At 31.3% G+C, this 72,089-nt stretch overlaps 1 protein-coding gene across 2 annotated transcripts; it reads left to right on the top strand.

Annotated features, from left to right (window-relative positions):
- Positions 1–15,299: 15,299 nt before the first annotated feature.
- On the top strand, positions 15,300–56,086 carry LOC129616453 (uncharacterized protein CG1552). Of its 2 annotated transcripts, XR_008697547.1 has the most exons (5): positions 15,300–15,483; positions 15,540–15,693; positions 53,007–53,389; positions 54,845–55,257; positions 55,315–56,086. XR_008697547.1 is itself a non-coding variant. In XM_055532077.1 (4 exons), exons 1-3 carry the CDS (start codon positions 15,381–15,383, stop codon positions 53,365–53,367), a joined length of 618 nt encoding a protein of 205 aa, XP_055388052.1. In that variant the 5' UTR covers positions 15,300–15,380; the 3' UTR covers positions 53,368–53,389; positions 54,845–56,086. The 2 variants fall into 2 exon arrangements, 1 of the variants encoding a protein (XP_055388052.1); XM_055532077.1 differs by having other exon boundaries at positions 54,845–56,086.
- The last annotated feature ends 16,003 nt before the right edge of the window (positions 56,087–72,089 follow it).

Below are 72,089 nucleotides of genomic sequence, written 5' to 3'. Positions count from 1 at the left end.
TATTGAACGTATGAGAAAATAAGCATAACACAAAAATAAAAAACTTTTGCAACAAATCTGTATACAATTTATAATATGATATACATACCTAAAATGTTGGCAGAATTCAGAATGATTTTTTTTTGTTTTTTTCGCTTTCTTTTTCTGTGTTATTCTTCCGAAGATAAAGAATATAAGCGAAAATACTTTATGGTTGCGCCATCGGTTTTGGCTTGCATAATATAATATGAATGATCTAAAATGCATAATATAATATGTAACTGAATATTAATGCTTCATCTGCTACTGTTTTGAATATTGTGTTTCGTCAGCGAGCTTTAACAAAATATACATATATACACAATTTATGTACTTATATACTTAAAATTTCGTTTTTATTATTCGAACGAAAAACTCTAAAATGCTAAATTCTAATACTTTCATATATACATACATATATTTGAATAAAATTATTTGTTTATAGGTTTGAACGAAAAATTTTAAAATGTTCAATTGCAATATTTACACATTTACATATACATTATATATCTATTATTACATAATATAAATGCATAAAAACTTTTTTGGCAGCTTACGTTTATGAGTAAAACCAAACAAAAACAAAACTTTTTTGAGTGTTACTTTATTTCATATGTATTAAAATGTTTCATGCACGAATTAAGTATGGCTTTGCTGATTTTATTCATTTTGCATAAAATGATTAACAAAACAATAATATTAAGAATAAATTATAAGGAAATGAATGTTATCGCCTTTGCGCTGCGAAAAAGGCTTATTGAACGTATGAGAAAATAAGCATAACACAAAAATAAAAAACTTTTGCAACAAATCTGTATACAATTTATAATATGATATACATACCTAAAATGTTGGCAGAATTCAGAATGATTTTTTTTTGTTTTTTTCGTTTTCTTTTTCTGTGTTATTCTTCCGAAGATAAAGAATATAAGCGAAAATACTTTATGGTTGCGCCATCGGTTTTAGCTTGCATAATATAATATGAATGATCTAAAATGCATAATATAATATGTAACTGAATATTAATGCTTCATTTGCTACTGTTTTGAATATTGTGTTTCGTCAGCGAGCTTTAACAAAATATACATACATATATACACAATTTATGTACTTATATACTTAAAATTTCGTTTTTATTATTCGAACGAAAAACTCTAAAATGCTAAATTCTAATACGTTCATATATACATACATATATTTGAATAAAATTATTTGTTTGTAGGTTTGAACGAAAAATTTTAAAATGTTCAATTGCAATACATTCATAACGTATGTCCATACATGTATATTTGAATAAAAGTATCATTTTGTTTATCCCTAAAACTTTTTTTATTTGTGCTTAGAATTTATTTCTATATGCCAAATCACAGTTTTGAATATTATTCAATATAGAAAGCTTAAAAAAAATTAGTTGAGATGCTAAAAAAAATCTTCTCCAGCTGATCGTATAGTAATGGGCGTACTGTGGGTCTTGGTTTCTTTGCTTGTTCTGATTTTATAAAATTTGTGTTTGCCCCAGTGTCTACAAGAAACTGAAGCATTTTGTTATCGGCTGTGTTGAATACTATGTGTGGAATTTTTGAAAGGGAGTATAAAATTGAATTCGTTTTCCTCTTCGCATTCCGATTCCTCTGATTCGTACTCGTATTTGGCTCTCAGTTGTTCTTCATACTGTGCTGCATCTTCAGAAGTTTTCAAGTTATAAAATCTCTGCTGCTTGCAGTCCATGTAGCTTGTGTCGCTTGGTCGTTTGAAATTTTGACTAGGACGATTTGAATAGTTCACCTGCTTTGTTAGTATTGAGTGATCAACTTACATCGGGATAGGCGGTTTCGTTTGGCTTGGTCTGGCTGGTGTTTCTTTGTTCGTTCACCTGAATGCGCATCTATTGTAATTGTATGGCTGTTGGCAATAAGAGCTTACTGGTTGTAGCTGGTCAAATGACGGATTTTTCTTCGAAAATACATTGATTGGGACTATGGTTTCCTCCCGGATTTTGGCAAGAAGGCCATTTTATGTTCTTAATTAAAAAAAAAAACAAAAAACACAATATTTTAAATTTCGGATATAATTTTTTATATTATTATTATTTTATTTTTAAATTATTAACACTTTTAAAACTATAATTATTATACATTATTATTACTTAATTAATATTATTACATAATTATTATCACTTAATTAATTATTTTATATTTAACTTGAAAAAAATAAATCAACTGCGCTGGGACTATTTTCAGAATAGGAATAAAGAAATGAATTTCAAATCATTTATAGTTTATACATATTATAATGAGAGAAAAATGAATTTTGCAGTTAATTCATTTTTCGAAATTAAACTAAATCCTTAATGTGTAAGTGAATCATTATGTAGGTAATTTAAATATACATAATAAAGCCAAGTTTAAGAGAGTATTTTAATGTTTAAGAAAGTGTGAAAGTGTTTTTTAATAATTCAAAAATCAAGTCAGGGGTGTAGCACCTTTTGTGAGAAAGATCTCAACAGAACTACCACTCTATTGCTATTCTTATGGGTATACTACGTTAGCTGGCATTCTGAATTTCGAGGCATGAAGAATACGCTTCTGGTAAGAATTAAGGTCGCTGAATGATGAGCATTCTTGATAAATCTCCATTTAGCCCTCTTATGAACACATCCAGGGCAGTGTTCCAATATGTTTCGCTTAGTGCTTGTAATGTGTCGGTACTGTAATTCTCGGTTTTTATTTTGTTGATTATCAGGGACAGCTGATGATTGACGTTGGCATAGAACTCGTCAATTGTGAGGTTCTTCTGAGTTAGATTAGATAGTTGGTGAACGGGTAAATATGCCTTTATTTCGTCTCAGCTGTTGTCAAATATATTGTGTGATATTAAAGCACCATTCGCATTGCCTCGGATTTTCTGGCGGATATTCTTTACTATCGCTCTATATATTGGTTTGTGTTTTACGATTGCGTAATCTGCTAGTATGCTTTCGACGCTATGAACTCATAATACGTACTGCGTCGGGTTTCCATCGAACACTTGCAGTTTCTTCATCGCAACTGGAAATTTGCAAATATCTTTTAGGTCCTGCTCTGTCTTTGGGCCTACTTGGCCTGACTTGTCCTGATGGTTGTTGCGTTGGTCTTTTTGTGTTTTCTATTGATTCCATTTTAGTTGTCGTTCTTTCTAGCCTAGAGCGTTGATAATTGCGGTAGGCCTACTGCGGTACGATTGGTATCACTTTCTTAATGTGATTTGCGACCACCTCGTTATGTTCCCATGGTGATAACGTTCTGTAGTTCCAGGTCCGTGCTACTCGGGCAAAATTATAGTTCAATGTCTTAAAAAAAATATTTTCCTGAACTGGTGTCCGAGTTAATGTATTTAATTATAATAACAAAACTTAACTGAACTTAATTATTATTTTTGAGCATATCTATAGCAAAAAATTGCTTATTACAATTATAATATTATATATTACAATTATAAAGTTATGATCCAAACAAAATCAAGTTAAATTTTATGTACAAAGAGCTCCAAAAATAGCCAAAATAATGACATCTAGGAAGGTATTAAAGGGAGTATCGTATTCACAGGCTCTTCAAAGCAAAACAGAATATAAGAAAAATTAAGAACCTGAAAACAAAACCCCACAAATAAAAAGAACTGACGCAGACATTATGCAAATGATGTATAGTATGTTGATTAGAATTGACGAGATCTCAAGATTATGAAAAATAGAAAATTAATACACTGAGAAATTAAGGAAAGACACCAAAGAAATTAAGAAAAGATGTACGTAAATGAGGTACATGTAGTAACTTGGAATGCTAATGGTGTCCTTAATAAGAAACAAGAATTGGAGATTTCTCTCAAAACGAGAGATATAGATATTTGTTTGCTATTGGAGGCTCGTTTGACATATTATACGAGCCTTAATAAAAAGGCTATGATTGCTATAAAGCGGTGCATCCTTTCTACTTTATTGACTTTTTTGTAACCAAAAAAATATCAGAAAACTTTGAAGATAATTATGATTAGAATTCAGATCACTCTGCTGTTATATTATAATTAAGTGAAAAAATAACTAAAACATTATTTAAACCCAGTTTGACAAAAAGCACTATTTACAGATTAGGCGAGCTTTAAATACGAAATAATAAACAATATTTCGTAAATATTAACATACAATCAAGGAAGCAATTAGATCTTGAGTTAGAAGGATTTATTACAATCATACAAAAAGCTGCATGAAACAATACAAAAATGTCAAAGTACAAACTGACAGCAAATAGCTATGTTAAAGAAATATCTGATTTAGTAGGTGAAAAGAGAATGGCCAGACGTAGATGGCAACGTTCGCGTCACCCTGATGATAAAGTTGTTTTAAACGAATTTTCCCAAGTGCTTAAAATAAAATCCAAGAATTTAAATCGGCAACATACGAAAATTATATGCGAAAAGAGACCGATTAAGCACGCTCCGCCACTGATGAAAGCAAATGGCAGTTGGGCGAGGAGCAATATAGAGAAAGCCAAATTGTTTGCAGATCACTTAGAAAGCATATTCACACCAAACGGAGTAACATAAGATGTAAATTTGGTGGAATCTATCGCAAATGAAGCAGACAGCACAGAATTTTATTTCTAATTATTCGAACGAAAAATTTTAAAGTGTTCAATTCTAATACATTCACATGTACATATACATGAATATATTTGAATAAAAATATTATTTTATTTATGCCTAAACCTCTTCTTTAATGGAAAAATTTATTTCTGTATTCTTTATTTGAAACCTTAACTTTTTCTTTATTTGAAAAATTACATTCATATGTACTTACATGTATTTGAATACAATTATTATTTTGTTTTTGCTTAAACCTTTTCTTTATTTGAAAAGTTTAATTCTGTATGTTTACCCCCATGATTTAATTATTATGTGTTTAAAATTTATTTCTATATGCCCAACCACAGTTTTGAATATTATTCAATTCATATTGAAAGCTTAAAAAAAATTAGTTAGGAAGCTTTAACAAAAATATACATATATATTTATGATACTTAACTATCATAACAATATTTTTTTGAAAATTTTCTTTAAACTTTTATAATGATATTTATGCGTTATATATTAAAAAAAAATAAAACAAAAAAATTTAAACAAAATAAAAAAAAAAATTTTAAAATAATCCAAAAAAAGAAAAATACGACAACCCAGGCAAGCATTGATCCAATAACCTTCTGGTTATCGACTATAATTTTATATTTTATTCCCTTTATAATTTTTTATTTCATTCATATTTCATATAACTCTTCAAAAACTATCCTATTTTACATTATGTATTATATATAGCTACTTCTCAGGTATCAAAAAGTACGGGTACTTCTAGAAGGGCTAGAGACATGGGACAGAAGGCATTAGATAGGGTTTTGCCCCTAGGGTCCCAGAAAAAGCATTAATTCCACGCACCCTCCTCCTTCCCTTCTCCCAATATGCTTTTTGAGCGTTTTTTATAAAATGGTACTAAATCCTGTAGTGGTAATTTTTTATTTATCTTTTGGTGGTATAAATATTGTATGTAAATTCATATTTGGAAGTGTGAGTTATGACAAAAAGTGAACACTTTCTTAAGAAAATTGTAAAGATTTAATAAAATCTACATTATTGTTTCATAATAAGTATGTAGGTACGCATTTAGTTATGTATTCTTTTCGCGATCTGTTGCAGAATGTATTGGTAAGCAAAACACAAGTGTACATTAAATTTATTGACAACATATTTTTAGGACAAAATTTTATAAGAAAATGTTATTCTATTGCATTAATCTTTTTACAAATAGGGTATTTTCAAAAAAATATTTAGAGCGGAAACTTTCTGATATTGATTTGTAGGGGAACAGCTTCTTTAATTTTATTAAAAAATAAAATAAAATTATCAATAAAAAAAAAAGTTCATCTGGCAAATCGCATTTTTCAGGGTCCGAAACTGGCACTTTTTGCATAGAAATCGTATGCTACACGCATTACCCTGTATAGCATTAGTATTAAATCATTATGCATTCACACGTTTTATTCGCATGTGTTATAAATTCCAAATACATACATGAATGCATTTTAGTTGCAAATTATTTTATACGTATACAGTAATTTATCACTTAAAGTGCTTATTGTCAAAGATATTTTACGATTTTATGCGACATAACTCAAAGTGAGGTTCCAAAATAAGTTACTCAAAAGACATTAGATCTCAAAGGAACTAATTATTTGTTTAATTATGTATTTTTCGTAATAATTATTTTTAAGAAGTTTTCTTATTTTAAGTTTTATCTTATTATTTATTAGGAAAAAAACATATCAATAAACAAAAACATAAACATAAAAACGGGTGTGTTTTTGAAGAAAAAAAGTAAACTTAAAATATCTCAGCCGCAGAATGGAACACAATTTCAAAACTACAGACATAATACTTGCAAGGGTTGCAATGCAAGAACGTACGATTAGTTTATATATATATATATATATATAGCTACTTCTCAAGTGCCAAAAAGTACGGGTGCTTTTAGAAGGGCTAGTGACATGGTACAAAAGAAATTAGATAGGGTTTTGCCACTAGGGTCCTAGAAAAATCTCACATTGGAACTTTTCAACCCCGAAATAGCTCTATTTTAAGATTTTCGGAAAAAATTTTTTTATAACAAAAGTACGTTTTTCTTTTATACTTTATATAATTAGAAACAAAAACAAAGAAAAAAATGATACGTTATTATGAGAAACACAAACCGAGAAATAAATAATATTTGAAAATATAATGATCTCACATATTTTTGGTTCGAAAAATCGATATAATCTTAACGTAAATAAATTCTAATACATTCATATGTACACACATATAACATACTTGAATAAAAATATTATTTTATTTATGCCTAAACCTTTTCTTTATTTGAAAAATTTGTTTTTGTATGTTTACTCCCATGATCTAATAATTATGCGTTTAAAATTTATTTTTATATGCCAAGCCACAGTTTTGAATATTATTCAATTCATATAGAAAGCTTGAAAAAAGTTAGTTAGCAAAAAAATATACGTACATATTTATGTACTTAAAATACTTGCAAATTTTTCCAAACTATTATAACAATATTTTTTTTGGAAATTTTTCATTAAACTTTTATAATATTTATCTGTTATATATTAAAAAAAAAATAAAACAAAAATTTAAACAAAATAAAAAAAAAAAATTTAAAATAATCCAAAAACAGAAAAATACAATATCCACACAAGCATCGATCCAATAACCTTCTGGTTATCAAACTTCCACGCTACCCACCAGGTTACGCAGTACCTTAAATTTCCTTTCATAATTCTATATTTTATTCATATTTCGTATAACTCTTCAGAATCCATCTTATTTTACATTAGATATATATAGCTATTTCTTAGGTGTCTAAAAGCACGGGTACTTCTAGAAGGGACAAAAAGCATTAGATAGGGTTTTGCCTCTAGGGTCCCAGAAAATTTAACATTAAAATTTTTTAGCCCCGAAATACCCCTACTTTAAGATTTTCCGAAAAAGTTTTTGTATAGAAAAAGCGCGTTTTTCTTTAATACTTTATATTATTAGTGTAAGACTTCAATATTGTAAATAATAAGAATCTCTATTGCTTTTGTGTTTTTAATTTTTAAATTTGGAGTACATACGAGTATATTAATTTATTCTCTCTAATGTTTAATTAGATACAGTTACATTTCTCATTTATTTTTATGTACAATTATGTATGAAATAAAATAAAAATTTTAGTCGGAAATAAACACAGAATTAACATGTTATGAGCCCATAACCTGTTAATTCTGCCATAGCTGGTTGGAAAGAAAAATATATGAAAAATTCTAGAACAGTAACACTTGGGTAAAAATAAACATAAGTTGGTGATATATAGTTGATATACTATTAGGATTTGTAAGAATTTAAAATGGGAAAATTAGCTGGTATAATTACGGAAAAATTAAATTATGAAAATTATAAAACCTGGCAGTTGCATATGAAAAGTTTTTTAATTTGTAATGGCTCATGGAAGTATACAAATAGAGTTTAGGTTAAGCCTGAAGATCCCGCTAAGCTAGCAGATTTTACTTCTAAAGATTAAAAAAAGTTGTCGTTAATATTTTTACATATTAAAAAATTCCAAATTTATCATATTAGAAAGCGAACACTTCTAAAAAAGCTTGGAAAATTTTACATAAGTCAAGGACCAGCTAAGAAAATTATGTTGTACAAGAAACGTTTTGGAATGAAAAAGGGCAGTTTTTTACTAGAAGGACGGCACTATCTGCCTTTTTCCTTCGAGAGTGGGGGAGCGTGACTCCTTCCCTAAAAAATCACCTAAACTTTGAACGGATAAAACTGGTCCCACACACCAACTATTGCCTCCGCGTTAACTTGGTTTCGCTTTGTCTACAAGTTCGCCAGGTTTGTGCAACATGATTATCTCTGCAGCTTTCCAAATTTCAGGCACGTAATTAAATCTTATACATGCATTTACTAGGCGAGTAAGCATCGTTATACCCCTTTTGGGTAATTTTTTCAAAATATCGGCTGTTATTAGGTCAAAGATCGGAGCCTTTTTTGGTTTAAGATTTCCTCTATAACATCTCTTTCCATGACAATTGGAATAGTGACGCTATCCTCAACAAAAGCAGATTCTTCATTTTCATACACGCTCTTACTGTCATACGGACAGAATATATTGGCCAAATGATCAGTTTTTGCCCACGTTCCATCTTTGTTTTTTATAGAAGCGAGATGTTTGATAGGTTGCTTCATTTTCTTTATTGCCCTCCGCAGCGAGTAATTGCTTTTCTCACGCGCCGTCAAATTTTGAACATAATTGGCAACCGAATCCTCTTTGTAGCTTTATCAAAAAGATCACACCTTTGCCCCCTCTTTCTCGCCCCCTGCTTTGCCTATCTTTTGCTGGTATATGTTGAGGATAGTTAATGCCAACCCTTTTAATAGCATAAATCTTCGAACTACTCTTAGAACTTGGTCTGTGAAGCCTGAGTGTTCGGTAGTTCACCTTCTTTATTTTTGTTCTTTTCTAAAATTCGGACATCAGATGTAGGTGGTAAACGCAGGGTTTTTGCGTTCCTCCTGAATGGATCAATCAGGAGGAACACAATCGCGCGCTTTGTAACCAACGAAACCCGGTTTAAGCGCCGAGTACTTGCTTTCAACCGCTCTCGTCAGCCTTACTAAATACCGGTAGATAACTATGTTGCCTACATTCTGGGAGGTGAGAGTCGGATTTGTTGGTAGAGCTGAGGTTTTCAGAGGGCATTTCCTAGCATTTACATGTTACATGTTAGGAAAATATGTTAGAAATTTCTAAGCATTTACATGCTAGGAAAATGTGAAACCGACTAGGACCCATGCCAACCCTTGTCTCTCTTAACTTCTCTTAACTGAAAATTAACAGGTAAATTTTGCTTTAGAAAATTGTACAAATCCTAGTTCTTTTGAGGAAGCTGTTAAAAGTGAAGAAAGTGATAAATTAATATGGTTGAGTTATCGTCACTAAATGAGAACAAATCGTGGATCTTTAATTGATCGGCCTGCAAATAAAACCGTATTGCCCAATAAGGATAGGGGGAATATTGTATAAAACGAAAAGCAAATGGTTCCATTGATAAATATAAGGCCAGACTGGTTGTACGAGGCTGCGAACAAAAGGATGATTTCGATTTTGATGAATTAAATGCTTTGGTTGCTCGTTATGAGATAACGTATTGCCCAATAAGGACAGGGGGAATATTGTAAAAAACGAAAAGCGAATGGTTCCATTGATAAATATAAGGCCAGACTGATTGTACGAGGCTGCGAACAAAAGGATGATTTCGATTTTGATGAATTAAATGCTTTGGTTGCTCGTTATAAGACAATTCGAACATTTCTTGCAATTTGTGCCAACCGAGAAATGAAACTTCATCACATGGGCGTAGTAACAGCCTTTGTAAAGGGTGACTTACAAGATGAAATTTACATGGAAAGTATGTAAATTTTTAAAGCCACTGCATGGATTTAAGCAAGCTAGTGATCGATGGCATGGTAAGCTAGATAACTATTTAAAGGATATAGAAATGCATCAATCTTTAGCAGATCCATGTTTATATTTTATGAAAAGGAAAAATGATATAGCAGTTATTGTTGTATATGTTGATAACCTCTTATAGCTTCAACTTGTTTAAATTTATTAAATTATACAAAAGCACATTTGAGTCAAAAATTTAAAATGAAAGATCTTGAAAAAATTAACCAAATTTTAAGTACATCAGAACATCGTGAATCGGATGCTGGCAACATAGAAATATCAAAAAAGAAATATGTGGAAAAATTAATAGAAAAATTTGGATTGTTAGATGCCAATGGACAAGAGTATAAAGTTAACATGTGACCAATGTCCGTCTTCAGAAGAGGAAACTCAATACATGAAGCAAATACCATATAGAGAGCTTGTGGGTGCATTAATACGCTTGGCCAATACAACTCACCCCGATATAGCGTACGCAGCAAGTATTTTTTCTAGTTTTTGCAAAAATCCTGGAAAAGCTCAAAGTGTGTGGCTCTTTCAACAATGGAAGTGAAATATATTGGTATGTGCGAAGATTTGTATATTTAGGAAAACTATTTGGAGAAATGTCATTTAAAGAATATTGTAACACTCAAACTATAATTTGCTGCGATAATCAAAGTACTATAAAACTGAGTAAAGATAGTTTTAACCACGGGAGATCAAAACATATCGATATCAAATATCGTAATAAAAGGGAGAAACAAGAAGATAGTACAGTTGAGTTTTCTTACGTTTCATCGTCGATTATGATTGCAGATTTGACAAAGCCTTTGGAAAAACAGAAACAACAAAATTATTTAAAAACGTATATACATGAAATTTCATTTTTAATTGTTCGAGCGAAAAACTCTAAAATGCTAAATTCTAATACATTTTTATATACATACATGTATTTAAATAAAATTATTATTTTGTTTTTGATTAAACATTTTCTTTTGTTAATAATTATGTGTTTAAAATTTATTTTTATATGCCAATCAAAGTTTTGAATATTATTCAATTTATATAGGAAGGTTAAAAAAAAATTTGTTAGGAAGTTTTAAGAGAAATATAGCTATGCTTATGTACTTAAAATTTTTGCTAATTTTTCCAAACTATTATAGCAAATTTTTTTTGGAAATTTTTTTTAAACTTTTACAATAATATTTATCTGTTATATATTTAAAAAAATAAAACAATAAAAAAAAATTAAAATAACCCTAAAAAAGAAGAATACGCCAATCAAGCATCGATCTAATAACCTTCTGGTTATCAGACTACTCACCAGGCTACGCAGTACCTCGAATTTCCCTTTATAATTCTATATTTTACTTATATTTCGTATAACTCTTCAAAAACCATCCTATCTTGCATTATATATATATAGGTGCTTCACAGGTCACAGGGTCCCAAAAAAATCTGACATTGGACCTTTTTATCCCGGAACAGTCTTAATTTAAAATTTTCTGAAAAAATTTTTGTATAACGAAAGCACGTTTTCCTTTTATACTTTATATTGTTAGAAACACAAGCCAAGAAATAAATTATACTTTATATTAGTAGAAATTCCGCGGTGGGTGGGAGTGCGAAATACCCGTAGTGGAAATACTTGTGGTATGAGTCCACTAAAATCCAGTACAAGCCCAGAAGCGTCTGATCCAAAATGGACGGCTGTCTGGTCTGCGATTGATCCCTGAGGGACGGCAGAAATTGGTCGTGCTGCCTTGTATGAGGGATTTATTCCCAAAGGTTAAAAGAAGTGAACTCCGAAATAAAATAAAATTAATGCAATGAACAAAACAAAAGGAATATATTCCCCAGGTTATAGCCCAGTAAATCTGGAAAATCCACACTTTTCGGAGGCTGCTCTTACGGATTTTGGGGAGACCACTTATTGCATGAAACACCTACTACTGACCCTTTTAAAGGAACACCTCAGGTTATGTGGACACCGCCATGTGGTAAAAGCAAAGAAAATATGTACAAAATGACAAACAGAAAAATGCTAATATGGGTGCAGTTAATAAAATACAAGATCAGAAAACTAATAACTGCCACTTAAATGTAAGAATAAGTGAGCTTAAAGTGCTTTGTAAAGAATTAAAAAATGAAATCCAGCATCTCAGAGAAGAATAAGCTAAAATTGGAATCAAGCAATGTAACATAAATTCAATAAAAGAAATACGGAAAAAGTTACAGTTAAGTTAAAAGTGGAGTTACAAAGGTTAAAAGCCGAGAAACCGATTGGATTCTAAAGAGAAAAGGCAAAAAGCGAAGAGCCGGTATGTCACCTGAAATAACTCCTGAGGACAGAGTGAGCAAAATTGAAAAATCTGTGCAGATAAATGCACTACAAGAAAGATCAAACCCCCTCCTGTTATATTACGCAACGTGTATTAAGAAGCTGCTCAATGAAGCCAAAATAAACTTTGGGGTCAACATGATAAATAATAATCATATACCTCTCATACCACAACTGGTATGAGAGTTACGAAAGCTCTTACAAGCCATTTATAATAGTGTTACTAGAAAGAGAAAACAATACATTGTAGAACAAATTTATCGGTCTTACTTTGAACTTCATAAAAACTATATCTATTCCGCTTTTAACAATTATTTTTTTAACCAAAATGAAACAAAATATACATATGTTTGCGTATATGATATGTTATTAATAAGTATTTGTTTTCAAAAATTTCATATTATAAAATTATAAATATGGGAAATTAAAATAATATTTTTGCCATGATTATAAATCAAAAAGTAGCTGGCATTAAAATTTTATTGATAAAAGTTGATATTGTACTTTGAAAAAAAAAGCAATGCCAACTAAAAATAATTAAAATTTAAAAAATTTTTATGCATATTTTTTAACCCTATAATATCTTCTTTCTTTTCCTTTTACATAAACTTTAAAATTTAGGAATTGGTAAGCAAAAATAAACGTACTAATGTGCATAAGCTCCAACTAAAGTTTTATTATATTCAAATAAAACTATAAATTTGCATTTCATTAACTTTAATTTAATAATTTCTTTACAATAAATATTTTTCGAACTTCTTTCCAAAAAAAAGAACTCAGTCTCATTAGGGTTTTTAGGGTTCTCATTATTAGGTTTCATATATAAATTTAGATAAGGAAAAATGACTATACTAAAAAGGCCGTGCCTAACGACTAGACTTATAAAGGAATTCTTTTAAGAACAAGATTCTATAAGAGTTTACATCTTATAAAAAATACTTTATGAGAATTAAAATTTTTTATGGCTTGCTGAAAGTAGTTTTGCTATAGCAGAATTTTTAACACTACAGTAGCAGAATTTTCAACACTACAGGTGCTAAATCTTTATTATAAGAACCTTACGAGAGTTGCATAAAAACAAAAAAAAAAAACTATGAGGGTATTAGAGTGTGGTATGAGAGTTTTGGTCAATGTTTTAGGGTATTACTCTTGAAAATTGTTACTTGGGCTGGCAGTTTCTCTGAACGTCTTCAACATTCGTGCCGCATTATATTTTTTATATTTTGCATTTCATAGTTATAAGGAATATGACTATTAGCCCGGGCCAGGTTTTTTCTACATTCGTCCCTCAGTGATCAGATGCAGACCAGGAAGAGATTCATTCTGCACCATAAGCATGCCTGCTGGGAATATTTCTACTCCTTACCCCACCGGGGGATTATATGAATTATGACAATAACAAAAAAAAATAAATTTTATAATAACAATTAACAAAGTCAATAAGTTTAGATTTCTCGAAATTATAGCAATAAACTTCATTTTTTGAAATTATAACAGTAAACTTAAACTGATGAATTACTTGAGTGGCAACATACATACGTAGAACAGACATTTTCTTTAAAATACAAAAAAAATGTTTCATATTCCAAAATTTGGCTTTTGTTACAAATTAGCAGAAAACAAATAGACATTTTAGATTTAAAAAGAGCTTAACGAACAACCTATAGTACACATATACTATCTCAAAAATTGCAAAATGAGAAGAATAAGCGCCAAATCGAAGATTTGTCAAATCTGCATACATATGTATATAAATGAATCGATTTCACTTTTAGTTTCATATTTAATTTTTTTCTTTAATTTTACTTGCAATATGTAATACGACACTCCCTCTTTTCAGTCTACATATGAATTTCCCTTTTCAAAAAATAAGAGAATGTTCTTGATAAGAACAAATAAGAGCGCGCTTGGTTTTCTTTAGTAGCCAAACGTTTAAAAGAATACAAGATGTAACATAGTACATAGTTGCCTTTTAATCTCTATAGGAAATTGCTTTTTAAAAATGTTTGAACATTGCCTCTAACTTATAATGGAAACCCTTCATTAAGTTGAACTTGATGTGCTAAATTAATAATATGGTCATCTTCATTTGTAATTTTGTAAATTCAGTAATAAGAAGGGAACGGGCAAAATTCTTTAATGGTTAGGTATAGCTTATTCTTTCTTTTTACAAAAACATAATGGTTGTTTCGAAATTGTACCAGACTTAAACCTCTTTTCAATTGAATATACTTCTAACTTTTCACAAAAAGTTTCCTGTACGTTAAAATCTAACATTTTGCTGAACAAATTAACCATCAATTAACATTGAAATATTGTACTTTTTTAAGTGCAATAACTCAGTATAACAAATAATAAAAGTTTTCACCCGCAATTGTACCAAAATTTGTCTTTCGCAAACCATACTACACTTCCCAATATTTATGCATTATCAATAAACATAATTATGCTATGTACATTATATTACTTACTTGTTGTATAAATTTCCACATAATACATAAATATTTACAAATTTAAAACCACACATTTTTTTTTTATTCTTTCCAGTTATTTTATAGTTTATATCATTTTAGTAAATATATTTGAATATTTATTTTGATATTTTCAAAAGAATTATAATGATATATTTCCGTTTATTATTATTTAGCTAATTTATCCCAAATATATAATGTATGTATGTATGCATAGCCTCTTCACTTGTATTTTGCAAATAGTGAATTAGATATCCCCTCTCAAAATAAATTATGCGTATATATATAAATATATAATACATTAAGTTAATTTCTAACATAATGTATATATAAAATTTTTACGATAATTTCTATTTTATATAAAAATGTATATTTTTATTAACAAAATCAAATAAATTGTAAAGTAACTTTAGTGTATTGCTGAATATCTAATATATAACAAAAATATTATCAAAGCGGAACTTTTTAATTTTACCGAAACATTTTTATTATGGCCAAAAAATTTTTCGTAATTTTTGCAATATCAGTAATTCCTTACTTGTCAACGAGTCATTCTATACGTTCCGATCATTTAAGTGATGATACAGTTTTAAGTATGTGAGTTGATTACACCTAATGGTTAATTTAATAAATTTGAACCAAATTTCAGGAACATATCGAAGATGTATGTGGGAGTCTGCGAAATACTTACCAAGACGTCTAGTTTTGTTGTCCTTGTGCGGAAATTTATTTTGTGAGAACAATATGCTAGCTACACGTACCAGATCATTATTTGTTTTGGAAAAGGTTCCAAGAACTAACGAGTGAGTATTATTTTTAATTAATGGATCGGTTATTGCATTTAATTTTCTGCATAATGAAATTGCCAATTTAAAATGAAATGGTAAAATTAACTTATTGTCAGCCATACCATCAATGTTTAAATATATTAAAAGTTTCTGGGTAATCAAGCCAATCATTACTTTAACATTCTTGTTGACACCCAAATTAGTATACTTATTTCTTATTAGTATACTTATTACAAAGCAAATAAATGTTGCATAACTTTATAAACCTATAATTAAATGCAGGGTGCTTCAGTAAAAAATTTTTCTTTGATCTTATAAGTTTTTTACGAATATTGGTTTGTTTTTCTGATATTGTAAAAAATACAATAATATTTAAAAAAAAAAATTGTGTAACAAAGTAAAGGCGTGTTAAAAGTGTTACTGAAATTTTTACAGAAAATCTTAAGATAAGCTTTCAATAACAAATGAAACATTAACATCCAGGTGTCACAAAACATCCGATGTGTGTGAAAAAAAATTGACACTATTTTATCTAAGCCTATTGTAGTTTCATCCCAAAAATATGTAATATCATTATATTTTTAAATATTTTTTAATTTTTGGTTTGCGTTTTTAATAGTTTCTTTTACACAAAAATGTTCACAGAAAATCTTAAAATACGGCTATTTCGATGCTTAAAAGCTTCAATGTCAGATTTTCTTGGGACTCTTCTCATAAACCCTATCTAATGTCTTTTGTCGCAAGCGTAACTGTACTTTTTCTAGATGTAACCATACTTTCAGCAGTAGCTATACTATATACAGGGTGTTTCGCATGAGGTGGCAAATAAATTCAGGGATGATTCTTTGATCAAGTTCCAGCAAAAAATTTGTTCGGTGATGGGGGAGGGGGGTGTGGATATACTCGAGTTACAGCCTGTTGAAAAAAAAGGTACCAGACTTTAAATTTAAAACGTTTAACACGTTTTACTGGAAAAACTATGAGAGATAAAAGATTACCCTGTATAATTAATTTTTTGTCCTATCTCGTTTTGTAGCATAATATTATGCTTCCAAATTTTTCTACTTGTTCTAACAATTCTTTCGTATTTTCTGAAGAACTTGTTATTAATATTTACTTTTTTCAAAATAATTAATATCTACATTCATTGGTTCTGGACGTTGGTTGTTACTATTTTAAATGTTATTAAAACTTTCATTTTGATTATTGCTACTATCCTGGTAATGATCATTTAATTGTCTACTTGGGTTATTATTATAACGACCACTATTACTATGAAAGTTATTATAATTGGAAAAAAAATTATTATGATAATTTCGAAAGTTAAAAAGATTGTTGTTAAAATTATGTTGTAAAAGAATTTGAATTTTTATTATTACTATTATTTGTATTATTGAAAACACTAATTTCTGAAAGCTCGCGATAGGCTTCGTCTAAGGATTTAACATCTCTAATTCTCAGATACATATGTAATTTATTTAGAAATTTTTCTAATAAGCTTTTTTCGTTATTTTTGGAACTAAATTCTATGGGACTACTTGGATCTAACTTATATTTAAGATTAAGTTTTTCAAGAATTTTTTATAAATCATTATAAAATTCACTAGCGTTGAGGAATTTTACTGCATCCAATTGTTCCATTAACTTAAGATAGGATTAAGGATTCTTGAATCCCGGATGACTATTTAAGCCGCTGCTTAATAACATCCCAAGTGGCATCTTCTAAACGTCTTATAATGACTGCCGCTGGTCGTTGTAGTTTTGATAGTTAGATATTCAATAATCAGATAGCATTTCTGGGTCAGCTGTCAATCCAATTATTGTAGGAATATTTACTTCGTTGATAAATGATAAAAATCAATGGTTCCATTACCTTTAAATGATGCAACTGATCTAGCTTAAGTCAATAAATCACGAATTGTTACATGCTCAAAATTTGCTGCCATTTTTAATTTTATATCTTTTAAATTTTCAATATCTTTCTTGTTTAAGTCTTTTATCCCTTTCAGAAATTTGTTTTTTATATGGTTTTATAGAAGCTCAAATATAATCGGTTTTTTTTCTAAGGTTTTATTGATCACCACTAATTTTTTAAAAATTTGGCTTATTTTATAAAGATCTAACATATTGCACTTTTTCACAATAGTTAAGAAATAGTTTTTTATGTCTTGCAAAAAATTTTTATTTTGCAACTTATTAAAACTATTGCATTTTTTCATAAAAGTTAAAATTAAATTAGTTTTTGCCCTCTTTTTATTTGCTTTAAATTATTTTTAAAACTTTTTCGCTTTTGGAGTTAGTTGGCGATCGGTACAGTCGTACCGACTGTGCTAGTTTTGTACGTTATTTTATATGTACTTTTTATTTATAAGAAAAAAAATAAAAAAAACGAGTAAAAACTATTTAATTTCTTTTTATTAATTTATTACTTAACTCGATACTTAAACTAAACTTTTACTTTTTAAAATCTAATTGCAAAAGTATTCAAAAATTAAATAAATTTTTGTTTATTTTCTTACATAATAACATGTACATAAAAATTATCTTATTAATATTAGACTAAGTAATATTTACAACGCTTGCAGAAGAAATAATACACAAAAAAATGAAAAAAAAACAACATCCAGAAAAAGCAAAAAAGAAAACGAAAAAAATATATGTATACATATTCCCAAATCTGTATATATGTATTACATATCGTATTCGTATCGTATAAAATGTGTACCGATTTTCGGGACGACATATTAATTTTTGCTTTATTTTCATATTCTCTTAAGTTGAATAAGTCTTAGTAATGCCATATATACATATCTACAGGCCATCAAGCTCAGAGAGCAAATCAAAAATAAATTCCAAATTTACATGGAGTTTAAATGGAAGGTGCGTCCGTATTTATTTGTGTTAAGGAAATTGATCAATATTTTTGGCTCTAATGATTCCACATTTTTTTTACATTTAAAATTTAAATCTCAAAAAAATGCATTGGTAAATTTAATCTGAAAAATGCATTTAAAAAAAAAACAACTTTTAGCCATTTAAAAAAATTATGCATTTAAAAAAAAAACAACCTTTCTTGTCTTCCAAATAGAAGGGTATTGAATTACAGAGTAATATTTTTGAATAAAAAATAGAATTTAAAAATAAATTGAAGAAAAAAAAATAATTACAATCTAGAAGGCTTTTTAAACTATACAAAATAAGATGAGATTCATAAAGAATTCTCAAAAATTTCACAAAAAAAATAAAAAAATATTTCATTTGGCATACTTCGAAAACATAAAACATTAAGAATTGATTTGTATTTTTTTCTGATTGAAGATTTCGGAAAATATTTTCAGCTTGGAGGCCTGATAGATATATACGGCATTAGTCTTAGCCTACTTTGCTACGCAACATGAATCATTATATATGGATATGGTATAATTTATAATCCTTAATATTATTATTGATTGTTATAATGTACTTATAATATACATAATGGTTTTCTGCTAACTAAATTAAAGTAGAGAAGTTAATACGCTTAAAGAATAGAGTGAAATATTTTTGTTACTTTTTTATTGTTGTTTTAATCTAAGAACTTTAATAGCCAAAATGGTTGCGCGTTAATTATATGCACTTATATTTATATATAAGTACTACAATATGTATAGTAATTATCATTCAATTCGTCTGCAGAATAGGTGAACTTAAAATTTTGAAACATTCTCATAAACATTTAGTAAATTAAGTAAGAGAAAACAATAAACAAGTAAAAACGTTTAAGTCGGTATAAACCGTCTGAATTATGCACGTTAGAAATCTGAGTTTAAAATTTGTCTTTGAAATATCTAGAAGTAGCTCTCATTGTTATATACCAAGTATTCGAACCTGACAAACCACTCTATAGAAACTGCATGGATTTATCTGACCTATAATTGGACACACAACTGCCCAAGTTTCATGAATCTAACTCTATTATTTTTTCAAATCTCTCAGGTCATTCCAATAAAACTTCAGGAATACACGTGACCAATTAGACATATGACTGCCGAGTTTCGTGAATCTAGCTTTATTATTTTTCCGAATATTTAAAATTATTTTTTGGATATATGTGACCTATAATTTGACAAACGACTGCCAAGTTTCATGAGTCTAACTTTATTATTTTTCAAAACATTTAAAATAAGCTTTTGGAGTTGTATGGCAGCTACCCGAACCTGTCAAGTCATATCACCAAAGCTTCAGGGATATATGTGACCTGTAATTGGACACACGACTCCCAAATTTGATGAATCTGGTTTTATTATTTTTTTAAACATTTAAAATTAGCTTTTGGAGTGGTATGGCAGCTACTCGAACCTGTGCAGCCATTTCATGAAAACTTTCAGAACATGTAGAGTGTAATTGGACACATATTTGCAAAATTTGATAACGTTATCTTAATTAGTTTTGGAAATATTAAAAAAAACTCTTTAAGTTGTATGGCAGCTACCCGAACCCGTTTTCCATATTGGCTCAATTACAAAAGCAGCCGTCATTTGCGCAGAAGAAACAACTTGTGAAAGTTTGGTGCCGATTGCTTTATTTGTTTTTGAGTTATCGTGCGATCGGACGGACCAACGGACGGACATGTCTAAATCAAGGCAGAATTTTACACTGAGCAAGAATATATGTGTAGGTCCATACCAGAGATGACTCTTTCAAGTGGTTACAAACTCCATACCAAAGTGAATATGCCCTTCACGAAGTGCAGAGTATAAAAAAAAATCTGATGTGGTCGATACATAACCGACCGCAATATGTATTGTCTAGTCAAGTGAAAGTGTTACAGAATATTATAAAAATGTCTGTTAAATACTTCTTTCCAATTCTTAGGACATTAGTAAGCTTATATATACCATACCTAGAAAAATGTAAATTTGGCTCTTAGTTGAGTTTCGCTTTATACTACCTGAATTCCCTGAAATGCTCGCCAGTTAGTTTCGGCAATAACCAGAACTTATATATCATAAATTTGATATTTGAAATTTAAAGAAATTCACAAATCACCGTAGATATGGTGAAAAATGTAAAATCGGCCCGCAGATCAGTTTTCGAGTCCTGAACTTTCCAAAAAACATTTATGTTCATTGTTTTAATACGAAGAATTTAAATATTAAATTTCAATTAAATCGTTTAATTATTTTTCTTTATATACGCAAAAATGTATATTTGGCCCGCAGTTGCTGAAACCTGATTTCTTCCAAAAAATAAGAAAAATAAACATGATGAAAATATGCTTACATTTATAGAATTTAATCAAAATCGGTTTAGCCGAAGTTGAGATACACGCGTTTACACACAGACCGACAGACCGATAGGTTTCTAAAAATAGTTTATTTACACTTCCCTACCATGGAGAAGTGCGTTCTCACCGAAAACTCGATATGCAAAATTTGTTGCCATCACATGACCCACCTATTGTATATATGTACAATACGGTCTGTAATTAATACGTCATTCTGTACAAATTTAAAACCATTTATTTTGTTTACAGATTTAGTCAACGCAAAGCTATAATTTTTTTTATAAACAGAATACCGTAATAAATTTTGTTTGGTTTGGTAACTAATTATTTTATGTGAAAGTATTTAAAACCTAAAATAACTATTTTCAGAAAATTGATTTCCTAAAAAAAAAAACAAGATTATTAATAAATTTGTGTTTAAATTTTTTTGTAAATTGACAGCAAAAATTAAAGCTTGGTTTAGTTTTTCCTTTCTTAATATTCTTCAGTTTCAAATTGATAAAGTAGATTCTTATAGTGAATAGGTCTGTCTGGGATAAAACTATCAAAAATTTTAAAAAGAGAAACAGTGAAGAAATTTCAAAACGAAAAAAAAATCTCACTTAAAATAAACCAAACAGAAAACTTGAAAAATATTTAAAAACTTTATAAATATGTAATAAACGTCAAATTTCAAAATGTTAATCAAACATAAACAAATATGTTAGTTTTTGGTTATACTAAAAACCGAAAACTTTGATTTTGAATTATTTAAGTGTGAAACTTAGAAAAAACCATTTGTGAACCAATGTTGCATGTTTAAATTTTTTTGAGTAGAAGTAGAATGGAAAAATTTTTTTTTCAAAGTTAACCTTCAGACATAACGAAGAAAAACATATGTTTCGACAGTTGTAAGATTTGAAAAGTTTTTGAAACACTAAAATTTTACTTTACAAAACTTGAAAAAACTTTCAACATTGAGAAAATGAGATTGTCATCATTTTCTCTCATTTTTATTCAAAAAGTATTATCCCAGACAGTTTGCATGCAAAAACTTTATAAAGTTTTTAAAAGTTTATAAATTATAAAGTTTTTAAAAAATAAAAAAAAATTATGAATATTAAACTTCAGTGTTTTATTTAAAAGAAAGAATAATCGAAACAAAAAAAGAAAATTAAGAAAAAAGTAACAGGAACCTTTTTTTGGTAATTTTAATAAAAATAACAAAGGAATAAAAGTTATATTGCCTTAATTGCAAAACATGTAAATACGGCGATATAAGAGTTTTGCGGATATAAGAGTTTTTTCACTGTAATTGACAATGGGTTCAAATAGGGCCACAGAAATTCAATTCCAGAATTGGTAAATGGTCGTATAAGTGCTGTGCGATTTGTAAGTAGATTTCCCATCACTTGCTTCAACAATTTTGGTTTTGATCTGTTTCCTTTAATAGGCCAGTACTTCTGTCTAGCGATTGATAATAAGACTGGTAGCCCAACATGTTATCTTACATAGCTCATCTATTATTGGGTTTGTCACTTCACGATTTTATGGCAGAAGAATGGAATGCTTTAAATTATACATATATTTGTTATTTTTATTTTACCACCTATGAGAATTGTTTCGGCATGATTAATGAAAGGAGCTAGTACTGTGAGTTGACTGTAACAACTTAACAACGTGTCTTTAAGCAGTTGTATTAAATTCTCTGGAAATTTAGAAGAGTTAACCCTCGTTCTGGTATTCAAAATGTTCATGAATCTTAATATGCACGCTGTAATTCTTTTAAGCGATCTATAAGACTTTCTGTGATTTATATCTTTTAATATATAATGTTCTTCAGGAATTACAATTAACGCTGTTTTCCTTTTTTCTATAGGAGAAGCTTTAGGTGGTACAAAAAATTAGAAGTGTTAAGTATTTCGATTTGTGTAAATCTGCGGCTAATTTTTCAACCTCCTTGTCCTCTGATGGTATTAAATTTGGTAAGATTTTCCATTTCCTTAATCAAAAGCATCATTGTTGCCTGTATTAAGCTGTCCGAACTTGACATAATGTCATCCACGTAAAAATCTTTCTTTTATTTGAAGAATTTACGATGTCAATGGATACTTCTGTGCTTTATCATGTGACAGTTCCAGTTAGCACTTTATAACGACCAATCTTTACTATCATACGATTAATATAACTTATTGTTAGAATATATTTTACAGTTATAGAATATAATAGGAATATATAGGGCTATATATAAGGGTGGAGAGGACGAAATCAAAATATTCAATGAGCTGAACCAAGCCTTATCTTCAATGGCTTGATCACCAACCTAACGAATTGTACAAGATATAAATAGTGAAGTGAACGACCACGAAATAATCAATCATGAAGAAAAAAGGAAGTGGAAGGAGAATAGAGAACAAAAGATGAAGAAGTTCTTTACTTTTTGCAAGTTGCCAATCTTATTAGGAAATACACGTCTAACGCGCGGAATATGTAACACCAACAAATAGGAACGTCATCCCAAAAGCCAGCCGTATTATCAGAAGTTAATAAGAATTTTACAGCACACCGAGTGATAATAATGGGCAGGAAGCCAAGTTTTTCAAACCACGTCATTAGTGATTATCTGAGAACAGTGTGAAATAGATCCACCTAACACCGATGCAAAAAAACGAAGCAAACGGCATGTGAAACGAGTTCATTCAGCAATAGAGAAAATATCCAGATGCCTGCAACACGGACATCGAAACTTGTCATTCCACAATCAACATAGCTGTAAATTGGTTTAATAGCACTATGCCCTCAGTGACTGGAAGAAAACTGTCGAACATTTACTATGGTAGAACACCAAAAATCAACTACCAAAACTTAAATAACTTCCAGAAAAAATATCATGAAGACTTCGCGAAGACTATTTTCGTAGCCAATAAACAAGTAAAAAGCACAAGTAGACTTCAATCCAAAAGGGGAATAACAGAAAGTGCTAAAAAAGTTACAAGAACAGCAAGGCACCAACCGAAAGTGCTAAAATAACAATAACAGAAAGTGCTGAAAAAGTTAAAAGAACAACAAGGCACCAACCAAAGTTCTACAAGTTTACGAATTCAAATCAGCTATCATCATAATGAATCAGGAGCTATTGGGACGAGTTATTACAACAGTCTAATTCAGAATAATGACCAGCAACTCCGCATTAATGAAATATTTTTGCAAACACTACAGGTATACAACAACATATACCATTCGTTAGAGGGCCGAAAATGGGTAAAACCTTTGTTCCGGAGTAGGTGCGAAATCTCAAGGATTTTCGAGATACAGGGATTTTAACGAATTTTGACGAAATTTCTAGTTTTCTAAGCTTTTTTGACTATAACTTCCGTTCCGAAAAAGATAGGGGCTTCAAACAAACAGTTTCTGAAAGGTCTTGTGAGGTACTTAAAACAAACATCTTACTTGATTATGTATTTTGTTTACTTTCGGAATACCAATCGTTCGAACTTTAGAAAAAATCAAATTTTTCCCTTTTTTTATTTTTTCAATTTCTTTTAAGCAGGTACTTTCGTTCGAAATTTTTTGAAACTTCGAAATTTTTTTCTACAGAATTTTGGCCACTTTCTCAAACCTTAATTTTAGTCACTAAGTGTTGAGAAATCTTTTAAGGTACAGAAGCACAAAAACCATGTCTATGTCAAGATTTTAAGGGCTCTAATAAAATATAGAAAACCAAAAAATTGGCATTATTTTTGATTTTTATTGATTTTAAAAGCTATATTTATCGTTTACTATCAATTTATTAACGCACTCTCATTCTAATAAACCGGTAACACTTTTAAGAACCGTTATTTTGATATAGAAGTTTTGGATCAGTTGCACTCCTTCTTGGAATCTTGAGGTAATTATATTCAAGATCGCTGGTTTCGGATAGTGACAAGATGTAGAGTGATGTTATTTTTTTGACTACAACTCAGAGTGTTGCGTACGAGATTGCTTTGTAATATGGAAGAGCTCGTGTATGCGAGATGAATTGCGTAATTTCTTTACTTTTCCCCTTATTATGTTGAGTTGGTTAGAAAATATTTCGTTAATTAGCCCATTTAGATTTTTTTTCAAATTTTTGTGTCGAATATAACCAATCCATAATTGTGATTATATCATCAAAAAAGAATCAGTTGCACTCATCGGTTTTTCCGAACAACTTTAACAGCGAATTGGAAAGAGGTGACAACACTACCGCATCGGCAGTTTTATAATCGAATTTTACATTATACTATTCGAATCAAGAATTTTATATTATTGTCAACAGAGAAATTCAATGAGAACTAATCATCTTACCAACAACGACGGTTGAAAATAACTCTACAGGCAAAGTAAAAATTAACTTTGAATGTCTACTGTACGGTGTAACTGAGCAGTAAATCACTAACAAAGATCAGAAAGCTGGATACATCAGTTACAACATCAGTAACAAATACAACAATTAGCCCTCCACTTTGGAATCTATTTGATCTTTAGTCTGTAGCATTTAGGTTTATATTTACAACAATATCAAGTTTAAAGCCTATCAAATCCGTTACTAACTAAAAAAATTCACTGAAATTCTTTTGAATATAAAAAAGTCAATAGCATCCGGAAGGATCGTTAGGATCTGGAGGTCAATAAGAACATTTACATTCTTGTGTAGTTTTCTACCCCAGGTTGAAGTCATTTTAGAACTCCAATCTGTATGTTTGGCACTATAATCATGTCTTAGTAAGAACTTCTTTCCACCCGCACATAGAATATTCTTGAAAATATCTTTCATTATATTACATCTGGTTGGACAATATACTGAACCAACATTGAAGTTCTGTTTAGTAGATTTGATTTTAAATATTTCAAAAACTACTGAAGGCATAAATATGAAATTTTGTATACATGTGCCCAACTATAGTCTACATGTGCTCTAAAAATTTTATTAGAATGGCTTCAGTGACTCGGATAGCTGCCGTACTACTCCAAAAGCTAATTTTATATATTCGAGAAAATAATAATGTTAGATTCTTGAAACTTGGCAGTCATATATTCAATTATGGGTCAAAAATATCCTCGCACTTTTTATGGACTGGCTTGAGAGGTTGGGGTAGCCGCCACATAACTCCTTGAAATATTCGAAAAAATAGTAAAGGTAGCTGCATGAAATTTAACAGTCGCGTGTCCATTTACAACCCAGATATGTTTTCAAAGTTTTTTTACAACCCAGATAATTTTTTCAAGGTGAAATTCATTTTTTTCAAGGTTCGAGTAGTTGCCACGCAACCATAAAAGATAATTCTAAATATTTCAGAAACAAGTGTTTATACTCAGGTGTCCAAGTAGAATGCATCACTTGCATTATGTTATTGGCATTTTCTTTTGGATTGTAATATTGTCAATTTCTTTTGTTTTCACACTCTTCTTAGATCCTTTTTTATATTTTTTCTATAATTTGGAAAACTACTTGTGAGTATATAACCCTTTTTATCTTATTATATATATATAGCTACATCTCAGGTGTCAAAAGATACGGGTACTTCTAGAAGGGCTAGAGACATGGGACAAAAGGAATTAAATAAAATTTTGCCTCTAGGGTCCCAGAAAAATCTGAAATTGGAATTTTTTTAACTCCGAAATGGCTCTATTTTAAGATTTTCTGAAAAAATTTTTGTATAACAAAAGCACGTTTTCTTTTATATTTTTTATAATTAGAAACACAAACCAAGAAAAAAATGATACGTTTTACGTTATTATTAGAAACACAAACGAGAAATAAATAATATTTGACAATATAATGATCTCATAAATTTTTGGTTCGAAAAATCGAATTAATCTTAACATAAATAAATGTCAGCTTTTATCAAAGACGTCAGATGTTTTGTGGCTGAATATTAATGCTTCATTTGTTATTGTTTTGAACATTATGTTTCGTCAACAAGCTTTAAAAAATATACATACAGAATATATGTACGTATGTACTTAAAATTTTATTTTTATTGTTCCAAGCAAAAAACTGCAAAATGCTAAATTTTAATACACTCATATGTACATACATATATTTGAATAAAATTATTATTTTGTTTTTGCCTAAACCTTTTCTTTATTTGAAAAATTACATTCATATGTACATACATAAATTTGAATACAATTATTATTTTATTTATGCCTAAACCTTTTCTTTGAATATGCCAAACCACAGTTTTGAATATTATTCAATTCTTATAGAAAGCTTAAAAAAATTGAGTTAGGGAGCTTTAAGAAAAATATACGCACATATATATGTACTTAAAATTTTTGCGAATTTTTCCAAACTATTATAATAATATTTTTTGCAAACTTTCTTTAAACTTTTATAATAATATTTATCTGTTATATATTAAAAAAAAAATAAAACAAACATTTTAAACAAACTAAAAAAATACGACAATACCCAGGCAAGCATAGATCCAATAACCTTCTGGTTATCAGACTACCACGCTACCCACTAGGCTACGCAGTACCTTGAATTTCCCTTTATAATTCTATATTTTACTTATATTTTGTATAATTCTTCAAAAACCATCATATTTTACATTATATATGTATAGCTACTTCTCAGGTGTCAAAAAGTCAGCGTACTTCTAGAAGGGCTAGAGACACCCTCCCAAAATGCTTTTTGACCGCTTTTTACAAAATGGTACTACATCATAGAGGGGTAATTTTTTTTACTTTCGGAGATATAAATATTGTATGTAAATTCATATTTGGAAGTGTGAGTTATAACAAAAAGTGATCACTTTCTTAAGAAAATTGTAATGTTTTAATAAAATCTACATTGTTTTATAATAATTATGTACGTACGCATTTAGTTATGCATTTTTTTCGCGATCTGTTGCACTATGTATTAGAAAGCAAAACATAAGTTTACATTAAATTTATTGACAATATATTTTTAGGACAAAATTTAATAAGAAAATGTTATTCTATTGCATTAAACTTCTTACAAATAGGGTATCTTCAAAAAAATATTTAGAATGGAAACTGCCTGATATTGATTTGTAAGGGTGAAGCTTTTTACCGACCGTATTGTGTATACAATAGGTAGGTTATGTGATGGCAACAAATTTTGCTTATCGAGTGTATCTCAAGTTCTGCCGATTTTACATTTTTCACCATATCTACGGAACGAATTCACGGAATTTCTTGAAATTTGATATTTGAGTTCTGGTTGTCACCGAAAATAACTGGCAAACATTTCAGGGTATTCGGGTAGCACAAAGCGGAACTTTACTAAGAGCCAATTCTACATTTTTCTAGGTATGTTAACTATAAGCGTGCTAATGTCTTAAAAATTGGAAAGAAGTATTTACAAGACATTTTTGTAATATTCTTGAACATTTTCACTTAACTAGACAATACACAATGCGGTCGGTTATGTGCTGATCACATCAGATTTTTAATTTTATTTTAAAAAAAATAAAATTATCAATAAAAAAAAAATTCATTTGGCAAATCCCGTTTTTCAGGTTTCGAACCTGGGACTTTGTATAGAAATCGTATGCTATATGTATATATGCATTACCCTATAAACGTTAGTATTAGTATAAACTCATTCTACATTCACGCGTTTTATTCGCATGTATTATAAAATCCAAATACATGCGTGCATGCATTTTAGTAGCGAATTATTTCATGCATATACAGTAATTTATCGCTTAAAGTGCTTATTGTCAAAGGTACGAGTATTTTACGATTTTATGCAACATAACTCAAATCTAGGTTCTAAAATAAATTGCTCAAAAGATATTAGATCTCAAAGGAACTAATTATTTGTTTAATTGTGTACTTTTTCGTATTTATTTTTAAGAACTTTTCTTATTTTAAGCTGTATCTTACTATTTATTAGGAAAAAGACGTAGCTAAATGCATATTACGGGTGCGCTTTTGAAGAAAACAAGTAAACTTAAAATATCTCACACACAGAATGGAACACAATTTCAAAACTACAGACATAATACTTGCAAAGCTTACTATACAAGCACACACGACTAGTTTGATATAAAAGTAGCAGTCCTTTCTGAAGTCCTTTCAGGATTACCAAAGACCTGTTTGGGCTCGGCCCCTTTCATTCTTTTTTCAAACTCCTTGATCGTTAAACAGCCCCTGTAATTAGCTAATTTTACCCTGCACTTCAAAAAGGGTAAAGGGTACTTCGGGTTCGGGTTGCTGCCATACAACTCAAAGAGGGTTTTTTTAAATATGTATTTCAAAAAGTAATAGAGATATTAATATAAAATTTTGCAAAGATGTGTCCAATTACTCTTCACATATGTTCTGAAAATTTAATGGAATGGATGCACTGGTACGGGTAGCTACCATACAACTCCGAAAGTTAATTTTAATTATTTGGAAAAATAATAAAGCCAAATTCATGAAACTCGGCAGTCGTGTGTCGTTATCCAATTTTAGGTCTAATATATTTCTGAAGTTTTGGTGGAATGACTTGACAGGTTCGTGTAGCTGCCATACAACTTCGAAAGGAAAAATATTAAATTTAGTTTCATGAAACTCGTTCCTTGTGTGCCCACTTATAGGTCTGACATCATATTCGTGAAGTTTCTTTCGAGTGGTTTGACAGGTTCAAGTAATTGCCATTTAACAATAAAAGTTTCTTCTAAATATTTCAAAAACAAATTTTTAAACTCAGATTGTCAAAGTGCAGGGTATTATTCAGTCGGTTTACACCAACTTTTTTTTACTTGATTTTACTACACTCTGCCATCTTTTATTATCATCCTCTTTAAAATTTATAACCCATCTTTTGCAAAATTTTTGCGTATGTCCGAATCTTTGCATCCCTTGAGAAATGGACTTAAAACTTCTAAGAGTAGTTTTATTTTATATATTATTCTATTTTATATAATAACAGTAGCAAAGAAATATTATTCGTGAATGATTTATATTGTTACAAAAAAATTAGAACAGAGGGAATTTTTTTACTTTTTTTAAATTTGCTAACGTTCGTGATCTTAAGTAACCAAAAATTATCTCTGCAGGATTCCCTCAGAAAAAAAAGAAAACATACATTTTATGCTCAATATATCCTATACACTTATCCTATATTGTGTGCTAAAAGATTATAATTATTCAAATCGTTTACAATCGAGTTTACGTTACGAATTCACAACTTTTTAACATTTCAAATAAGTAAATACATGGTGATCAAGTCCAAATGTTAAAGGTCTCGAGAGGTGATTCATCCGAGTTTTAAAGTTATATTTTGCGATTTAACGGTAACCTGATTTAATTTTGAATTTGCCTTTTTTTTTTTTTTTTTTCCTTCTTCACTCCTAGGAGGAGTATAGGGCTAGTGCATGATATCTATGATGCTCTAGTTTCTATAGTCATAGAGAGTTAGCTAGGTAGGTGACTAGCCTACCGTAGTTTTTATTTATATTAAATATTTCAGTTTATTAATATTTATTGTTTATTTTTCTTAGTCTTTAGTATCGAATATTATGAACATTTGAAAATTACTTGTATAATATTTTATTAGTATTTGCATATTAAGTTATATAATATTGAATATAATTTTCATAGTGACCTGACCGGGGTTTGAACCCGAGACCCTTCGTTTAAAGGGCCGGTGCCATAACCACTGCACCAATGGTCAGATAGAAATTTGCTTTTTTACATTAAATTAATCACTATGTAGTGTGATATTATACATTCATGTCGATTATTCTCTAAAATAATTAAAATTAATGGAGTTTCTCGTAATCGAGTATAACGAAGTTTGCTAGATAACTAATTCAATATGGTTAATATTATACTATAAACACATGAAAAATATTAAAATCAATTTTACATTTAAAACTTAAATTTATTCGCCCATTTGTTAAAATATGATCTGTTCATTAATATTTCCAAAGCTTTGCCAAACTCTTACTGCCAAACTCAATGAGTGTTGCTTGTGATATTAATTATGATTAATTAGATTTAATAAGTCGCTGGTTTTATGTACATGGGCTAGTTATAAGTCCTAAAACTAAGTTTATGGTTCATAGTTTGAATGGTAAGGTTCCTGAGTTTAGCAATCTTAATTTCCGTGCCCCTGCTTGCAAAGAATTTCCTCTTGTTGTAGATTTTATAATAATTTCATTTTTTGACACTTTCTCATGCGGCAGCTGTTGTTTTTTAATTGAATGCATTAGCTCTTTTAATTACTTAGGTTTATTTCTTGACCATAATTTTAATTAGCCTGATCACTGAAACTCCTTGAAAAAACTACTTCAACAAGATAGTTAGATATGGTTATCAACGTAGCTTGTATTGTTCTTTTAAAGTTTTGAAGCTTCAAAATGGCATTGTTTGTTAGGGTGGCGCTTATGTGAACAAAATTCAACCTCTACTGTTAGCTCAGAAGCACTTCAATAGGAATATGTGCAAATCTAATCGCCGTACAAATAGCTTTACCTTTTTTAAAATCTTGGCACTCTTCTTCTAAAACACTTATTTATTTAAAACCTTGAGGATTTTTTTTTCAGGTCTGGGTATTTAAATAAACGTTCTATTGCTTATTATAATCTTAGAGTGAATAACTTAAATCGTGTTATTATCTCTAGGGCTCGTACGGAAAATTATTGCCATTTTTGTATTATTATTGCGCGCCTAGGGTTTTCAACAGTTTACCTAATTTTATTAGATCTGACTTATGTTTTACTTCTTTTTCTTGTAGTCTTAAATCTGGGTTATTTGGATTTAATTACTCACAATTGAATATAACCTGTTAAGAGATTATGTCGTATATATGCGCCAATTTCAAAAGTTAATTTTTTAGTTAACGCCGTATATATGCGTCATGCCAAAAAAGAAAATTGCATTTGTAATGCAATTTAAAGTTAAGCAAAAAACGAAAATTTCCCTGTTAATAAAATTTCGTAAATACGCGTCTTCGCTTGAAATTAATTCAGCACAGTAAATTGAGCTGTCTAAGAAAAACTAATCGATTAACAGGTTAACTAATGTCATTCAGTAATCCGTTTGACTCTTTATATTATGATGGTTTTATTTTTATTTCAGATTTTATGAATTTTGTATTCTTTAAATATTTGTTTTACCCCACAATATACTTACAAATTATAAATTGTATTATTAATAGTTTTCATTCAAAATCCATTTTTTCACGAGAATGAATCTAATTACCTATTTCTGTAACGTGTATTCTAATATTTATAAATTTTTTACTATTTTTTGTGTTTATGCCTGAAAATTGTTATTGAATTATCTTGAATTTTTATGATTTTTGCTATTTTTTGAATTAATATTTGTACTATTTTTGAATTTAAGAATTCGTACTTTAAATAATTCAGTTTTAGCTTAAGGCTTGTTTTTCTAAATCCTTTGTACATACTTACGGAAATAAATGAAATTATAAATGTATGATTTAAAAAAAATGTAAAAAATTAAGTACTTACATATTATATGTCGCTTCGATTAAGTTATAACTATTCAACTAATATTCAACTAATATTCAATACGAAATCTAATCAAATTCAACTAATATCAATACAAATTCTAATCATGTGACTAATAATACTAATAAAGTTAAAATTTAAAATAAAAATATTCCATTATGACATTATCATAATGAATAACTTAATAAGATACAAGCTTGTTTATAAAATCGAATAGTAAAACACGTCTTACATAATATTCAAGTATTGAAGAAAGTTTTAAAAAAATATTTCAAATATGATATTATTAGAAGATCTACATTACCATTACGAATCCTAAATATTGGGTTTGTTGAATTCATTATATATTGAAAACGTCAAATTCATAAAAGTTTTTAAAATTATCAAAAAAGAGTTCGTCATTTACAGCAAAAAGTTGCAATATTAATTGTACAAGACTAAAGTAAAAAAGAAATTTGATGTGGTCAGCACATAACCGACCGCATTGTGTATTGTCTAGTTAAATGAAAGTGTTACAGAATATTATAAAAATGTCTGTTAAATACTTCTTTCCAATTTTTAGGACATTAGTAAGCTTATAGTTAACATACTTAGAAAAATGTAAATTTGGCTCTTAGTAGAGTTTCGCTTTGTGCTACCCGAATTCCCTGAAGTGCTTCCCAGTTAGTTTCGGTAACAACCAGAACTCAAATATCAAATTTCAAGAAATTCCATCAATTTGTTCTGTATCTGAAAAATGTAAAATCGGAACGCAAATCAGTTCTCGAGCCCTGATCTTTCCAAAAAAGATATATGTTCATTGCTTTAATATGAGGAATTCATATATTAAATTTCAATGAAATCGGTTTATTATTTCTCTTTATATACACAAAAGTGTATGTTTGGCCCGTAGTAAACGTCTAGTTGCCGATGCTTGATTTCTTCCAAAAGTTAGGAATTTTTGTGTATGATCGAGCAAAGCTTATATATGAAATTTCAAGTAAATCGGTTAAATACTTTCTTCAAAATGGTGAAAAATGTAAAATCGGCCCGCAAATCCGTTTTCGAGCCCTGATCTTTTCAAAAAATTTATATGTTCATTGTTTTAATACGAGGAGTTCATATATTAAATTTCAATAAAATCGGTTGATTATTTCTCTTTATATACACAAAAATGTATATTTGGCCCGTAGTAAACGTTTAGTTGCCGATGCCTGATTTCTTCCAAAACATATGAATTTTTGCGGACGGTCGAGCTGAGCTTATATATAAAATTTCAAGTAAATTGGTTGAATTTTTCTTCAAAATGTTCAAAAATGTTAAATAGGCCCGCTAAAAAGTGTAGTTCCCGAGGCCTGATATATACCAAAAGTTGATCGATCCGTGCCATGGTGGAAACAAACTTACATATAAAATTTCATCAAAATCGGTTCAGCAGAACTTGAGATACACGCGTGCACGCACAGACCGACAGACCGACAGACCGACAGACCGACAGACCGACAGACGGACAGACCGACAGACCGACAGGTTGCTAAAAATAGTTTATTTACACTTCCCTACTATGGAGAAGTACGTTCCCACCGAAAACTCGATATGCAAAATTTGTTGCCATCACATAACCTACCTATTGTTTACACAATACAGTCGGTAGTTAAATAGTATCAATGTAAACTCAATAAATTCCAATATTTTTTTAGTCTTGATGTTAATAGATTTTCACTATTAAAAGATCTTAAGGACTCTGACGTGTCAATTGTCGAAATTACCAATGAAAAAATCAAAACAGTACAATTCAAATAATAACTGTTATTCATAATATTATTATGAACCTCGAAGTTTGGTTAACAAGATCTTTCAATTGAACATGCTGATAACCCTAATTATTCATTGGGAGAAGTAAAAAAAAACGAATAGCGCGTAGTGCATAAAATGTAAAAGCTTCAACCTTTCAGCGTTCAATTGTAATAAGATCAAATTATTGCGGTATGGAAAAAGTTCATCAAAAAGACTTTTTTGCATTTAATCTAAAAAAAACGGTCAACCTGCATCATACAAACAATGCTGGGTAGTTAAGAAATTTAGAATATTAGAGAAATATTAGAGAATAACAAAAATAAGGAAAAAGTAATGCTGTATTTAATATGGTAAATAAGTATGTTAATCCAAATATTTCTTATATTTGGATTAACATACTTATTTATCAAATATCAATAATAATAATTATTATACTAATGATTATAGCATTTTCAATAACAACAAATCATAAGAAAAATATTAATCTAAATAATAATGACTCTAAATAATATTAATTTAGGTTAGATACACATAAAATTTTATAAAAATATTATCAAAATTAAGTGAAATCTTACCACCTTAGGTGTAAAAAGATTTCCAGGTAGAGTTGCAAGCTTAATTATCATGGATTGATTTCCTATTCGAAAATCTTCATGGTTGAACATGCACCTCATAAAAGTGGGGAATTTAAAAATGTTTAAGAAAACTAAATTCATTAACATAAAATTCGATAAGCATTTGGGGTATGCAAAACTCATATTCAAAAGCAATGCAAACAAAATTAACACAAAAAAATATGTCAATTATAAGTATTAAATTCTAAATAAACGTAGACAACTCATTTTTCACTACTCAATGATTTTTGTTGAGATAATATACTTAATAAAGTTGGGTCAAACCAATGGTTTGTATTGTAGCACTTTTCCCTTCAGCAAGTGAAAATTCTGCTTTTAAATACAGTCTATGTATACCTATCACACATTCTAAAAATTATTTTCATTCATATACAAAACTCTTTCTAGGATTGCATATATTTAGGATGAACGATTTATGCAGTCTTTGAAATAAAGCAAAAATTAATATAAAGAGGGGTTAACATAATGCTCGATTTTAAGGTTTAATTGTGTGAGTTAAAAAAAATAATTATATTTTTTAATGTCATGGAATTTACCGTTAGCTTTTTGTGTTTATAGAAATTTGAAAAAGCTTGCGGTTTCGGAAATATAAGGTGTCAAAAATTCAAATTTTACGAATTTCAAGAGGCAATAACTTGAGAGGGGAAGGAGATGGAAAAAAATTTTCTTCCAACGAAATAAACTATTTGTTAATGTCTAAAAGTCCATGAAATTTCAAGCTTCTACAAATTGGGGTCTGGAAAATAAACGACATCAAAAATTTGGAAAAAACGGACTTTAGATAACGGTAAATTTGAACGGCCATTTTGTTTTTCTAAAGTTAACCCTTAGTATACCCCGCTAGGGGAAGCAACCCACTGCCATTCTGCGTTTGCAAAATTTGAAAAATTGTTATGGTTTCATTGCACTAAATAGTTAAAAAATGGCTTTTTAGGGTTTTGGGGGGGTATAACTTCTAAAGGGGGGGAGATAGATAAAAATTTTGTTCTACGAAAATAGGTTTCCAGTAAAAATCTATGTACGTACAAAATTTCACCTTTCTATCTTCAAGGGTGTAGAAGTTTTGTAAGCAGACACACGGACAGACGGACGGACAGAGTGAAACTAATAAGCACTTTTTTTCAAAAATTTTTTGGAAAAGTGCTAAAAATGAATGTTATCATACTGAAATCATCTAAATACTTATGTAGATTCCACAATTTCTACACCACATGTCGGGATCCGAATACCAAACACGGATCCCAGAACAACAGCGAGCATAATTCACGAGGAGTTGTCCCTGAGAGATTTCACAACACGGGGGTTTTGAATTAAAGAGCTCGTGTTTTCCATCGTTCACCAGATGAAACTGTTACTTAGATATAATTTTATTGGACTACGAATTGGAACTTAAAACTACAGGATCAAACAAGCTTGAAACCTTCAATATACTAGCGACCACCTGGCAATAAATTTTGTTACTCAAGACATGAAGAGCTTTTGATTGATACAGATAATCCTGACATTCCATATGTATTTGGGAATACTAATTGGAGCAAGTTTCGTAAACGCATAGACTACACTATAAAGAATACTGAACTCTAATCTTAATTTCTCTAATACTCAAAATTTTACCAAAACAGAAATAGACAACGCACTACACAAAATGTAATAAATTGTCTAGAATACAATTAAGTTATCCATTCTCACAATCATAGCGCAAAACAGTATAAACGAGCCCAAAAAAGTAAATTACTAACAGCAAAATTTCTTTCCTGAAATCTAGAACCGCTGTTAGTAACATTTTATTATTTAGAATTAATTCACTTGTGAAGAATATAAATTCATTAATTAAACAGAACTTGAATATTAGCATTAAAAAATATTGGAGAAATAAAATTTTAAAATTATGAATAATAAGACAGTAAACCATAATAATTACATAATTGAAGAGCAATCTCACATTCTAAACGTTATACGATGTTCCATTTAGATGACATCATTTCGCACACAATTAATGCTTAAGAAAAAAATAAAACTTCACAATTACATGAACAATACAACTTTAGTGCAGTTTGGACAAGCCCTGAAATCCAACAAAATTCCGTGTACTCATATTTATCGAGAATACTTTACAATAAACAAATATTTTAAGGAAATTCTCACAAACATAAAAAATAAAACTTCAAACGGGTATAGTTATTGTTTATTAATTGTTCAAACATTGGCTCCCGAAAAAAATGGCAATAGTTATAGAAAGAAAGGTAAAATAGCTGAGGAACCCAACAATGGCAGGCTTATCAGCCTGCTTTCGGGTATCAGCAAAGTATTTGAAATAATTATAAACAAAATTTTAAAGAAGGAAATGCAAAATAAATAAATTATTCCGGAGACTCAGTTCGTCTTTCGCTTTTGTGGTATACATGCCATGGGCTAACTTTTATGTGATATTTACCGGTAGATAGGTGGCAAAAAAATTGAAGCAGCATGCTGCATTGATCTGGAGAAAGGCTTCTACACAGTATGGTTAAACGGATTATTGTACAAGCATGTAAAATATAATTTCCCACTCCATCTTGTATCTATTATAGCGGATATGCTGAAAAAAATGTCTTTTGCCTTGACGTGAGACTCTCAAAGGGGTGCAAAGTAAAGAATAGCTTACAGCAAGGACGGTTATTCACCGATTCTTTCATATATATAACATACAGGGTATCTCGTAACAAAGTGCACTGTGCCATTGTATAGGCCCTCATAAGTAGACAAAACTTTTGTATGGAGACCATGTTCACAGCTCAACAGGTTCGGAGCTACAGGGGCTTAAAGTCAATTTTGACTGATTTTTTTACATTTTGGAATTTTAAGTACAAGTTAAGTTTACCGAATTATGTTGCTAATGAATGTTGTAAAACTTCTAAAAAATTTGTTGCACAAGTTCGTCACATTTTCTTAAGACGACAGTTCAAATATACAGTTTTATCTACTCATGTTCAATACGAAAGTTTTATCTACTCATGTGAACCTATACAATGGTATATTTAAGAAACACTTACAGAGTTTGATTCATTAATAGCTATATTTTGCAGCACATGAGAAATTAAACTACTAAGACTAATTTTTACTGTCATTAGATGTCTAAAATATCACTAGAGTTAAAGACGATTAAATGAACATTTCAATATTTTCTTTTAAAAAAAATTTTTAATTTAAAATAAAAGACAAGGAACTGTTTTTTCACTCTAATTTCCTCCTTTAATAATTAAACTATGCTTAAATTTAATTTATAATGCACTTTTGAGAGTGTGTTAAGAAAGAAATATTATTATCAATACCAATTTGCTAAAGAGATATATTCATATACTTTTTTAATATAAGGGTTAAAATCATTGAAAGACAAAGATAGGCGGAACGGAATTCTCGTTAGACCTCTCAATAACTTGGAACTTGAGTAGCCATAATTTCGTAAAATTAATCAAAGTGACTAACTTGTAACTTTAATCTTTCGTATTTTTGTGTCTGCATTCCGTAAAAGAAGGAATGTGGACACAAGTTTTTAATCAATTTCTCTTTTGCTCTGCTGGAGGGAAGTAACTCGAACTAAAAATAAATATGAGTTATGTATATTAATATGTTCCCTCCATATTAGATATAACTCTTGCCTTTGAAATTGTTGCTGGCTTGTTCAGGAATCTCCTGGTGACCTTCGCGTCCTAGCATGCGTAGGGACCCAAGAGGACTTCTAACTGGTATAAGAAACAAACAGAAACCACAGTGGCAGTTCGAAGGGCTAAACGCCCATCGGAAAAAATGTATCATCATCGGTGTGGAACCATCACAGCAAGAAATCGGTAAGTTGTTACCGTGCTTCCCGCATAGTATTAGGGTACCCAATGAATGCCTCCAAAGCAGCCGTTGAAGCCATCTGCATTTATTTATTTTATTTTATTAATACATTTTATAAGAGTTATCAGCTCATGTAGAGTATGTAACAATTTTTTGTAATAGTGTATCATGGATTTAAAATGAAACAAAATTTAGAAATTTAAAAATGTTAAAATAATGATCAAATAAAGTTGTTATATGAACTAAATTGCATAATGTTAGGAAGCAAACACATGATACAGAATATAGTACTTTTATTAGTACTATATTCTCTGTCATGTCTTTGATAGGGAATATAGCATAGAAACTATCACCATTAAGTACAATGTTAAAAAAGAAATAGTTTTATATAATAAGTAGGTTTTTATAATATGGATATGATTGAATGAAAAAATTAAAATTTATTTTATCTTAATATCTATTGTCTAATTTAAATCAATTTAAGTTAGGCATTTAAGCTATTAGTGACATAAAGTACGTTTTTAATTTAGATTTAATTTTATTTTGCAGGCACGTTCTAAGTTCTTCTGGTAATGATTTTAATGTTATTACTGAACCTGAAAATATCCCATTTAGGCTGTGTAACTTACATTGTATTTTCTTAGTGTGTATCAAAGTAACCCTCTTGTATTGCATGGGTGTATTTCATTGTTGTATGTTAAACTGGTTTTGTGATGTGTAATTTGGTTTCTTAGATTGTAAATTTGCATTGCTTGTTCCATTTTTTTGTAACTTTCTACTGGCAAGATTTTTAGCTCTTTATGTTTTTTCGCCGTCGGAGTTTTTTTATTCGATATTAGCACCATAATGGAAACATTTTCTGTGATATGAATACCGTAAATGATTGTGGAGTGCACAGATTATAATATATTGGTCTTTTTATCTAGGTAGGTACTCCGTTCTATGCTACTTTAAAGACTCCTGTTATCCTTCTACTCTTTTTAATTTGCATTATTGATTGTTGCCCTATTTGAACCCTGAGTCAATTATGATACCCAAACACTTAGTTTTTTTTTTTTTTCAATTTCAACATAAACCGTTAAACATTAGCTTGAGTTTTAATACATAAGGTTTTTTTATATTCATATACTTAGTTTTCTTTATGTTAACCGTTAGTTTATGACACAACTTATCCATTGGCTTATTTTTACTTAATATGAGTTTATATTTCTTTGTAGTGCAGTATGAGTATCTTCCGCAAAAACGATAACTAGTTCATCCGCATACGAAAAAAGCGTTCCGTGCAAATTTATTTTGTAGAAACTGCTTATGTAAGAAGAGAAAAGTGTCGGTCCTGAAGAGCTATTCGTTTCTGACATTTTCGCATTCTACATACCGTCTCATGTTACCTAGATAGCTTTTGAACCAATTATATGTATTACTCGTTATACATATTTCCCGTCATTCATACATATTTCGTAACAATATAATTCTATCTACAGTGTCAAACGCCTTGGTAATATCAAAAAATACTATCGTAATTTTTTTTTACGCAAACACTCCTGTATATGCGAAATTAAATCAAGCAAAGCAGCACAAGTAGGCGACGATCGGCCTAGCAAGGACCGTACATAGCTACAGTGCAAGCCTACACAACAAAACTCCTACAAGTCCACAAGGCCGACATTGCTCTTTTGATGACCCCATCTCTATGAGTATTCCAGGAGTAACGATCATTCAAGGTTACTTCAAATACTTGACCTCCCAAGAGCACGCAATACGTTCACCATACAGAGTGGGACTTGTTAGTCTTTGCCTGTTCCTACGTTTTGTGAAGGCAACCAAGGTGATCATGCCGGGATTTATATTTAGCTCAATGCCTTTTAACCATCCCTCCACAACGGCTAGATTCTGCTGTAAGAGGTTTGGCGAGAAAGGGTACGTCATCAGTGTAGCCCCACTCTCTAGTTCCGAAGACACTAAGCGCCACGAACCAAATCAACCACCAGAATAAACCACAGAAGAAGCAAAAGAACCTCGCCCCTTGTGTACCTTTTTTCAGTGGAGATATAAAACGTGTCATCAGTTATCGGGTTATCGAACTGACAGCACGTTGGCGCAGTAAGTTGCAGATCGCACCATATGGGGTGTTGTCAAACGATCTGATCATTAGATCAGGAGCTCATCTAATCCTGCCCAACGTGAAGACGGAACGAGAACACCACTAGACATCTCAGTAAGGCAAAGGGGCCCCCGGATCAATGGCTCCACTTCGGTATGACCTCCGAATCAGAAAAGTGCGTTGAAGCCATCAGCTCAACACTGATTGTCTGCAACCCGTTCTCGGTTACGGAGCCTTCAGGCCGTTCTCATTAAGCCAAGCCTACCAGCATGTTTTTGAAGAGCACCCTATGAAGCCTGACACTGTTGGAAAGCTCATCTATTCCCTTTCCGAACGCCCTCCTTAAGCGCTTCTTTGCTTTGCTTAACCTGATGCCCTGGCCTTATGAAAAAGTTTCTTGCTCTCCAGTCTAAGCCTTGGAAGTTCCCCATTCCACCCTGGGCATTTCCTGTTACTTGGCCTCGGCTTGATTGGACAACCACCATGATACGCATTGATAATAGCCGCTGTCAGGTTTCCATTAGCCAATTCGATGTCCGTTCTGGCCTTGACAGAAGAAAGTACAGAGCACATTCTATCCATGAGGAGCGTTTCGTATAGGCCCCATTTGTGACTCGGAACATCTCTTGCGCAAGACGCCCGATTTCGTGATGTTATATCTGATCTGCCTGTAATCGGGCATAGATGTCACATTTGAGACATGCCACCATTCGACTGTCTCGACATGCTAATATTTTGCTAATAAATTCGGTGCATAGAGTGCTGTCAAGGACTTCCTCCTTCGAATACACGAATTTAAATTAACAAAGTTAACAAAATTTACAAAAATGCAAAGTTCTTCTAGTGCTGTATATACCATAATTTTTTCTAGCATCTATATATAAGTGTAGAAGTGTAGAAACAAAACTAAACTGGTGAATTGCAACGACGGACGATTTTCCTTATTAACCCAAAACAACCGCAAAACTGCAAAATCAACTGTTGACTGAATCTACAGTATGTTGTATATAAAGTTACACACACGTGGAAGTAGGTGATGTCCAAAAACCTACCAGCGACAATATAGAACTTTGGGCTATTTTACCGTCGCAGGTGAAATCGGCGAAGATAATTTCGCTTAATTATGGGCAGTCATATCTACACAAGGTTGAGTTCATGTTTAAACTCTTACTATTTCCTTATTAAAAACTTACTATTTCCACTATAAAGCGACTTTGGATTTACATTACATTTGTATGTTTTGACAATCCGTCTTCTGAATAGAGACGCAAAGTAAGTTTTCTGATATTCTGGTAAAATTATGAAAATGCCTTTTAAACAGTGCATTTATATCTGAAAATTTGAAAAATTGTAAATTTGTTCAAATTTGGCTTTTAATACAGATTGAGAAATTATAAAAAAATGTAAAATTCTGCTCTAGTTAAAATAAGGTTGCCAAGCTCTGATGTTTCAAAATATTTACGAATTTAACAACCGCAATTGAAATATAAAATCATTGATAATTTTCCGTAAATGAACATTTTTGTTTTTTATTTTTTCTAATTTCGCCCCGTAAAAAAAGAAATCTACACGAGGTAGAGTTCACGTTTAAACTCTATTAAAAATTTTAAACTGAAAAATTGAAATGAATTTAACAAACTCTAAAAGAGCTTTTGATGAATGTTTTTAACATATTAAAAAAATTGTGTTACTTTTTGAATCGCTTAATTCACAATGTCATTTCAATGCTATATGAATTCAATGGTAAAATACTCGTAAACCATATATATAATATACACAATAAGTAATTATTCAAAGGAAAATCTTAGGATTTCTTTAAGTAAATTTCTTAAAATCTTAAGAAAACTTTATTAAAAAATTCCAAGCTTCAATTTTGAAACTATTTTAAAAGATATTATCTATTTAGAAAAAATTATTTTTATTCTTTGTGCTTAAAAGAAATTTAATAAAAATTTTCTAATCCTATAAGATTTTTTTTTTGTTGTCAATACCTAAATAGCGTATAGAGCTAATAAATAAAAATTTGTGTTTTGTGGCATTATAAAGAGCGTAGTCATTACAAAGGGTATCCCAAAATTTTTGCGGTCAAGTGTTGCCAATCAAAAAATACAGCGTAACAGTTCAGGGTTATTAAAAATGGAGCGCTACACAAAAGAACAGCGCATTTCTATTGTTGAGCAATATTTTGTAAATAACGAAACTTTTTCGAACAACATCATCTTTAGCCATGGGGCACATTTTCACCTTGATGGCTTTGTTAATCATCAAAATTGTCGCATTTGGGGTTCAGATAATCCACAAGTGATTGCTGACCATTCTTCTTTGAAAATGCAGCTGGTCAGACATGTGGTTTCAATAAGACGGTGCCTCTTGGGAAACAGCCCTTAAAAAAATCAATTACAGCTTGTGTCATTTTCTCATCGTGTAATTTCCCATTTTGATGATCAGAATAGGCCGTTCAGATCATGTGATCTAATGCCGTTGGTTTTTGGTTTTGGGTTTTTTGAAGTTTAAGACTTATGTCAGCAAGCCGACGACCACTCACGGCTAGAAGAAGGAAATTAAGTGTTGCATCAATTCAGCCACATTTATGCAAAACAATCATGGAGGGAATTTATCCGATATGTTATTCCATACATAACCTCTAAATCAATAAAAAATTTATAATTTTTAATTATATACCTGTGTTTTCTATCAAAATTACTTCTTGCATGAATATTTTTTTATAAGTAACCATAAAAAAGTATCTATACTAAAAACCGAAAATACTATATTTTTATTTTTACAAGTGTGACCTAATAGATCCAATTCCAACCAAATTCATAATTTTTATTACTATTCTTTTTTAGCTTATTTTTAAAGAGGAAAAGAAGAGTAGAAAAAACATATACATATGTTTATAGCTATGCATTCCAAACGTAGAAAAAAGTTGTCATAACAAAAACTTCTTGAGAACATATTAAAAAAAAACAATTAAAGCAAAAATGATACATTCTGAACCAAATGCATATGGTTGAATAAAAATTCTATAAGATCGCAGTTTTTTCTCTATTCTTGTTTTTTTATAAGAACCGAATTTACACTTTTCTAAGTAGGTTAGATAACAGCTGCTTACTTCTTTCAAATTGCAATTAAGTGTTCGAAATGCATTTTAATAACCTTCTGTAAAACTTTCAGTAAAATAGGCAAAATATATTGCGGTCAGTTACGTGCTGACCACACCCGATATCTTTCAATGTATTCTTAAGGCATCATACATCTTACAGCATCGTTCATACTATTATATACCATTCTTCAGAATCATTGATGAAACCTCTAACACGTACTATTTCTTTGTGTGAAGAAAAGGATAGATTTTTAAAATCTTTAATATGCAGCTTCTTAACCTTTGACTGAGTGTATATATTAATCGCTATACAATTCCACATTTTATGATTAAAACAAAATAATACTACCTAATGTTTTTACGACGTGATTTCCTAAACATCTAACCCGTCTTTTATTTTTAAATATTTAACGATTTGTAGTATTTAGATAAAACTTCATTGGATCTGGAGAATTTAAATCAAATTATGTCCTTGAAGTAGTGGATCTAACTGATTCTTGCTCAAAACATTTTCAGCTAAAAAATCGTTTTGGCTATCGTTCAAGTGGATTGATACCATGAAAGCAACATGGGGGCTTATGATGAATAGAAATATCTAATAAATACTAAACTACATTTATTAGATATCTCTATTGAATAACTTTCATATCTGTGTAGAATAAACTTTTATTCTACAATCTTTCATTCAACATATTCTAAACCATTTTGAACATTATTTTTTCTGTTAATTTTTTGATTTATTAATTTATTTCCGAAACTTGAAGAACTGCCGTGATAAGTATAAGGCACAGCATTAAAAAAAATTTCCAAACTGCTTCAATCGGGTCAGCTTCCACATAACTCGTATGTTTTTCGTCAATTTATTTTCTATTGAAATTATTTTGGAAAAAGCTATTGAAGGAGTATTATATATTATAAGAGAAATGAGCAATTAAAGGTACATTATACAAAAGGTACAGATAATTACTACTTTTCAGGCTTTTCTAACTATGTACATATCTCAAATTATCTTAAAAATAATTTTTTGCATAGCTGACCTTTAATCATTAAAAAATTTACTTTTGTAGATTTATTGATTAAATGATATTAGTTATATTAATGCTATATATAACTATCAGGCCTCCAAGCTGAAAATATTTTGAATCAGAAAAAAATACAAAAGCATTTCTGAATGTTTATGTTTTCGAAGTACATATGCCGATTGAAATATTTTTTTATTTTTTTTTGTTAAATTTTTGAGTATTCTTTATGAATCTCATTTTATTTAGTATAGTTTTAAAAGCCATCTAGATCATAATAATTATTTTTTTGCTTTTTTCTTCAATTTATTTTTAAATTCTGTTTTTCATTCAAAAATTTTACTCTGTAATTCAGTACCCTTCTATTTGGAAGACAAGAAAAGTTGTATGCCTAAAAATTGTATTTTTTTTTTTAATGCATTTTTCAGATGAAATTTTTAAGTTTTAAAAAACATTTAGAATCAGTAGAAGCAAAATTCCGACACACCTTCAATTTAAACTCCATATAAATTTGGAATTTATTTTGATTTGCTCTCTGAACTCTCTGAACACCAAAATATAATCAATTGCAACAAATTGTTATTTCCATACTATCATTTTTTCAAATCTGGAAAAATTTTGCAGCATATAAACAAAATTTTAACAATGTTTTAGAAGTTTAAACATCCTACGATTTCCAAACGTACTTTTTTTTATCAAACATCCTATTTTTCCAGATTTCAAAAATTTTGAATTGCCGAAGATATTTTGTATCAATTTGAAGTTAGGACATTATTTTCTTGGATATAAAAATGTTTGTAATAAAAGGAAAATTTGCTTAGAGTTTGGTGAATTTACACCACGAAAATTTTTCAGTATAAAATTTATTTTGATTTAACTTAGTGCCCTATTAATGAGGAAGTATCAATTAATTTTCTATAAATTTTAGGAAATATATTTTTAATAAAATTTATTTTGAATGCAAACCTCCTTCATTTGTAATTTTTTTTGCAAACAACAAAATGAAACTTCAAAATTTACTTACATATGTAAAAATATTTTTAGGTACATATTTTTAAATGTAAATGACTGAAAACATAAAAGGACTGTGATCATTTGTTTTTCATATAAAATTTATACATATTTTTAAAAACCATAAAAAGAAAATGAGTGTTGTTTTTTCTACTCAGTGGCCTTATACTTACCAGGGCAGTGCCTCAAGTGAACAAAAGTTCATATAGAGTGTTACAATTTTAATATTTTTTAGGATACAATTTACATTTATAACTTATCTGAAATAGTCATAATATTATATTTAAACATATTTAGGAAAAAGTAAGAAAAAAATAAGTAAAAACATTTCAAACAGTATAAACCGACTGAATTATACCCTGCACCTTTCGTTGTTGTATAGCAATTACTCAAACCTGTGAAACCATTCCATAGAAACTTCATGGATATGTCTGACCTATACCTGGACACACAACTGCCAATTTTCATGAATCTGACTTAATTATTTTGCCGAATATAAAAAATTTGCTTTTGGAGTTGTATGGCAGCCACCCGAACCGGTGCAGCTATTCCATTAAAATTTTTAGAGCATGTGTAGAATATAATTGGACACATGTATACAAAATTTTATATTTGTACCTTTATTAATTTTTGAAATATTTAAAATAAACTCTTTGAGTTGTATGGCAACTACACGAACCTATCAAGCAATTCCACTAAAACTTCGCAAATATATCTGATCTATAATTGGACATACAACTGCCAAGTTTCATGAATCTCACTTTATTATTTCTCCAAATATTTAAAATTAGCTTTTGGACTTGTATGGGAGCCACTCGAACCTACCAAGCAATTCCACCAAAACTTCAGAAATATCTTTAACCTATAATTGGACACACGACTGCCAAGTTTCATGAATCTGACTTTATTATTTTGCCGAATATAAAAAATTTACTTTTGGAGTTGTATGGCAGCCACCCGAACCGGTGCAGCTGTCTCATTAAAATTTTTAGAGAATATGTAGAATATAATTGGACACATGTATACAAAATTTCATATTTGTACCTTTATTAGTTTTTGAAATATTTAAAATAAACTCTTTGAGTTGTATGGCAGCTACCCGAACCCGTTGTCCGAATTGGTCCAAAAATAATAGGGTTCGTCCTTGGCACAAAAGAAACAACTTGTGAAAGTTTGGTGTCGATTGCATTATTCGTTTTTGAGTTATCGTGCGATCGGAAGGACGGACGGACGGACGGACGGGCGGACGGACATCTCTAAATCGACGCAGAATTTTACGCTGAGCAAGAATATATATATATGTCCATACCGCAGATGACTCCTTCAAGTAGTTACAAACTCCATACCAAAGTTAATATACCCTTCACGAAGTGCAGGGTATAAAGAATACAAAAATAGAAAAATAAACCACTACAACGTAAAATTGCTGCATATTACGAAAAATCAGAAACTAGAATAAAGTGGATTTACTTTCAATTTATAAATAAATTTATCTTTTTTTTTTAATAACGAAGGGCTTGCGATATGAAGCTATTATGGTAATTTGTTGACCGCACATGCTGCTTTATTATAAATCTTACTTGACCCTGCTTTGTATTTAAATACAGTCTATGTATACAGTAAAACACGGTTAAGTGGATCACGCTTAAGTGGATTTCACGCTTAATTGCATCAAATTTTCGTGGCTTGTACTTTTTTCGATTTTTTCATATAAAAAAATTCGTTTAAGTGGAATTCGGATAAGTGCACAACACGCTTATCTGCACATATATTTTTTCCCTCATGTAATACTTAATATGTAAATTTATTCGGTTAACTGCACATCCCTGTTTTTATTTAGCATAAATGTCAAAAATGAAAAACTACACTCTCAACTACAAAATAAGAAAAGCAACACTATGTAGGTACACAAAATATTTTAGTTTCTGTCATTGTCAAATTTTGAGTGTTGAAAATTAAAGTTATATTATTATTAGCTAATATAAACTTTAAAAACAAAAACCCAAGCAAAAATCATAAAATATTTTGTGAATAAAAAAAGTTTGTAAGTTGTCAATATTATGTATGTTTTCTATTAAGGGAAATTAATTTACCATTGCTATTATTATTTTTATAATGAAGTTAAATGTGCAATTTTTTGATTTTTTGTTGATTTTGAAATAAAATTTTAATTTTTAACTTATAATTAGAACCAGTTTTTAATAAATTCAATTCTTTGACATCGGAGGTAATTTTTTAAGTCGAATTCGTATAAGTGGCAAAATTTTCTTGGCTGATCGATTTCCACTTAACCGTGTTTTACTGTACCTATCACACTATTAAAATTATTTTCATTTATATACAAAACTATTTCTAGGATTGCATATGTTTAGGATAAACGATTTACGCAATCTTTGAAATAAAGCAAAAATTAATATAAAGTGAGGTTAATGCTCGATTTTAAGGGTTAGTTGTGTGAGTTAAAAAAAATAATTATATTTTTTAATGTCATGGAATTTACCGTTAGTTTTTTGCGTTTATAAAAATTTGAAAAAGCTTTCGGTTTCGGAAATATAGGAGGTCAAAAATTCAAATTTTGCAAATTTCAAGAGGCGATAACTTGAGAGGGGGTGGAGATGGAAAAATATTTTCTTCTAACGAAATGAACTATTTGTTAATGTATAAAAGCCCCTAAAATTTCAAACTTCTATATGCTGGGGTCTAGAAGAAAAACAACATCAAAAATTTGGAAAAAAATGACTTTAGATAACGGTAAATTTGAACGGTCATTTTGTTTTTCTAAAGTTTAACTATAGTATACCGCGCTATACAAGAAGCAAGCCGCTGCCTTTCTGCGTCTACAGAATTTCGAAAATGCTTATGGTTTCATTGCAACAAATAGTTAAAAAAGGCCATTTTTAGGGTTTTGGGGGGGGGTATAACTTCTAGAGGGCGGGAGATAGATGAAAATTTTGTTCTACACATATAAGTTTCTAGTAAAGATCTATGTACTTACTAAATTTCAACTTTCTATCTTCAAGGGTGTAGAAGTTTTGTAAACAAAAAAGTGTCCACGGACGGACGGACGGACGGACAGAGTGAAACTAATAAGCACTTTTTTCAAAAAATTTTTGGAAAAGTGCTAAAAAGAGATATAAATACACCATTAATTATTAATGGAATTTATAACTTGAATGATCTGACCATTGGTGCAGTGGTTATGGCACCGGCCCTTTAACCGAAGGGTCTCGGGTTCAAACCCCGGTCAGGTCACTATAAAAATTATATTCAATATTATATAACTTAATATGCAATACTAATAAATATTATACAAGTAATTTTCAAATATTAATAATATTCGATATTAAAAACTAAAGAAAAAATAAACAGTAAATATTAATAATCCAAATAATTAATATAAAATAAAAACTACGGTAGGCTAGTCACCTACCTAGTTAACTCTATGACGCTATGAAACTAGTGCGTGATATCATGCACTAGCCCTATGCTCCTTCTAGGAGTGAATAAAGGAAAAAAAAAATAACTTGAATGAGTCGCTTCGGTATGGACACGTATATATATTCTTGTTCAGCGCAAATTTTGCGTTGATTTAGGCATGTCTGTCCGTCCGATCGTACGATAACTGAAAAACGAATAATGCAATCGACACCAAACTTTCACTAGTTCTTTCTTTTCTGCCAAAAAAAGTTACGGCTGCTATTGTAATCGGACCAATTCGGACAATGGGTTCGACTTTCTCCCATACAACTCCAAAACCTTATTTTAAATATTTAATAAAGTCAGATTCATGAGACTTGGCAGTCGTGTGTCCAATTTAGGTCGCATATATCTCTGAAGTTTCAGTGGAATGACTTAACAGATATTTCAAAAACAAATTTTTAAACTCAGATTGTCAAGTTGAAGTATATAATTCAGTCGGTTTATACCAACTTCTTTAAATTTAAAAATGGTGCACAATTTATGATTGGAAAAATTAGTCGGCTTTTTTATAAGACTGAATTTTTTGATAAAATATCTAATTTGAAACAATATTTGTTATCAAAATAATAAAAGAATTTTAACTATGTGTTTCAAAATAATTTTTATTAAAATCCATTATTTTTTACATTCTTATGTTCGATTAGTACATCATCTTTAGAGGTACTCAAATAAATATTGCTGCTCAAATACATTTTCTCTGAAGATGAAGTAATATTGAAACATTATGTAAGAAATATTAGATTTTAATAAAAATTATTCTTGCGGGACAAAGTGTTAGTGTTATTTTATACTTTTGATACTGAAGTTTTTTTAAAATATATAAAAAAATTCATTAACAAAGTAAACATTTAATTCTTTTCTACAATCGAAGTTGTAAGAACATTGTAACCTTTTGAAGGAACTGTTTTGTTTTAAATAATTCTATCACTTTGAATACTTTATACTTATATAATTTTTCGTTAATTAATTGAAACTTATTGTGGTATAATTATTTACAAAAAATGGAAAGTGATACAATTAGGCATTCAAGAAGAATTGCGATATGAAGTCAAACCGTTTTGTTTAATAGAGCAAAAAGAAAAGTTTAACTGTTTTATGAAGCACAAATTTTTATCTTATTTGCTAAAATATTAAAATTCTCATTTTGTAATTCCCTGTCTCGTAGGCTATTTAAAATAGATTAAGTTATTTTTAAAAATCATTCTTAAATAGGAATCATAAACCCAAAAACTTACTATTTCCACTATAAAGCGACTTTGGATTTACATTACATTTGTATGTTTTGACAATCCGTCTTCTGAATAGAGACGCAAAGTAAGTTTTCTGATATTTTGGTAAAATTATGAAAATGCCTTTTAAACAGTGCTTTTATATTTGAAAATTTGAAAAATTGTAAATTTGTTCAAATTTGGCTTTTAATACAGGTTGAGAAATTATAAAAAAATGTAAAATTCTGCTCTAGTTAAAATAAGGTTGCCAAGCTCTGATGTTTCAAAATATTTACGAATTTAACAACCGCAATTGAAATATAAAATCATTGATAATTTTCCGTAAATGAACATTTTTGTTTTTTATTTTTTCTAATTTCGCCCCGTAAAAAAAATTCAAGAAAATCTGTTTAGCATTTTTTTAAAAATTGTAAAATTCCGTAATAATGCCATAATTTCCGAGACCTAACATTGCAAAAACGGCTAAAGTATAAACTAAGATAGAAAATTTCAATAAAACCAGTTAAGCTGAAATTAAGATAACCTTGTACAAATGGACATACAGATAGACAGCAAGACCGATATATTGATATCTCGCTATTAAATAGTTTATTTAGTTTTTTTTTATCACTGAAATTCCATCGCATCATCGGTCTTTAAGGAATTTTGAAGAGGATTTATATGTTGTTAACCCAGATAAGTACAATAAGATTTTTACAATACTTATCGTTTTTCTGAAAGCTCTTTATCTATATTAACGGAAAAGTTTTTGTTTCCTCTATATTAACGGAAAAGTTTTTGTTTTTATATAAAGCATAAAGCACTAAATATAAAGCACTTTCTAAATTTATACTTTTTACTACTAAAGTACTAAGTGAAAATATTTTTTTCTCCTGTTATTACTGCTTCAAGTAATTCACTTGTTTAGTTCGACAGTCAAACTAAAGGTAAGCTTGCTGACTTTACTTGTATTTGCCTATACAGTGGAAGTATTTTTTATAGGAATCTAAAAGAAATACTTTGATAAATTTTCACTAATTTCAGACTATATAAATTACTTTTGTAAATAATAAAAGTTTTTAAACTTCAAAGATAAGGTTATTTTATTTTAATCTAATTTTAAAATCAGTTTGAATTCACTGCAAAATCTAGTAAAAAAAATACAGATGATTTAACTGCGCTTGCCATGTACATATTTTTGTGATAGGTTAGCAATGTATCGAACAAACTTGATTATCAAAATTTTTATAGATATAGCGCAGTTCTCACAACTACGCATATACTGCGTTTATGAAAAGATCTTAAATAAAAAAAATCTGATGTGCTCAGAACATAACCGACCGCAATGTGTATTGTCTAGTTAAGTGAAAATGTTACAGAATATTATAAAAACATCTGTCAAATACTTATTTCCAATTTTTAGGACATTAGTAAGCTTATAGTTAAAATTAAATTTGGCTCTTAGAAGTATGTAAATTTGGCTCTTAGTAGAATTTCGCTTTGTGTTACACGAATTCCCTGAAATGCCCACCAGTTAGTTTCGGTAACAACCAGAACTCAAATATCAAATTTCAAGAAATTCCATCAATTCGTTCCGTAGATATGATGAAAAATGTAAAATCGGCCCGCAGATCAGTTTTCGAACCCTGATCTTTTCAAAACATTTATATGTTGATTGTTTCAATACGAGAAATCAAATACTAAATTTCAATGAAATCGGTTGATTATTTCTCTTTATATACGCAAAAATATATATTTGACCCGTAGTAAACATCCTGTTGCTGAGGCCAGATTTCTTCCAAAAGTTAGGAGGTTTCGCGGTCGGTCTAGTGAAGCTTATATATAAAATTTCAAGTAAATTGGTTGAAAATTTTCTTCAAAATGCTCAAAAATGTAAAACAGGACCGCTAAAAAGTGCAGTTCCCGAGGCCTGATATATCCCAAAAGTTAATCAATCCGTGCCATAGTGGAAATAAACTTACATATAAAATTTCATATCCGACAGGCCGACAGGTTGCTAAAAATAGTTTATTTACACTTCCCTACTATGTACATTTCCCGAGAAGTACATTCCCATTGAAAACTCGATATGCAAAATTTGTTGCCATCACATAACCTACCTATTGTATACACAATACGGTCAGTAAAAATAACGAAAAACTTCAAATCCATAATATGAAAAATGGAAAATTAACTACCACCGGCCTTTTTTGTCAAATAATAAATTTTACTATAATACTTCAGATAAGTGGAACTAAAAAACGTAAGTTGTAAGAAAATCAAATATTTAATATATTGAAGTTATAGCTGCACAGCATGACTTACTTTTGAAAATATACATAAATAAATTGATAGCATTGATATTCATATTTTATGCAATATCCCATTATATTATGCAATATATATTAAATTTTACTTATAGAATTGAATATTTTTCATAAATAATGTTTTTATTTTTAGTTGTTTGGACGTTCTTCTAGATAATTGTGAGCAGGCTGATGAAGAAAAACTTTGGTATCGACCTTTCCCAGAATGTTGTCCTGTCTTTTGTGAACTAAAAAAGCGCCTGAATCGACTAAAACATCTAATAAATCGACGTCGTTGGACATATTCACGCACTGATTTCCCCGAATTTTCTGAAACACAAAAAATGCAACAAATGGACAAACGACCGTCAGCATCAAGTGACGCAGAATATCGAAATCAATATAGTAAACAGCTTACTCAAACATTGCAATTATCACATCAACCACAATTATCACACCAACCAAATATATATACGAATGTTTTTGGCCATGACAGTTATAATCTTAATCTTTAAAATGGAAGAAGAGAATATACGAGTACGTAAATATTAAAAATTTGTACTTGAGGAAAATTTTCTTCTCAAATGAGAAAAAAATTTCTTTATTTCGGAAATTTTACATTTTGCACATTATGTTTGTTTCCTTAGTTTTCGCAAAAATTTTAGCAACAGACAAAATTTCAAATTCGAGAGAATAAGTAAAAAAAATCTTATGTGATCAGCACATAACCGAAGGCAATGTAAGTTATCTAGTTTAGTGAAGGTGTTACAGAAGATTAAAAATTTTAAAAAAAGTTAGCAAGTCTTATGCCTAGAAAAGTGTAAATTTGGCTCTTAGTAGAATTTCGCTTTCTGCCACTCAAAATTCCTGAAAAGTTCACCAGTTAGTTTCTATCTGTAAATATTTTTGAAAGATTAGGGCCCGGAAACAGAACTGGTGGCTGATTTTACATTTTTTACCATATATTTGGAACGGGTTGATGGAATTTCTTGAAATTTTACATTTCAGTTCTTATTGTTACCGAAACTAATTGGTGAACTATTCAAGTGATTCGGGTGGCACAAAGCGAAATTCTACTAAGAGAAAAAATCTACATTTAGCTAAAAAGTTACATTTATAATTGAAAGGAAGTGTCACTAAACTAAACACTGCAGTCGGTTAGATGCTGATTTTTCATATCAAATTTTTAGGTAGAGTGGAAATTAATTTTGCGTTATGCAACTAACATTTTATTTTCGATAACCGTTGAATTAGAAAGAAACTTGGCATTGTGCCAATTCTGAATTTTTATTTGTATTAAATGAAAAAATTTCAACTGAAAGTTCGGAGGAAAATTTTAGATTGATTGATTTTGTTTTTGATAAATTAGTTATGCCAGATTTATTCATCTAATGAAGATTATTGGTAAATTCTTAAACTTCAAATTTTACAAAATCTGAGTTGTCTGAGTTTACGAATACTCTACTGCGTTTTTACTTTCAGTCAAAGCTTAAATTCTTAAACGTTTAAAAAAAGTCAATTAAGCGTCAAAATTGTAGATTTTTTTTTTTTTAATTTAAGTAAAATATTTTTTTTGTTAATTTTTAATATGTAAGTATAAAATTATTTTAAATCTAAAAAAAAATTTTTTTGTTTTGACGTTTACGGATGATCAAAATTCAAAGTCAATTACGGGTAAAAAGTTTACTACATTTCTGTCCATAAAAGTTTTATACGTCAGACAGTTTGCAGACTGAAAACAAAATTTTGACGTTAAAGAATTTGCGGTATTTCCTGTATAGTTTCAGTTTTAAAAAAAAAATTTTCATTTAATACAAATACGTAATTGGAGCTGACTTCTTTTAATTTTTAAAATAATTACATATATTTAATAAACGTTTGTTTTGATGAATTAGGTGATTAACATATAATTTGTTCTAATATATTCAGATTTTGTTAAAAATCAAGACCCGAATATAACATCATGAAAAATTTTATGGTTTTGTTTTTCAGTATTTTTGTTTGCTAAAAATTTTTTGTCTACTTAAATAACATGTTAAAACTTGGAAGCTTTAAATTGGAAGCAGTGGGTTAAAACTATTGCGAAAAATTAAGTAGAAGACTTAATTTAAGTATATATTAAATACTTTCAATTTTATTTTAATATAATTGTTTGTTCTAAATTGAAACAAAAGGAATAAAAAAAATTTGTAAACAATTTGTTTAACTTCTCGCCTAATAACGCAAATTCTCATAACTCAAGTTCGCAAATGATGGTAGTAACCATAATCTTTAAGACCCCATCTTAGATCAATACTCGTATTACAAAAAATTTGTAAAAGTTATTTGAGTGCCTATTTTCTATGTTTATTTTTTCAGGTCAAACCATATTTTGGTGTTCATCAAAAAATTGACTATGTACATATGTATGTAGGTATATGGTATAGGCGGCACAATAACGTGATATAAAATATTCATTATAGTTCGGTGCGTTTGCAATATTAATCCTTCATAACTTAACAATGTGAATGTATTGCTTAATACAGGCACCAGTATTTTTTTTTGAGAAAAAAATAGGAGTGCCTGTATATCTATTTTGAGAGGAATCTTAAAGTTTAAGTTACCGTTTTGCCAATTAGAAATTAACATTCAAAATAAATTTAGTTACATATACACAAAATCTTTTTTTGCGGGAAAGATTGCCAGGTAACGTAGTTTATCTGAACTGAAAATCGATTCAAGTTCAATTTATTTTTTTCAAAAGATATTCTTGCCAAAACTTACAAAAATTATCTTGTAAGTTATTACAAGATAATAGTTTACAAAAATAAAAAAATTAGCATATCTTGCCTAAATATACAAAATAAAATAAAACGTTAAAAAAATTGAGATTGTACCTTATATTTGTTTAGGCTAGAATCACTTCCTTCAAAATCCAGTAAATTAAATTTCATCCGTAAAGCTTACTAAAAAGAACTACTATTCTTCTATTCGGGTGTCTCGTATCTAAGGGCCTGTTACAAGTACATATACCACTGTTTGAACCTCATGTGTAGACAAAATTTTTGTATGGGAATGATGTTCAATGAGTCATGATTTTTTGCTTTTTTGAAATTTTAAGTATAACTCCGTGTCTATTAAATATGACTGCGAAGCCTCAGAGCAAGGGCTTTTTTATATGTAATCTACATTAGTCTGTTCGGACTTCGGAATCGTATGACTATAAAGTTCGACAATTTTGAAAGTTCAACTTTAGATTTTTAAAAAAGTTAATTTTTTAGTTGGCGTAACGTTTCAGCTTTTTCTAATTTTATAACAGCTGGCAACCGTGCCAACTGCATTTTAATTTGGTATATAAATGATCTTCTTAATTAAATTAAATTACATTATTCGAATAATAACAAAACACAAAGAAGGTTGAAGAGTAAACTTTAATTGGATTATAATTAATTTGTCGCGAAAAATCTCGATCTTTTTTGTTTTTAATTTTGTTATAAATTTGATCCACGTAGACACGTTATTACTGAAACTTTTGGAAATATTTGGCGGAGAAATAAAGATAACGCAAATATCTTTCATTTTGAAAGATTAAAAAAGATTAAAAAAGTTGGTTTTTGTTTGAAAAAACTTTGTTTTAGTTAATTTTCCAAGGTCTAAAATTTTTCCCACATTATGTTATATCAAAATGAAGGTCAGAATATAAGGCTCTTCTTCCTGTAAACAAATGATAGGTTTATAACGTGGAACTATAAGATTGGATTTACCTGTCACATTTCTCGAGCTATAAATAAAAATGTGAAAATAAGACAATTTTTGCATGTTCCAACTTTGAGACCCCATAACTCGAGAGCAACCGCCCAGAAAGAAAAATGTCATTAGGTGATTCTTGTTCGTCTGCATGTATTTCATTGCATAACACCACTGAGTCGCGGACACCCCGTATAGTGATTTTAAAGTTGAATAATTTGGTTTTATGCACATTTCTTGCTAGAATACGTTCGACATGTCTAGGGGTAATTTTGAAGATTGATATCGAAGTTTAGATTACGTATTACAGGAAAAATATGATTTCGGAATTGACTTAGAATATAAAATCCAATTGAAGACCGAAACAAGCAGCAGTGCAGATAAGGAAGAAGCACAAAATGATTGCATATTTGATAATGTAGGATTACTACATAGAAAGATGTAACAAAATGAAGGAAACTTCGAAGTACAACATAGTCGCTAACAAAAACACAATAGTCTTTGTAGTAAAAGCAGTTCAAATAATACCTTTTTCATCAACTTCAATTTAATCCAAATAATATTGAAATAAATTGTAATATTTGATTATTATTTTCATAAATTTTGTTTTTAAAACTTTGATATTTTCTTATGTATCTTTTATAAGAAATTAAATTCAACATCAACCCTGTATTATGTCGAATCACGGCTGACAGAAATACTATAATATTTTGTAATGTCAAGTGTCGAATACAAAACTTTATTTGTTTGTCAACTTCCTTATTACTATTCATTGCACATTTAAACCCAGCGTATATTTGTCATTAATACACCGTTTATTGTGTTACGTACAATTTAAGAAGTCAGAGTCTCTTTTTGTTTATGACGGATTTGCCGTAAAAATTCACTGAAAGAGTTTATAGATACTTGAGCTTTAAAAACGCATATTTCCTTTTCATTAGTTGGATTATAGTCATGTACTTGCAACTTCACTTCCAACTTCGATATAATTTTACTATAACTTAAAACCTAGGTCATAAGAAAATGTCCTAATTACATCGCGTAACGGTAAAAAATGATACGTTAAATTTAAAAAGGGCTGATGTTTCAGAAATGTACGTAAGGAAAATGGTAAGTAGTACGTAAGGAAATTCCAGCAATTCAAAAAATAATCCCTTGATTAGAATTAGATAATTTTTTATCCCAATATATGAAGTATAATACACGTAATATTCCGATTGCTGGAAACGTTTTTCACATTGAAAGGCATGTCAAACAAATTACAAATTTGAAATATTTATCTGCAGAATTTTTTGTGAACAGTTTATACTTATTAGTGTTTACACATATAATTTGATAATAGACAAAACATTTCGTTGTCAGCTTCTCTTTTATTCGTTTTCAGATAATATATTTTTGTGAATAATTTTGCTCAATGTCATATATCTACCACTACTTATTAGTCATGTTCGTTCTCGAACGAACTAATCTTAAAGAACGAATCACTTCACTGAACTTAGCTGATTAGTTTACTTCTTCCAGAATGAATCGTTCATCGCTCACTTATCGCACACTAAGAATTCCAATTTTCTCTTTTAGTTATTAAAAAATATGACTGTATATACATTGGTAATTGATATACATTTTATATTATTCCTTATTTCTTTCTGTATTAATATTACACAATACAAATAAAATTGAACGATATACTAAATCCAACACTCATAAAAACGAACGACATACTCCTATATGCAATATTGATAAAAGTAAATGAGAAGTTAAATAAATGGAATAGTATACATACAAACCATCTTAACCGTAATTTTTAATAAGTGTTATTCTTCGGGCATTTTCCCGTCCGTGTGGAAGGAAGCTTTCATTAGGCCATAAGAAAAACAATAAAAATGACGTGTAAAACTATCGTCCTATAGCTAAACTGTCGGCAATTCCTAAGGTTTTTGAGTTGATGGTATATGACAGTATTTATCTCCATTGTATGCCATTCATTAGTGTGCGTCAGCATGGCTTCTTGAAAAAGAAATCCACGGTGACTAATCTATCACACGGACGTAATTTACACAGACTTCAGCAAAGCCTTTGACATACTACCACATGAAATTATTATTTTAAAATTGAAACTCTTAGGATTCCCTGACAACTTCTTAGCATGGATAAAGTCATATCTCTTTGGCAGGACTTACAGAGTCCTCTTTCGTTCAGGAATTTCCTCGCCTCTTTCGCCTAATTCTGGTGTACCCCAGGGTAGTCACTTAGGTCCATTGCTGTTAATAATTTCAATTAATGATGTTGTTTCGATGCTAACGCACAGTGAGGTATTAATATATGCTGATGACATAAAAATTAAAAAAAAAATAAGCTCTACAAATGATGCGTTGTGTCTTCAGAATGATCTTAACCGCTTCTACGGCTGGTGCTCAAGTAACAACCTAAAAATCAAAGTAAATAAGTATGCACAAATTTGCTACTCTAGGCAAAAACGACCATTTTTTACAAACTATACTTTGAATGGCCAAGCTCTTAGTCGAGTTGATTCAATAATGGACCTAGGTGTTTGCTTCGATAGGAAATTATCATTTATAAACCACTATAATCATATCATATGCAGATCAAGCTCAATGTTAGGTTTCATTCAACGCTGGTCAAATGAGTTTAATGATCCTTATGTCTTAAAATCACTCTACACATGCGTGGTCCGTCCTCATCTTGAATATGCTTCACAAGCATGGTCACCCTTTTATGATATACATATTAATAGGATTGAGTCTATTCAAAAAAATTTTTTGAGATTCGCACTGCGCCTTCTTCCTTGGGAGGACCCCATCATTCTTCCACCTTACGAGCACAGACTCAAATTAATTGATCTTAACTGGGTAAAAGACGTGACGTCGATTGGATTTGTTATTCATTTTTCAGCTTATGAAAACTGACTTAATCTCCCCCGACATTTTAAATAAAATTGTGATTAATTCCAACCGTAGGTCTCGTTCCCCTGATCTTTTGATGGTTCCTTTTCATAGGACCAATTATGGGAAACATGAACCTGTCAGCAGAATAATACGATATACTAAATCCAATACTCATAAAAACGAACGACATACTCCTATATGCAATATTGATAAAAATAAATGAGAAGTAAAATAAATGAAATACTATACACACAAAAGAGACCGAATCAGTTGCCAATATAAATACAATACAAGTACAATTGAACGATATACTAAATCCAATAAAAAAACGAACGACATACTCCTATATGCAATATTGATATAAGTAAATTAGAAGTAAAATAAATGAAATACTATACACACAAAAGTGACCGAGTCAGATCATGTACATGTTAATATTTTTGTCATGTATTTGTGTCTATTGATTACTGCACAAAAAATGAGACTGTGATATTCTTGTGTCCATATATAAATTTCGTACTGGAAGTCTGCGTCGCTGTTTAAAATTTAATTTTAATTTAAATTTAGTGAATAATTATATTAATTTTATTAATTCGTGTTATTAAATAAAATGAAGATTTTTAATATATATAAATAAATTTTTTCTTTTGTTTGTCATATTTTGTATGAAACAAAGGTAAAAACTTTAAATTTTATTTTGTTGCCTGTGGTAAATATAATTTATTCAAGTACCTACTAATGTTAAGATTTTAACAATTTAAATAAGTATTTAATTTAATCTCTTATAAAAGAAAATTAAAAAATTTGTGAATTTAGTTAAATACATAGGTACATTTACGTCATAAAATGAATTGCTATTCTCATCAAGTATTACTAGTTTTAAGAAATATTGATTAAAAATTTTATTATTTTATGTAAATATGTCATGCAGTTTTTTCAAAAGCAATTTTGTTATGTATTTATTATTTTGGTTTTAACTGAAAAATATTTTGTTGCCTGTAATTTATTATAATGTAATTTGTTGCCTGTAATAAGTAACTAGTTTAAAAGAACAAGATATTTAATTTTGTTAATATTTAAATGAAATAAAATAATTTCTGCATATTTTTTGTATTTAATCGTTTTTTATTTTACAAACATCCCAAATCACCATATGAACATTTCTAATTTATTCGAAAATACCTAGTATAAAATATGTTTCTTAACGAAAAATACGATGATCAATTTTCAATATAAATGCAATACAAATAAAATTGACCGATTCCCATTACACATGCCTATTGCCTAATATACTCGTATTTGCAATACAAATAAAAGTGACCAAATTAAAAATCTATCTAAACAAGAAAATTGAAAGATGGACTAGTTGAACGCTACATGTAGGAAATAAAAAAAAAGCATTGAACTGGGTTACAATATGTTTTATATTTATGCATAAAATTTTAAAAAAAGGACAATAATTATGATATAATTATGACTAAATTAAAGAAAACAATAAAAAAAATTAATCATTATAAGTTAGCATTCTAACCCATTAAAGATTAAAATAAAAAGTTAAAGTAAACTAAACAAAAGTTTGAAAAAATTAGGATAAGATTTCAGATTTTTTCGAGGATAAAAAATAAAGATAATTATAATTACTTTTATTCTATAAATTTCTTTTAAGAAATAATAAATTGAAACTCAAATGGTTGAAAATTTTTGTTTCTTCAAATTGAAGAAATGATTTAAAATTTAATTGTTTTATAATTTAACAGCAAAATTTTTCAAGTAAAAGTTTTAAATTTTTCTTTGCGTTTTAAACTTCTTGGTTAATATAACTAGAGACATTTTATAGTTCAAAACTTATTACTAAATTACAAACCCCATTACTTTTTACTTACACAATGGATGGAGATTTTTAACTATAACTTTAACTGGCCTTGTCAGTTTATTCTCATATATGTGCCGTTCCGGTCTAGCCTTATTTACAGCTTTTGTTAGCAATCTCAATTCATTTTCATTCTTCACATTTATTCTTAATTGGTTATTATTCATCATGTTGACCCTAACGTTTATTTTTTCTTCTTTTAATATCTTAACTATGTGAGAGTAGTTTTTAATTTAGCTTTATATAACCGGAGGAGGCTTGTGTTTCTTTGGATTTTTAAGCTTTATTTTAGGACTGGTTTCGTTATATTTTACCGACCGTATTGTGTAAACAATAGGTAGGTTATGTGATATCAACAAATTTTGCATATCGAGTTTTCGGTGGGAATGCACTTCTCCATAGTAGAGAAGTGTAAGTAAACTATTTTTAGCAACCTGTCGGTCCGTCGGTCTGTCCGTCTGTGTGTGCACGCGTGTGTCTCAAGTTCAGCTGAACCGATTTTAATGAAATTTTATATGTAAGTTTATTTCCACCATGGCACGGACTGATCAACTTTTGGTATATATCAGGCCTCGGGAACTGCACTTTTTAGCGGGCCTGTTTTACATTTTTGAACATTTTGAAGAAAATATTCAGCCGATTTACTTGAAATTTTATATATAAGCTCAGCTCGACCGTCCGCGAAAATTTCTATGTTTTGGAAGAAATCAAGCATCGGCAACTAGACGTTTACTACGGGCCAAATATACATTTTTGTGTATATAAAGAGAAATAATAAACCGATTTCATTAAAATTTAATATTTAAATTCTTCGTATTGAAACAATGAGCATATAAATTTTTTGGAAAGATCAGGGCTCGAAAACTGATCTGCGGGCCGAATTTACATTTTTCATCATATCTACGGAACGAATTGATGGAATTTCTTGAAATTTGATATTTGAGTTCTGGTTGTTACCGAAACTAACTGGTGGGCATTTTAGGGAATTTGTGTAACACAAAGCGAAATTCTACTAAGAGCCAAATTTAATTTTAACTATAAGCTTACTAATGTCCTAAAAATTGGAAATAAGTATTTGACAGATATTTTTATAATATTCTGTAATATTTTCACTTAACTAGACAATACACGTTGCGGTCGGTCCATATTTTGTCGGTGGGCGTATAATCGTTGAGACTTTTGCTTATTCCAGAAAGAATTCTAGAGTTAAGACAAACTTCAATTTAAGTTAAGACCGTGGAAAACCCTCGTCAATTCTGATATGTCAATTTTGAATTTTTGCGTATTCTTTTGAGATGTTGATTTCTGTAGATGGAACACCAGTCTCCCATAATCCGTTAAAGTGAGTTGAACTAAGTGCGCTAAATTGAATCTCAACTATTGCAACCTTTCTTTATGTTGTCTTGCAAGCAGGGACGGACGGTTGATATATGCAAAGTATGCATTTGCAGTGGGCGACAAAAAGCAGGGGCGTCATTAAAAACTTTGAAAAACCACATATTTAAAAAAAAAATTTTTAATACAAATTTAATTCAATTTACAGCGAAATTAGCTTGATAAAATGTACCTACATACAAATATAATATTTTAAAACTAATAATATAAAAAATGTGCAAGAAAAAAACGGTCAGTTACGCAAAACACTAAGTATTGATCTATAATGAAATGTTCGTAGAATGAAAATTATTGATAATTCTATAATTAGTTCTGCATTCAGCATAATAAGGTTATAAGAAAGTGCTTTATGATGCAAAATGTGTAATGCCTATTAAATTTTGTTCACAGCAGTAAAATAGGTGTAACGGTGGAAGGAGGCGCACTTTTTAGGAACCGCTGAGGGCGACGAATATATTAGGACCGTGCCTGCTTGCAAGTTCTTTGGCTGCGCCAACAAAATTGATGCCGTTAACGCAATAGAGTATCTCGCAGTTGCGGTGTCTTGCGTCTACAATTGCCTGAAAGCTGTAATGAAGCATTCGCTGTTGACATCAGTGACCAGCCTGATATGCGTGGCCTTGACTGCAAGGCATATAAATATAGGTATGCACGATTTATATGTTTTCGAGTTTTTTAATTAAGGTTAGCAATAATCAACGCTATACTGTAATCGACAGAGTGGTCGTAGCTCGGAAGGTGGCCAAGTCTCTCATAAGCTGTGCACTGCGGCCCGCTGGTGATATCATGTGATGCACTTATGTATTTGCTGTCGAATTTAATTTTGTGCCCGAATAATCTAAAATTTTTTATTTATTATGTTCAGCATAAGTTGTAAAGCCTCGCGATGATTTTTTTCTAGAAGCAGTTGCAAAACAGGTCTTTTAACAGGCAATATACTCGAAAATGTTTCATTAAAATAATTCAAGTCTGCATGACGTAATCGGTTACATATTCTTATTATTCCATTTTGATCCAAGAAAGTAATAAGCGTTAAAAAGGGCTAAAAGTAAAAGCGTTAAAAACGACTATTCATTTCAATAAGTTTCTTTTAGTTACTTTGACTATAAGTCTTTTGATTGTGAACTTGTTATACATTAATGAGCTTCATAAATAATGAATATCGCGTTTCCAATTTGTGAATGTCATTGCATTCATGATGATTAACTATCGTATTGTCACATAGAGCCGATTTTCACATTTTGCTTCCAGTGGAACAAGAATTTTTTGTTTCATTCATCGTGCTTTTTGATGACCAATTGATTTCTTCCTGCTCGTGTGGAAGGGCTTTTAGTAGTTCAGCCGCATTTAGCTCGAAGCCACCATGTCCAATAATTATTTTTGTATTTCCATTGCCTTTTCGATAAAATCTGCGCCCGACAGCTGGTCATCAACATAAAAGGGATTCAATATTTGTCCGGAAGCAAGGGTATATTTTATTTTTTCACCTATCTCCAACTGTTTAACTAGAAGCAATTCTAGAGACGGTGGTGATTTCATACAAAAAATCACTAATGGGCTCACCCAAAGAAGTTCTCCAATTATTCTTTGATAATTGACGTGTTTCGATACAATCCAGATTTACCTATACATCTTCATCAAATCAGCTGTAAATACTATTTTGTATTTTCTAAAATGGTAATAAAAGAGTGGACAATTCTTCTTGCATGACTGGGCCTTTAAATGTATTTTTCATTTAATGATGGACCATTTGCTGAGCAGTTTTGTTTTATAACACCGTGATGTGGAAATTAATTCGAAATAATTTGCTGTTTTTGATTCCTCAGTTTCACAGACCTCACTTGGCTTCATGTGGGTTATGGCTAGATTTTCAGTTATACACTTGATGTAGTTGCCCTTTAAGAATCTTTTAAGTGAAGATGTTCCTCGTATTTCCGGGTGATATTGAATGTTGATTCATGAGTTCATTGAGTTATGTTGAAAGGCAAATCAACTTGATAGCGTCCATCATGAAATGATAAAATGTTTCAGCACATGCTGCTCACACAATAATTCTTCCTCTCTAAATATCGTTTGTATTTCTTCCAACTTGAATTTATTCCAACTCTCAGAATTGCTAAAGCATTCAACACTGTTGACTAGGGCAAGTTGTATTCATGTGTTCAGATTTGAGGCATTTGAAGCATAATCCTTTACCTTTAACGGCCACTAAACCTTTTGATTTGCTTTAGCCCCAAAAATTTTTGACACCTCATTTAATATTGCGGCGTACAAAGCGTGACTGCCCCTGTACTTGCTAATATCGTTTAGGTGAAGAAGATCGCCTCATTGAAATTGCTTCAAATGTACGAAATCTGATTTTCAGAAGCCAGATATAGATTCTATGTCTCTTGATGTGTCTTCATAACAATCCTTTGGCTTGGACTTATTCCTGTCATTTAAAAAATGTGAGGCTATTTCCTCGATTAAAAATTGTGTAACGTTTGCAAAACCAGCAAGTGAGTCACAAATCATTCTTTTATATAAATATGTTCCAAATGAATAAGATCCAAAAGTAGAAGAATATCGGAAATTAAAAGTGCTTATTGATTAATCACTGTAAAATTTTATATTAAAAAATTTTCTTTGTTAAATTTTAATTTTGTGCAAAAGCTCGTATTTGTTTTTCTTGTATTTCATTAATTGACTTTACCTCAACTGACACTTAATAAAATAAATGGACAATATTTTCTTTCTTCGCATAATTCAACAGAATTTCAAATTAATCGTTTTAATTTGCATAAAAAGTTATTATATACAATTAAAAAAAATCTTCGTAAATTTGAATTATGGATGATTGGCTCCCTTTTATAATATCTGGAATTGGCTGTTACGTTCAGTTGACGTTTTTTTTTCTATCACCTAAAACATATTGCATGGTTCAACGAACCTTGTTATATCTTATATACATCGCAAAACAAATTTTTCTTGTAAAATTTTGCTTTCTTTCATTCTCTTTCATTTTTTCTCTCACTCCACTGCATTTTGAATAGTAGATTGTGGATTCTAAGGAACCGAGTGGGACGGGAGCATCCCCCAAGCCACCGCAGCCATTTTTGACTTATTGTAGCCACCCCACCCTCCCGTCTATAATATCACCGTCCCAATCACAAAGCCGGAGATATCCCTAAGGGAGTTGGGCAATAGTTCCCGAACACTTAGGGACCCTTGTCCAAGACATCCACCGGACAGCCAGTGCCGGACAGTCGCAGAGAATGTGCACGGCGGTCTCATCGCCACCCCCACAAAATCTGCACAGGGGGGAGCCCGACTCCCCCAGCCTATGCAGGTGGTACTTCACCGGGCAGTGCCCCGTGAAGAAATTCGCAATAGTGCGAACCCGGCTCCTGCTCATCCCCAGCAACTCCGCGGCGAGTCCGCCGGAGCACGCCGGAATAAACACTTTCGCATGACGGCACCCTTTCGTGTCCCGCCAGTGACGACCGCATTCCGCCGCGAGTAGGCAGGCAAGCCTGGCCCCCACGGCGGAAGAAGGCAGACCACAGAAAGGCAGCGGCTGCACAAAGGCAGCCCCAGATCCCCTCCGCGCCAACTCATCGGCAACTTCGTTGCCCGCATGGCCACTATGGCCCGGCACCCAAATGAGCATCACTCTGTTTTCCGATGCCAACTCCATAAGTGCAACAAGGCAGCTCCAGACCAGCTTGGATGTAACCTTAGCTGAACGGAGCGCCAGCAGTGCAGCCCTGCTTTCTGAGAACACATAGATGGTGCGGTTTCTATACCCCCTTTCCAAATTGATTCTCAGACAGATCTCCATTGCATGTATTTCGGCCTGGAACACTGTGCAATACGGGTCAAGGGTTGCATATACGCGCGTGTCCGGGCGGGTCCGACTCCGTTTTGGACCCGTCCGCATACCACACGCTCGAACCCGACCTAAGTACCGGACCACCCCGATCCCACGTCCATCGATCAGGAAACAGAACCCTGTACTTGTGGTCGAAGTTGTACCGCGGCAGACAGGTATCTGACATGGTTATCCTTAGAATCGGATCGCCCTCAATGAAGTCTCTGTGAGTTCTGTGGGCCAACTTTAGCCCTGCCCCGTCCTCGCCAGAGAGAAGTCGGTAAGTCACCAGCCGAGCTTCCTTCAATATATGGAGGTGCAGTTGTGGCAATCCGATCATCACCTCCAATGCAGCGGTGGGAGCCTTCCGCATCGCCCCGGTCACTCCCAGGCAGGCCAGCCTCTGTAGCTTTTCCAGCTTGGCCCGCACACCCGCCTGCTGAGCCTTACGGCACCATACAATCGACGCATAGGTGACGATGGGCCTAGCAAGGGCCGTATATAGCCACAGTGCTATTCTGGGACTAATTCCCCAGGTCCCCCCGATGAAGCTCCTACACGTCCACAAGGCTGCCGTAGCTCTTCCGATAACTCTATCGATATGGGTATTCCAAGAGAGACGATCATCCAGGGTTACCCCCAGATACTTCACCTCCCTCGAGTAACTAATACGTTCACCAAACAGAATTGGGCCCGTTAATCTGTCCCTGCTTCTGCGTCTGGTGAAGGCGACCAAAGGGCTCTTGCTTGGATTTATATTTAACTCAACGCCTTTGCACCACCTTTCCACAACACGTAAATTTTACTGTAGAAGATCAGAAATAGTGCTCTCAAATTTTCCCCGCACGACGAAGGCCACATCGTCAGAGTATCCCCAGACACGCGCCCCGGAGCCCCTGAGAGCAGCGATTAGATCATCCACTACAATGGACCACAGGAGGGGCGAAAGAACCCCGCCCTGCGGAGATGGAAAGTGTATCGTCAGCTATGGTGGACTTAATAATCCCATCCTGTAGCATCCGATTGACCCATCTGCTAGTCGTCACATCAATCCCTCGTTTGTGCAACGACTCACAGATGACATGATATGGGGTGTTGTCAAAAGCTCCCTCTATATCAAGGAAGCAGCCAACTGCTACCTCCCGCACTTCCAGTGAGTTTTCAAGAACCCCCACCAGACTCTGCAGAGCGAGTACAGTAGACCTTCCCGACTGATAGGCGTATTGAGATTCATGCAAGGGATTGCTTCCCAGTACACCGTCCCGTATAAATCTATCAATCGCTTTCTTTGGAGATTTGAAGGGCCTGAAAGAGAAAACAGCCCATCTAATCCTGCCCATCGTGAAGACCAGACGAGATCGTTGCCAGTCATCCCTCCTGGGCCAGCGTGCCCCCGGTTCGATGACTGCATTTGAGTGATTCCGAAGAATCTCCGAGTCAGGAAAGTGCGTTGACGCCATAAGCTCCAATGTCTGCCTTCCGTTCTCAGTCATGGAGCCATCAGGACGTTCCATTAGGCCCAACCTGCTAGCATACTTTTTGGAAAGCACCCTGTGAAGACGCGCACTGCTGGGGAGTTCATCAATGCCCTTGCAGAACGCCCTCCACGAGATTCTCTTCGCTTTCCTAATTTCTTTATTGTATTTTGTGAGTGAGTCCTTATACTCTTCCCACGAACCTGACGCTTTGGCCTTATTGAATAGCTTTCTGGTCTTTAGTCTAAGCCTTGAAAGCTCCTCATTCCACCATGGGCACTTCCTATTGCTCCGCCTCGGCTTAGCACGTCAGCTCCCGTGAGAGGCATTAGTAATAGCCGCCGTCAGGGCTTCGCTGGCCAGTTCGATATCCATCACCGTTCTGACAGAAGCAGGAATGGATCTAATCCCATCCATGAGGAGCGTTTCGAATTGACTCCAATCTATGGATTAGGGCACCCGATAAATTTCTTCTGCCAGGCCCCCACAGACCATGATATCAAACCTAATCTGCCTATGATCGGACATATATGTCTCATTTGAGACATGCCATCCACCAACCCTACTGCCGAAAAATTCAGTGCAAAGGGTGATGTCAAGGACCTCTTCCCTAATTGCATTTATGAATGTCGGCCTATTGCCCTCATTCATAATCATTAATTTATTGCTATATATAAATTCAAGTAGGCACTCACCTCTTTTGTTTATATTGCTGCTTCCCCAGACGGTGTGGTGGGCATTGGCATCACTTCCTATTATAAGTTGGAAGTTCCTCCTTCCACAAAAGTCCACTAGATCCTTCAGTTGCTCGTCCGGGTGGGCACAGTCCCCCGGGAGGTAGGATGAGCACACAATGAACTCTGTCCAGCCCCCGCAGGACTTCACCTTCACCAACGCAGCTACCTGATCCTTAGAACAGTAATCTGGAATGGGAAAATACGTTAGCTTTTTACTAAACAAGATGCAAGCCCTAGGCCTGCCCCCAGTTGTATTATCATACAATAGCTCACCTGTTAGGCCCTTAACCTGATCCTTCACTATGTAAGGCTCTTGGATAAGGGCGATATCGAGGTGATCCTTCATAAATCTATGAGCAAGAATATCAGTAGATGCCCTAGCTTGCTGTAGATTTATTTGGATGCACCTCACAGCCATATTATTTCCTCCGGCTCTTGTCTATGGGCTTTGGCCCTTTAGACAAAGGCTTTACATGAGCCTTACCTCCCACAGCCTCTTTTGCCGTCCCAGGTGCCAAGCTAGCTCCTCCAACAGCAAATACCGAAGCAGTTCCGGGCTTCCCAATGGGCTTGAGCCCTTTTGGTTCCCCCGGGACGCTTGTATTTGGTGTGCTGGTCGATGGTCCTTCCGTTTCCCTTGCCGCCATTTTCGGAGCGACTTCAGACTTTCCAATGAGTTTAGGCTCTTTTGGTTGGCCTGAAGTGCTCGTTGTTGTCGCGGTGGGCACTGGTTTTTTATTTTGTCCTGCCCTGCCGCCAGCACCTTGAGAAGATTTTCTTCCTTTAACCCGAACGGTAACACGGAAGAAATTCAGGAAAGGTCGGAACTCCGCTTTCTGTGGATCTTCCAATCCGGAAAAGGTGATGGAGCAACCCCCGTCCTTTTCCTTATCCATCCTCAGCACCCTCCAGGAACTTATCTTGAGGCTAGGATTTTGCTTCCCTATCCTACTTAGAAATTTGTCCCTGGAGAGACTGACGCAGACATGCCGTTTGGGCATGTCGTCGCCATCCAGTACCACGACATCGCAACCGTCCCAAGGCTTAATCTTCCTGCAGACACTGGTTATCCACTCCCTGGTGTTTTGATTGTTGCATGTTACGGATATCCATCCGTCCCTTTGCAACGCTGCAGTGAATTGTGGATGAGAGTCCACAACCCTATCCATTTCATCCATGATGGCTACTTTTATTTTCCCCATCTGGACTTCGGATAGCCTTTCCTCTGGATGCAGTCTATGAGTGATGGCCACCTTGACCTGTGCTACTGCATCCCGATAAGAAGTCATTTTCGGGTTTTGTTGAGGAATCTTCCCAGGGACCTTTTCCTCAACATTGCCCTTCATCGACCTCTTCTTTGAGGGCCCTGCATCAGGGGTGTTGCTTTCCGACCTTTCCCTCTTTTGGGGATGGTCGGCCACAACACCCGATCCGCAGGCCTTCAGCTTTTCCAGCCTTTCCTTCTCATATCTGCGAGCTTCCTCTGGGGACATGCCATCCCTGATATAAGCCGCGATACGCCGCCTGGATGAACAAGAGGAATATTGTTTTTTTCCCCTGATGTCCAACCTTTTCAGGTCTTCCTCAGTTTTTTGGATAATAGGTCCAAGAGGATCCTGATTATCCGTCTCCATCGGAGGCGCCGCCTTTTCCTCCACTGGCGTGAGAAGGAGTTCCTCCTCTGCGTCAGTCAAGAGAAGCTCTGGTTCCGAAGACCCTTGAGCACTAAGTGGTTGTAAGTTGTCCTTAGTATCGTTGTTGTTGTTGTCACTGTTGTTATTGTTGGTGTTATTTTCCATTTTTGGTCCCACGAGTAGCGCGGGAAAGTAAAGCCACCCATGGCAGAGCCCGGCATGCCATGGGAAGGCTCATTTAAACTGGAGGGCGCCTGGTATCCAGAGTCCGCATACTAACGACTAAGCTCCCCCTTAGCCACGCAGTCATCGGCATATGCTGTTCCACCTTGACTTGGGACGCCTGTCGTCAGCTGACGTATAGATATAGGGCTGAAACTCACAAAGCAAGAGGCTCGCCGCGAGACATGACCACGACACGAACGTAACTTTGATCGTTTCAATCACCCCTTTATCTTCCGCCATTACCGGGGCCCACCACTAGGAGGTGACAGTGCGGTTTTGGGCCCCATTTTGACAGTGCGGTTTTGGGCCCTGCTCTTATGAAGTGAATCGGTTTCACAGCCCGCTAATTGTGAAAACAAAATAATAAATCCAACAAAAAACAAACTTTATAAAGCAAATTTTGAATAGTAACTAACTGCTCTTCTACAGAAAACTTTCATTTTGTAGATAATAGTTAGCAGAACAGAAATATAATGTTTATGCAAAAAAAAAACGCTGTAAACTGTCACTATGAAATAATTTTAGTAAAAATAATTTTTTTTTGTAAAAAATAACAAATTTATTGGATCGACGCTGGAACACAATATCCTGACTTGTGTAATAATGGAAGGATATTGCAAAATCGTGTAAGTATATTGTTGTAAATAAATTTGAATATTTTTCAATAATTATTATTTTTAGATGAAGAAAAAAAAAACTGCGAAGATGAATGTCGAGTGAATGAATTCCATGGATTCAGAAAATCTCAGGCAAGTTACAATGTAATTTTTTTAAATATATGTTGTAAATATATAAAGTTGTGTTTCTTAGTGTTTTTAGTTGTTTTCTGTTTTTCGTTTTAAGGTAAAAAGCATTATGCGACGTCATGGCGAAAAATACAGTATGATGTACTCATAAGCAGTATTCTACAGGATATTCAAAACGTCTACTTTTTAAAGCCACAAAAGTGTTATTATACTTTGTAATTTCTGAATAATATTCTAGAAATGTGATATGTAATAACCTTTGTTTGTCATTGAAATTTAATTTTTTTACCTTGAACATGTCTCTGGACATTCTAAAATGGTTAAAAAACATCAATCCCTCTATTGTGTTACTAAAATTGAAAAATTTTCGTATTATTCGAGTTGCTTAATTGCTATTTGTCTTTGCCTCTTTTCTTTTCAAATTTTTTTAATTTTTTTTGGTGCTGGTTATGCTAAAAGAACTGGAACATGAATCTGAAATTTGATTTAGAATGATATCTGTTAAGATATTTCCATTTTCGTGTTCTTAGGTTAAAAATATTTACAATTGGCAAAACATAAAAATGAACTTTTTATTTTTTTTACAATGTATTGTTTACGTAACATTAATTTGTATTTATGCGGCACATAAACTAATAAAACTTTGTTTTGCGACGATTTGGATGTCGAACGT

Source organism: Condylostylus longicornis, unplaced genomic scaffold (assembly GCF_029603195.1).
Source record: "Condylostylus longicornis isolate FDR11 unplaced genomic scaffold, ASM2960319v2 ptg000211l, whole genome shotgun sequence".
Taxonomy (NCBI): Eukaryota; Metazoa; Arthropoda; class Insecta; order Diptera; family Dolichopodidae; genus Condylostylus; species Condylostylus longicornis.
This window is presented reverse-complemented; position numbering and strand designations above follow the sequence as displayed.

Coding starts and splice junctions, on each gene's coding strand:
- LOC129616453 (XM_055532077.1), top strand. CDS start 15,381: ATGGCCAAAAAATTTTTCGTAATTTTTGCAATATCAGTAATTCCTTAC. Junction 15,484..15,539: donor AAGTGATGATACAGTTTTAA/GTATGTGAGTTG, acceptor ACCAAATTTCAG/GAACATATCGAAGATGTATG. Junction 15,694..53,006: donor AAGGTTCCAAGAACTAACGA/GTGAGTATTATT, acceptor TTTTATTTTTAG/TTGTTTGGACGTTCTTCTAG.